Below are 72,089 nucleotides of genomic sequence, written 5' to 3' on the forward strand. Positions count from 1 at the left end.
AAAAGTTGTTGGTTGTAGTTCTTGTAATTTAACTCTTTGTCTTAAATCCTTTAACCAATTTTAATCCAAACAATTTTAGCACTCAAAATTCAAATATCCAGCAACCAAATATTGAATAAATAATCATCAACTCAATAATCACAATTGTGTTTCTTGAAAACAAACAATCCCCAATATTGAACCTAGGTTGACTTGCTTCTAAACCTGTATTATATTAGCCCGAATCTTAATTATGTTCAGATTCTAATAGAAACATTGATTAGAAACCTTGGTATATGATAAAGATGCCACAATTGGTGATGAATGTCCTATTGATAAATCAAACTAAAACACTTGATTTCTATTAAGTGTTTAAGGTTTTCAAAGAGAACAAAGAGAATTCTTCCTCACAAATATTTTTCGGTATGAATAATGTATTGTCTATTATTGAGAAAATAAATAAGGATAATAAGGATCAGCACCCCGACGAGTAGTCGATTGTATGGGTACGGGCGGATTCTCATCACTTTTGTTTAAAATCGCTTATCATTATTTTGTCTAAAATTATTATAAAAATTTACAACATCAATGGAAAGTACAGTAGTGAAGGATAGCAAGAAAAAAAAAATTGAAACAGAAAAAGGGTAAAGCCGACGCTGTTAGATGTCCATAGCGAGCTTTGGAGCATTTTTTAATCTTTTGATTTTTTTCATAAATTTTGTTGTTTTAATGATTTTGTATCTTTTGTTTTAAATCATGTGTCATTATTTTGTCTAAAATCATTATAAAAATTTACAAGATCAATGGAAATTACAATAGTGAAGGATAACAAGAAAACAAAAAATTAACAAAAGGGGGAGGGGGGAAGGCAAAGCTCACGCTGTTGCATGTCCATATCGTCAGCTTTGGTGTATTTTTTAAATGAAGAGATTTTTTTCGTAATTTAAAAAAAAAAATTTAAGAAAACAGAAGGGCCCAAAGCCGATGCTTTTACATGTCCATAGCATCGGCCTTGGTGCTCTTTTAATTTTTTGATTTTTTATGTATATTTATTTTTTTTCAATGATTTTGTATCTTTTGTTTAAAATCCTTTGTCATTAAAATATTAAAGGAAAACAAGAAAAAAGAAAATCAAAAGAAAGGGGCCAAAGCCGATGCTTTTACACAACAAAAGCCTCGACTGTGGTTATTTTTTTAAAGTTTTTGTAAATTAGTGGAGTTCTTTTAATGATTTTGTAACTTTTGTTTAAAATACATTGTAATTACTTTGTCTAATTTATCTTTAAAAAATTATAAGTGTTACTGGAAATTACAATAGTGAAGGAAAATAAGAAAAGAAAAAGTAATGGTGTTAGGGGCCAAAGCCGATGTTTTTTCATGTCAAAAGCGTCGACTTTAAGCATTTTTTATTTTTTTATTTTTTGTAAATTTTGATTATTTTTAAAACATTTTTTGGAATTTAGTTTAAAATCCTTTATAATTATTTTTTCTAACTTTTCTGTATTTTTACAAGTATCTGTGTACTTTTAGCTTAGAAACATTGTTTTTAAATGTAAAAAGTGTTGGCTTTGGTGCTTTTCTTTTTTTAATTTTTTTGTTTTTTTGTATATTTTTTTAGTGTTGTTAATGATTTTGTAACTTTGTACTATAATCATTTGTAATTATTTTGTCTAAAACCATCCAAAAAAAATTATAAGCATCAATGAAACTTACAATAGTGAAGGATATGAAGAATAAAAAGATAAAAAAAAAAGGGTGCCCAAAGCCGACGCTTCCACAAGTCAAAAGTGTTGGCTTTGGTCAGTTTTATAGTATTTTAATTTTTTTGTAATGTTTGTTAGTTTTCTTTTAATGATTTTGTAACTCTTGATTAAAATTCTTTATAATTATTTTGTCTAAAAGCGTTAAAAAAATGTACAACTGTCAATGGAAATTACAATAGTGATGTATAAGAAAAAAAATTTAATAAAAAAGGGTCCAACGCCGATGCTTTTTTAGGTCAAAAGCATTGGCTTTGGTCATTTTTTGAATTTTTTGTTTTTTTGTTTTTGTTTTTTTTTTGTTGGAGTTTTTGTTACTCTTTTTAATGATTTATAACTTTTGATTAAAATATTTTTTAATTATTTTATTTAAAAGCATTAAAAAAAGTTTACAAGCATCAATGGAAATTATTATAGTGAAGGATATTCAGAAAAAAAAAAAGATTAAAAAAAAAGATTTCCAAAGCCGACGCTTTTAAATGTAAAAAGCATTGGCTTTGGTCTTTTTTAGTTATTTTTATATGTTTTTAGTTTTTTTTAATGATTTTGTAACTTTGCACTATAATCCTTTGTAATTTTTGTCTCTAAAACCATTAAACAAATTTACAAGCATTAATGGAAATTACAATCGTGAAGGATATGAAGAAAAAAAAGATTAAAACAAAGGGTGGCCAAAGCCGACGCAAACATGTCAAAAACATTGGGTTTGGTCATGTTTTGAAATTTCTGATTTGTTTTTTTTGGGTGAATTTTTTTAGTTTTTTTAATGATCTTGTAACTTTTGATTAAATTCCTTTGTAATTATTTTGTCTCAAATCGTTAAAAAAAGTTTACAAGCATCAATGGAAATTAATATAACGAAGAATATGAAGAAAAAAAAATTAAAAAAAATGGGTGCGTAAGCCGATGCTTTTTCACATCAAATGCATTGGCTTTGGTCATTTTTTGAAATTTTATATTTTTCTGGTAATTGTTTTAGTTTTTTTAATGATCTTGCAACTTTTGATTATAATCCCTTGTCATTATTTTTTCTAAAATCGTCTAAAACATTTACAAGCATGAATGGAAATTATAATAGTAAAAGATATGAGGACGAAAAAGGATTAAAAAAAATAGAGCCAAAGTCCAAAAGCGTCGACTTTGGTCATTTTTTTTAATTTTTTGGTTTTTTTTTTGTTTTTTTTTGGTTTTTTTTTGTTTTTTTAAATGATTTTATAACTTTACACTATAATCATTTGCAATTATTTTATCTAAAAACATTAAAATAGTTTTCAAGTACCAATGGAAATTACGATAGTGAAGGATATGAAAAAAAAAAAAGAGATTAAAAATAAAGGGTGGCCAAAGCCAATGCTTTCTCATGCCAAAAGCGTTGGCTTTTGTCATTTTTTTAGTTTCTTGATTTTATTTTATTTTTTGTAAATTTGTTATTTTTTTAATGATTTTGTAACTCTTGATTGAAATCCTCTGTAATTATTTTGTCTATAAGTATTAAAAAAATTTACAACTGTCAATGAAAATTACAATAGTGAAAAGAAGAAAAAAAAATTAATAAAAAGGGATCCAACATCGACGCTTTTTTTTATGTCAAAAGCGTTGGCTTTGGTCCTTTTTTGAACCTTTTTTTTTTTTGGTAGTTTTTGTTACTCTTTTTAATGATTTTTATAACTTTTGATTAAAATCCTTTGTAATTATTTTGTCTAAAAGCGTTAAAAAAAAATTTAAAAGTATCAATGGCAATTACTATACTGAAGGATATTAAGAAAAAAAAAAGATTAAAAAAAAGTTTCCAAAGCCGACGCTTTTAAATGTAAAAAGCGTTGGGTTTAGTCATTTTTTAAGTTTTTTGTTTTTTAATATTTTTTCAGTTTTTTTAATGATTTTGTAACTTTGCACTATAATCCTTTGTAATTATTTTGTCTAAAGCCATTAAACAAATTTACAAGCATTAATAGAAATTACAATATGAAGGATATGAAGAAAAAAAAGATTAAAAAAAAAGGATGGCCAAAGCCGACGCTTTTACATGTCAAAAGCATTGGGTTTGGTCATTTTTTTAAAATTGTGATTTTTTTTTTGTGAATTTTTTTAGTTTTTTAAATGATTTTGCAACTTTTGAATAAAATCATTTATAATTATTTTGTCTCAAATTGTTAAAAAAAATTTACAAGCATCAATGGAAATTAATATAACGAAGGATATGAAGAAAAAAAAAAGATTAAAAAAAAAAAAGAGTGCCTAAGCCGATGCTTTTTCATGTCAAAATTGTTGGCTTTGGTCATTTTTTATAAATTTTATATTTTTGTTGAATTTTTTTTTATTTTTTTAATGATCTTGCAACTTTTGATTATAATCCTTTGTCGTTATTTTGTCTAAAATCATCAAAAATATTTATAAGCGTGAATAGAAATACAATAGGGAAGGATATGAAGAGAAAAAAAAATTTAAAAAAATGGAGCCAAAGCTGAAGCTTTTAGTGTCAAAGGTGTTGAAATTGGTCCTTTTTTTTTTTTTTTGGTTTTTTTAATGATTTTGCAACTTTGCACTATAATCCTTTACAATTATTTTGTCTAAAACTATTAAACAAATTTACAGCATTAATGGAAATTGCAATCGTGAAGGATATGAAGAAAAAAAAAAGATTAAGAAAAAAGGATGGCCAAAGCCGACTCTTTTTCATGTCAAAAGCATTGGCTTTGGTCATTTTTTTAAAATTTATTTTTTGTAAATTTTTTTTAGTTTTTTTAATGATCTTGTAACTTTTGATTATAATCTTTTGTCATTATTGTGTCTAAAATCATTAAAATAATTTACAAGTATCAATGGAAATTATAATAGTGTAGACTAACAAGAAAAAGAAAAATCAATAAAAAGGCGGCCAAAGCCGACGTTTTTATCTATAAAAAATGACGGATTTTGTGCTTTTTTTATTTTATTTTTTTAAAAATAAAGATAATTATGTAAATTATTTTTGGAACCTTTATTTAAAATCCTTTGTAATTATGTTTTCTTATTTCTTTGTATTTTTACAAGCATCTTTGAACTTTTAGCTTAGACACATTATTTTTATCAATTTTAACAAACATAATTTTTATCAAAGCCAATGCTTTTGATGTGTAAAAGCGTCAACTTTGGTCATACATATAAAAAAAAAAAAAAATCGTCATGGTGTTATACTTGGAGTTAAATTAGCATACTTGAGTGAGAAACAAGATGTTCAACTAAAAAATAGATTAAAAAAAAAATGCTGATAGTTCTTCGAATTTGACAGCAAAGACAATTACAGCAAACTAAGAAAATAATTATTTCCACAAAGGTTTTGGAAGATAGCTTTTCACACCTAGGGGGTCATCCCTTTAGCTACTAATGCGGACTTGCAAAACAAAACGTTGAAGATTATAAGGACTACTTTTGAGAAGGCATCAAGGACAAGATATTCCGCAGGCATACAACAATTATAACTTAATTTTATACCTGTAGAATTAAAACTGTCAGATTCAGATTCAAATTCCGATGCTTGTTGAGGAATATTCTCTTGTTGTGAACACTTATATAGAAATCATAATAGTTTGTACATGATATGATTGTTCCAATTGCATAATATTAATAAATAAAACAATTTCTTTTCTCACCGATTATTAAGGATTGGACGGTTTCTTTTGTCATGCGATTGCCTAATTTTTCCACATCCATTGCAACGTCGACCTTTATACTTAACAACATTTGTCGACTTCTTTTCCCCTTTTAATCTTCTTCCACATCCTTTTGCCCTCACTTGAGATGTGTCTTTCAAAGTTGTGTCACTAACGTTGCTACCTTTTTTAGAAATGCCTTCACTCTTTGTGCTACCAACTACAGATTTAAATTTTATCAAGCAGACTTTGCAGCTCATCATTCACAATTACAGCTGCCTCTTTGTTTGTTATGGATTTATCAATGAGTTCTGAAGCAAGTTTGAATAGTTTACTTCACCACATTAACATGGAACCACCTTTTCCAGTAATCGCTACATCTTCTTTATCGGATATTATTTGAGATTTTGCAACTCTAGTCCACCTTTTCATTATATATTAATTTGGCAAAGGATTATTATGAAAGAGTTGTAAAAATGCCAAAATATGTCTACATGGAATTCCTTTACTCTTAAACTTTTTACAACTATAAGATGCATAGTCTAAAACTTTATCGTAGGCAACTTCTTGAACCTTTGGAGCACCTTCATTTGGACAACTCTGGACCGTATACATTTTATGTGTATCATTTTCACTAACCATTTGTGGCATTGTTACTAAGTTATGCCACAATTCATCTTGAAACTTATAAAAAATCTTGCATGTGTATATCTTAGCCATTTGCTTTTCCATTTCGAATGGTAGTTTCAAAATAGGCTTTTCATTAATATCAACATGATCAGCACCTAAGTTTTTGTGACACTGATGTGCAAGTGCCCTATTAAATTGAAGTATAAAATCCATCAACAAATTTTTCTTTGAAACGTACTTCTTGAAAAATGCATGGGAGCTTCTTGCATGTTGGCTACTTGACATTCCAGCTGAAAATACATGATTAACATATGTCGGCACCCATCTTGCACATATTTCAAATATTGACCTTAACCATTCATTGTCATTTAGGTTTGCCTTTTCGATGATAGAAGCCTATTTTCTTTCAAACTCTTCTGGACATTTTGATTCCCAAATGCAGTGTTGGAAATCCTTATAAAAATCCCTATAAGTGATTGAATTTAAATATATAGAAAACTTTTGAAGTATGTGCCAACTAAAATACCTATGATATGTATTCAGCAAGCTCTAAGCTACAGCCTTTGCCATTGTAGGATCTTGATCGGTGATAATCATCTTTGGATTTTTTTATAGGCATGCTCTTCTTTAATAGCTCAAATAACTAAACAAAATATTCAGTTCTTTCAACACTTAAGAATGCACATGCAAATACCACAGTTTGACCATGATTGTTGACCCTAACCAAAGGTGCAAATATCATACCATACTGAGTAATGTTGTGAGTTGTATCAAATACCACTACATCACCAAAACATTCATAAGCTTTTTTACAAACCGAATCAGCTTAAAAACAAAGCTTCAATTTACAATCATCATCTACATCTATTTCAAACAAAAATGATGGATCCCTTTCTTGCTCTATTAGGAAATATTCCTTCAATAGTTATGCATTTTGTCCTCGCATTTCATTACCCAACTTAGCTTCATGGTTATCGATATCCTTCTTTGTACACCCAATATTATCTATACTTCTAGCTTCAAATTCAAGAATACTTATTGTTATTGAGTTGGCATGTTTGCTTGCTGAAAACTGCTGGGTTAGTGAATTTTTTACTTCAAACAAATTATGATGTGACCTCAATAATTGTAGTTTCTGAGGGCTTGATAATGGATGACTATGTTCTTCAACAAATACACTAATGACATATTTCCCCCTTTTTGACATAACCATGGCTAGTTTTGCCTTACAATTATCTCTTGTTATTACCCGACACCTTTTTTTTCTCACAGCCTTTTTAGAAGATTCTCCTTCTTTAAAACAAATGAATTCTTTTCTTATAACTTCATTGGTATCTTTATGTCTCTTACTAGAATTGCTACGAATACTAAACCCAGCCCCTTTTGAATATTTAATGTAAAACTCAAGTGTCTCATCTATCGGTGGAAACTCTTGTCCAACCTTTGGTTTGAAGTTTTCCGACACTTGGGGAATGTAAACATCATCAACGGCATTCGAACATGATAGTAGGGATATTTCTACATCTCTAAGATCATGATTATTTGCTTCAAACTGTGAATCATTCACGTTGCCATCTAAGATAATAAAATCAACATGTGATCATTATTAATTTCTCTATGATACATTTCAATCCACTTCAAATCACACTTATTAACTACTTATAATTTATATAACATGCTATTAATCATTAATCGCAGTTAATGATTACTTATGCTACAACCAATTTTAATGTTCTAACATCACCATGTTAACAATGCAGTAAAATATATGTATCCACGGAATCAACCCAGTGTTCTATATATCAACTATGGCAGTCAAGTGTTCATAACTTTACTTACTCCCTATCTATTGTCGCACTTAATTCATATTGTCAAGCTCACAATACTCAGTCATATATTGAAAATATAGATTTTACAAAAATGAAGCTCACAGGGCAGGGAAGGGATGGAAGCAATCAAAAATAAAAGATGCATGACAATAAAAAAATAAAAAATAAAAAGGGTGAAACCTTGGCTTCTCGCAATTGGAGCTTTCTCTTCTCCTCTATCCATGTTTCTTTCTTTGTTTTTTTTTTCTTTTTTTTTTCCTTAAATTTGAAAAAAAAAAAAAACAAGTTCATTAATACACATTGTTAGAATATAAATTTTTTATCTTAAATTCTAACCAGATTATCCTTAATGATTTTGATTACGATACAGGGAACGAAGGAAAAAAACAAACCCAATGGCTCACAAATACTAACCTTTAACCCCGAGTATGGTACTGATGGTGGCGATGCGGCGTTCAGAATGCTAGCCGATTGGGAAGGATTTGAGATTTTTGAAATGACCAAGTCGTGCCTCTCATTGAGAAAGAATGTTGGTGAAAAGGTTAGATGAGATGGTGGGTTTGGAAATTTTAAACGATGAGATCTGTGGGAGAAGATGGTGCACGCGGGTAGGAAATGAAAAATGGGAATGTTAAAGGAATGTAAAATTTCCCACAATTATTTCTCACGTGTGACAAGGAGTAATCTGAGCCGTTCGGGAGACTCCTTAAAATCCAATGGCTAGGCATTTTTTCACGTTTTTGGACCGCACCATTTTGGTCAGGACCGACCTATCCATAGAAGGACTCTATATATATATATATATACATATATATGTATAGAGAGGGGCTAGCATCAGGTCGGTCCTGATGGCAATATACACAATCAAAAAACGTGAAAAAAAAGCTACCCTTTAGATTAAAAACGGATGGCTCAAATCACCCATAATCTATACGACGTCACTTTGGACACCCACAAAATCCACTCACACTCCTTCATGGTGGATTCCTGGATCTCACACTCTCTTCATCTCCACCACCACCACCCCACTACCATACACAACAACAACAACAACACCAACAATGACAATAACACTTTCCCCGTCATGGTTGGCCTCTACATTAAGTGGCATCCCAATTTCAACCCCCAAATTGACAACCCCATACCCACCCTTCAGCTCTGCATCGTCGATCGCTGCATCATCTTCTAGATCCTTTACTCCCTTTCGATTCCAAACTCACTCACTGATTTTCTTAGGAATCGAAGCTGTGTGTTTATGGGTGTTGGGATTCAAAACGATGTGGAGAAGCTTCTGCTGGATTATGGAACACTTCCAATATATATGTATAGAACACTTCCCAAATTCTCATTCTCTAATTCAAGAATCTCACTGCCACCACCACCCATTATCATCATCATCGTTAGCTATAAGACCAGTAATATTAAAATGGTGGAAGAGGAGGAGAAGAGGAAGGGAAGGCATGCGAGGGAGCATTTTTGAGAGGGAAATTAAAGGTGTGATCTGAGCCATCCATTTTTAATCTAAAGGCCAGCCTTTTTTCCTAGTTTTTGGTTCGTGTATATTGCCATCAGGTCCGTGTATATTGCCATTAGGTCCGTGTATGCGTTGGTGAAGGCATTGGAGAAGTGGTAGCATTATTGAATGCCAAAGGAGTTTGTGATTCATACGGATCATGAATCATTAAAGCACATCCAAGGCCAAGGAAAGCTTAACCAATAGCATGCTAAGTGGATTGAGTTCATTCAGACTCTTCCTTATGTCATCTGCTACAAGAAAGCTAAGGAAAATGTGGTTTCCAATGCATTATCCTATAGGTATGTATTGTTTTCTACCTTAGATGCTAGATTGCATGGATTTGAACAATTAAAAGATCTTTATGAGCATGATAGTGACTTTAAAGAAATATTTAGGAATTGTACAAAACATAGGTTTAACAAATTTAACATCTTTGAAAGATATTTGTTTAGGGAAAATTAACTTTGTGTGCCTAATTGTAGCATTAGGGAATTGTTAGTGAGGGAAGGTCATGGTGATGGTTTAATGGGTCATTTTGGAGTTTTAAAATCTTTATCCTTACTGTAAGAACACTTTTATTGGCATAACATGAGAAGAGATGTGGAGAGAATATGTGAAAGATTCTTGAAATGCCGAAAAGCTAAGTCTAAATTGAAGCCGCATGGTTTGTATAATCCTTTGCCGATTTTAACCTTTCCTTAGGTGGATTTGTCTGTGGATTGGTTTACCTAGGCCTAGGATAGGAAATGATTCAATTTTTATTGTGGTGGATAGATTTTCTAAAATGACACATTTTGATTCCATGTAATAAAACTGATGATGTATATAACGTTGCTAATTTATTCTTTAAGGAAATTATGAGGTTGCATGGTATGCCTAGAACTATTGTATCAGATAGGGATGCTAAGTTCTTAAGTTACTTTTGGAAAACTTTGTGGGCTAATTTAGGGACTAAGCTTTTATTTTCAACTACTTGTCATCCACAAATCAATGGACAAACTGAAGTAGTAAATAGGATTTTATCTGCATTGTTAAGGGCTTTAATTAGTAGAAATTTAAGAACATGGGAAGAATGTTTACCACAATTGAATTTACTTATAATAGATCTTTATATTTAGCGACTAAATTTACACCATTCAAGACTGTTTATGGTTTTAATCCTTTGACTTCATTAGATTTAACACCATTGCCTATAAGTGAATGTGGTAATCTAGATGAAAAGTAAAAGCTGATTTTGTAAAGCAGATTTATAAGAAGAGCAAGGCAAATATTGAGGGGAAGACCGAGCAATATGCAAGGAGTGCCAACCAAGGCCAGATTAAAGTTGTTTTTGAACCTGGAGATTGGGTTTGGTTGCATTTAAGAAAGGAGAGGGTTCTCAAGCAAAGAAAGTCGAAGCTTATGTCGTGTGGGAATAAACCTTTTCATGTTTTGGAAATGATTAATGAGAATACTTACAAACTTGACTTACTGGATGAGTATAATGTTAGTGCTACATTTAATGTTGCTGACTTATCTCCTTTTTCCACAGTTGATGGTTTTGATTTGAGGTTAAATATTTTTCAAGAATAGGGGAATGATGAGAATCCACCTATACCCGTACAGCCGACTACACGTTAGGGTGCTGATCCAATACAGATGAAAACCGAGCTAATCACTAGAGCACAAGCCAAAAGATTTAAAGACAACCTAGCTGGATTCATACAGGGATTTATCAATTCTCAAAATGGTTTATCCGTATCCAAAGATCCAAGACTCGTTTTATGCATTCAAGTGGTGGAGGCCAAGTTGGACCTGGGTAGCTATTTTAGTGCATTTGTGGACTTCGGGCAGCAATGAATGGGTTCAAAACTTCTTGAACTCAATTGATGTCACAAAAGGCCATGTAATCATGTCAATAAAGACACAAAAGCACCTAAAACCAGCTTGTGCGCTCAACACCAATATTTGGCCGAAATGTCATGTTTTGCTGTTGATTTTGACTACATTTGATGATCAAGCAAGTTTGACTTATTCCAATCAAGGGAAACATATGGAAACCAATATTAATCCTATTTGGCATCCTACATGGCATATGAGAGCTGATTTGGAGCTTAAATTAGGCATTGCTTGGTCAAAGACAGCTTAGTTTGAAAGATAGTCAACTAGTTTCCTAAATTTATAATTTGACTTTTGTTTTAGGAAATTAGTCTTTGATTTGGTTTTTATTTATTTATTGACTGGACAAATCAACTTAAGAAATTTATTTTTTTATTATTTTAGTTGTAAATTAATTAATTCCTAATTCAAAATAAGGGAATTAATTAATCCAAATTAGTTTAGGAAAGCATTGAAAATTCGGCCAAGCTAGTTTTCTAATTCCTTTGGGCCGAATTTCACATAGCAAGTTAAGGTTTATTATTTTGTAACTTTAGCCTATTTAAGGGCTTATTTTTCAATGAGAATACAACTTCGATATTATTCAAAAAATAACTTGTGAGAAAGAATTCTTTTTATTCTCTTTGAACACTTAAAACACCATTAGAGAATAAGACTTTTAGTTTGACTTATCAATAGGACATCCATCACCTATTGTGGCATCTTCATTCTATACCAAGGTTTCTAGTCACAAGTTGATTAAGGGTTGAGGTTTTCATAAGAATCTATACTTAATCATGATCTGGGCTAATATTATACAGATTTAGAAGCAAGTCGACCTAGGTTTGTATTACATAGTATTTCATAAAACTTATAACACTAATAACTATAGTATGATTTTTACTCCGTTTACGAAAGTAAATCACCATGGTTTGGATTTGACTTTGTACGAGATGAAAAGACATAATCTTTTATTTCGTTATTTATTAAGTTATTAGATCCTATGTCAAAAGGTGCACTTAAAGTGAGTATGACCGACCAAGATGCTGAATGATAAGGCCATAACTCAAGCTCTTCCATCATCTATTCATCGATATTGTATATGACATATTTTAACAAGTATTCTATAAAAATTGATTAGGTAGTGTACTGAGAAAATCATTATTTGTTTAAAAGTTTTATATTTAAGTCCAAGACACCTGAAGAATTTGAAGTACATTGGATGGATTTGTTACATAAGACTAAATTGGAAGATGATGATTGATTAGGTGAAATGTATATGATCCAAGGCAAATGAATTCCTACATGTGCCAATAAATTTTTTAATGCTAGGATGCCGAGTAGTCTAAAATTTGAAAGTTCACATTCTTTTTTCAAGAAATACATTTCACACATAAATTATTGATGGACATCACCACTTTAATAAAGTTTTTAGCCATGAGGAGTTAGTTTCTAGATCATAATGAGAAATCGAAGCTAAAATCTTTATGGGTTATGAAGAAACAAATGATGAAGTATACATAAAGAGAAATTTTATATTTTTCCATACTGAGATGTTTGAAAGTATTGCTTACACTTCAAATAGTTACTTGTGAATGATCATACTATTCTTCATAGTGTCTCGAGGCCAAGATAACTCTTCCATAAGATGCAGATATTTCATTTTAACAAGCAATTAGACGTTGTTTATTTCAACTCAAGACAATGTGAATTCAAAGGAATCCTATATAGAAATATGCTGGCATTTTTTCATTTAGGATAGGTTATATACCTGCCAAATCATTACATTTTGAAAAGATGGATAAAAAATGCAAAGTTTGTACTGCAAGATAACCATGGCGAGGAAATGAATGATCTATGTGGCATGCCATTGATGACAGGACATAAAAGGCAATCCCATTTATCTTCTATGTAATTGATGATGCAGCTTTAACTAGTGAAGGCAATGATATCGTTTTGAATGAGTTAAAAGGTGATACATGAGATAATTAAGAAGATTAGTGAAAGCAGGAATGTTGTGCTACAATCAACTAGCAAAAGTAGTACACAACCTACAAATATTAGCAATCCTTTACATGTGAGATCAAAATGATGTGGAAAAAGGATTGAAATTGGAAAAGAGAAAGCAATTCCAAAGTTGAGACTTTATCAAGGATGTGGAATTTGAGAGCAATGACAAGATTAAAAAAAAAAAAAAAAGCTGAATGAAAGGTAATTTTTATAAATTTATTTACATTTTGGAAACTTATCTTTTTGTTTTTTTTAAATAAGTAAAACTAAAATTTTATTCTGTTTTTATTATAGGTCTATAATAGATGGCAATAGTATCGGTTCAAAATCACCAATTGATGATGAATTAACATTAGCATATCAAGCTAGTCATTGTCTTAATATAAAAATATGTTATATTACATGATTTTTGTTTAATTATTATAATTTTTCTTATTTATAGGATCAAATGTATTTGGTGTAGCTAAGAGATTGCAGCTATGATATTATATGGAGTTAAGTGTATTGTAGTGCAATATGTAAGTTTTTACTTAAATTAATATTTTATAAGCTTGTAATATTCATGTTATGTTATTTTGACACTTGGAAATGTGTAAAGTAAATGGTCCTTAAAAGTTTTATGATAGAGCTGTGTTGATAGATAGGATATATATTAGTGCAAATTGGGATAGCTTTGTAATGAGTTATGCCACTATACATGGAAATTTTTCTTCTTATTACTTGAGACTATTACCACACATGTTTGAGACAATAATGAATATTATTTTAAACTCGGATGAAAGTTCTATACATGATCAACACATACAAGATAATTTAAACCCCTTTAACAATTATATCAAATGCATTATATGTAGAAAACTACATGCACCTTCAATACTATCAAATTGCGAATCTGATCCCCTACAACACTGATCAATACCATTATATAGTCAAGGCATTAATAGCTATATGTGTATTTAAGTACATGTTTCTCACTTCTCGATTTAATTCAGTCTCATTCTTATTTTTCAAAGATGGTGTTCATTTATTTGATGAGGGAGCAATATAGTTGTGGATGAGATATTGAGGCTACTCAAGAATGCCAAATAGAAACCTCAAATGCGATATATATAAACCTATGATCGTACCTTCAATACAGCCAATTTGAGAACTTAGTTCCACATAACACTGATTAATACCATAATAGTAGTTTAAGCATTAATTGCTACGTGTATGTGATATCCAATGATTATAGAGAAAGTATGCCATATTTTGTTAATTGAGACAAGAAGGAAGTTTATCAATACATGTTATGTTGCATATTGACCACAATCATTACAATGGTAACTTGATGCTTTTCCACAACATGTTTTTAAGTACCATAAACTTTTACTTACTTATGAATGGAATAAGAATGTATTTGAGTTATATTACAAACCGCTCAAAATGCTTTATTTATCATTTGTTCATAAACTTCATTAAAATGCGCTATTTACCATAAGTTTTGACTTATTATAATCTTCAAAATGCTTAGTTTATCTATTCTATATACAAAAAGAGAAACTACTATAATCAGTCGACAACCATTAGTGATGTGATTCCGCCCGAGCCCGCTCTACCGATAACCCGCTGGGGTGCTGACTCGACACGGATGAAGACTAGGCCAAACACAAGAGCTCAAATTAAGAGATTTAAGGGCAACCTGGGAGTATTTATACAGAGGGTAATCAATCTCAACAGAGCTTGTCCATACTTGAAGATACAAAGTCTATTCGAAGCATCCAAGTGGTGGAAGCCGATACGGACCCGGGTGACGGTTCTGGTACATTTTTGGAGTCCGAGAAGCATGAAATGGTTCCAATGCTTTATGGGTTCAATACATATGCCTAAGAGGTCATGGAATCAAGTTAAAGCAGCCTCAAATGCAATCAAAAAGGGCTTGTACGGACAGCTTCAACAATTTGGCCGAATTTGCTGTATTGCTTGCTGGCTTTACTGTATTTTACTGTATTAGCCTTTTCTTATTTTTCCAAGCATGGGCAACGTGTGGGCCTTCATATTCAGTTTATTTGGCATCCTACAAAGCATCTAGAAGCTGATTTGGAGCTCAATTTGGTCAAAGATTGGTCAAAGTCAATTTAGTCAAAAAGCTAGTATTTTAGTTTCCTAATTTTATTCTACTTTTTGTTTTAGGAAACTACCATTATTTTTTAGTTTCTATTTATTTTTTTTCTGGACAAATAAGATTAGGAAAGTTATTATTTTATTATTTTCATTGTAAATTAATTAATTCCTAATTCAAAATAAAGGAATTAATTAATCCAAATTAGATTAGGAAAAGGAAAGTTTCGGCCAAGGTAGACTTCTTCATTGTGTGGCCGGTTTTTCCTAGGGTTTTTAGGGTTTATTTTGTTTCTTTCAAAGCCTATTTAAAGGCTTATTTTTCATTAATAATAAAACTTTGAAACTTTGATTTGATTAAGAAAATACTTGTGAGATTAATTATCTCTTTGTTCTTTGAGAACACCTAAAACACCATTAGAGAATTGGTTGTTTTAGCTTGACTTATCAATAGGTTTTCCATCCCCTATTGTGGCGTCTACATTATACCAAGGTTTCTAACCACAGGTTGGTTAGGGGTTGAGGTCCATTCCATTAGAACTTGAACTTAATTAAAGATCCGGGCTAATATAATACGGGTTTAGGAGCAGGTCGTCCTAGGTTCGTATCATTTGGTATCAGAGCTAAATTTTGTTCAGGTTTGATCTATCTTTATTTGTTTTATTTGTTTTTGTGTTATTCTGTAATTTTAGCATTAGGTTAAGGTTGCATCCATCCTATACACGTTCAGCATCTTAAAAAAAAAAAAAAAAAAAAAATTCATTCCTAGTTGAGTTAGGATTTCCTAGTTTTATCGTATTTTTGTTTCCTAGTTTGTTGGTTGTCTTTTATCATTGTTCTTGTTAATTTGGTTTTTGTTGATTTTTCTTTGCTGTTTTAGTCTTAAATATTTGCATTCATATATTCAAAAAAAAAAAAAAGAAAACAAGAAAAAAAAAAAAGAAGTTTGCGGCAACATTTAAAAAAAAAAAAAACTGCACATTTTGTTTATTTGGAGGTCATGGGTTTGGTGTTTGTTTTGGAGTTGGAATTGCAGTTTTGGTAATTATTCTTGCTACTGCAGTTGTTTGAGTTCTGTGAGTGAAAAAAAAAAAAAGAAAAAAAAAGAAAAAAAGAAAGAAGAGGTAAAGTCGAATAAAAAAAAAAAAAATTTCAGTTTGTTGGAGTTTAATTTGTTTGCTGGAAATTTGTTGGAGCTGCTGGTTTTTGATTATTTATTCAATATTTGAGTTGCTGGGAAATTATTCTTGCTGCTGGATATTTGGATTTTGGGTGATTAAATTTTTTGGATTAAAATTAGTTAAAGGAATTGATACAAAACTTGAATTACAAGAACAACAACCAACACTTTTCTATATTTTTGTTCTCTTTGATTCTTGATCGTATTTGAATTTCTTTTCCTGGAATTTTATTCTTGAACTCATAATCTACTACCATCTGGTGCAGTTTTCAAAAATTCCAACGTTTCCCCATTATTTTGTGATTTCTTGTCTAGAAAGCCGAAAAATTAGGATTTGTTGGATTCTTTCGGTATTACCTACTGTTTGCTTACTGTTTGTTGATAAGTTTAATTAAAACATACTAGTGATCTAATTGCTGTTTTGTGGGTGTTTTAATTAGAACTTTGAGATAATTCATTGAGTGGAAAAAGGCAAGATTGTGTGAGCTTAAAAGAGGGTAAAAGCCGAAACTAGTGTGCAAACACGAGTGTCGAGACCTTGTTTGAGTGAAACACGTGAGGGAGTGAATATTGTGAGGATTTATTTTATTTTTTGTAGTATTTTACTAACATGGCAGATTCTAGAATAAGAAGAGGGGATCCACCCTTGAGGATCAATGAGGAAGAGTCCGTAGCATTTCATGGCGATGACCGAGCTACTGGAAGTGGAGACCAAGTGGACTTGAGAACTATTTTGGAATCAATACAGCGGATGAGTGCTCAATTTGAGCATGTAAACCAAAGAGTGGGAAGATTAGAAGCCTCACAAGGAAGGCCGAATACAAGAAATAGGCAAGAATTCCATGGAGGACGAGGCCGAGGACGAGGAGGTCGCGAGAGGCCGAGAGAGGAATTTGATGAGGAGCCATTGGACGGTGACTTTGAGGAAGGTATGGACGAAACCTTTGCTGTCCAAGATAGAGCTGGCCGTGGGAGATATAGGAGGGAGGATACAGATGAAGATTTGGGAAATATCAAGGTTAATATCCCACCTTTTATGGGTAAAAGTGATCCTGAAGCTTATTTGGAGTGGGAAGAGAAAATGGAGATGATTTTTTACTGCCACAACTATTCGGAAGGTAAGAAGGTAAAGATGGCAGCAATGGAGTTTGGCCATTATGCACTCCAATGGTGGATAAATGAGCAAAGCACCCGAAGGAGGGTTGGTGAAGACTTAATTACAACATGGCGACAAATGAAAGGAGTCATGAGGAAGCGGTTTGTGCCATCCCATTACCAAAGGTTGCTGCATCAAAGGCTTCAATCTTTATCTCAAGGAAGTAGGTCCGTGGAGGATTATTACAAAGAGATGGAGATGTTAATGATGAGGTTAAACATGAGGGAGGATAGAGAGGCAACAATGGCAAGATTTCTTGGAGGGTTAAACCATGACATTGCCAACCAACTTGAATTACAACAATACTTGGAATTGGAGGAGATGTTGCATGTAGCCATTAAACTTGAGAACCAATTCAAGAGGAGGGGTGTTAGTACACGATTTGGAGGAGTTTATAGCAGTGGAAGGACAAGTTCAAGTGGCTGGAAAAACAATTCCACTTATGAAAACAAGTTGAAGCCGAAATTAGGAGAAGAATCTACCAACCGGCCAAGAAGGGAGGTCAAGACCGAATCTGTCCAAGCACTTAGAGGTGAGATAAAATCTGATCCTAAACCTCAAAAATCCAGAGAAATAATTTGTTTTAAGTGCCAAGGAAGAGGACACATAGCCAGCCAATGCCCAAATAGAAGAATCATGGTATTAAAGGGTGATGGTGAGCTGGAATCCGCAAGTGAAGAAAGTGGGGCTGAAACCGAGCAAGAGGAGGATTGCAATGAAGAAGAGGCCGAACCTGTAGATACATCTAATGCCGAGTTGAGCTTGGTTTCAAGAAGAGTACTTGCTGTCTACAAAGATGAAGAGCAGATACAAAGAGAAAGCATCTTCCACACTCGCTGCGAAATACAAGGTAAAATTTGTAGCATGATTATAGATAGTGGGAGTTGTACTAATGTGATAAGTAATCTTGTAGTTGATAAATTAGGCTTGAAAACAATTAAACATCCAGAACCTTATAGATTACAATGGCTTAATGATAGTGGTGAGATGAAAGTAAACAAACAAGCCAAAGTAAAATTTAATATAGGTAGATATGAGGATTTAGTTGTATGTGATATTGTGCCTATGATTGCCGGACATATACTATTAGGTAGACCATGGCAATTTGATAAAGATGCTACTCATTTTGGTCGAGAGAATAGTATTGTTTTCAGGTTTAAAGGGAAGAAGATCAAGCTGGAGCCGTTATCTCCTAAAGAGGTTTACAAGGACCAATTACAAATGCAACAAAGGAGAGAAGCCGAAAAGCTCAAGGAAAAAGCAAGCATGGCACCAACGGCTTCACCATCCATTCAAGAAGGTAAGGTTGAGGTTGCTGACCAAGGTAAGGTTTCTAAGGTTCATGTTGAGTGGAAAGACCAAGAAAAAGCCGAGAGAGAGGAGAGAAAAGAGAGCAAACCCGAAAGCATAAAAAAACCAGAAATTTCCGCCAATGAGAGCCAAACCGAAGAAAGAAAAAGAAAAGAAAGAAAAGAGAGGAAAAACCAGAATTTTTATTTGAGTTTAGGGGATATTAATAAGGTTATTAAGTGTAAGAAACCTTTGCTGGTCATGATTTATAAAGAAAATTATTTTAATGATCAAACTAACATTGAAGAACTTGAATTGCCAAGTTCAATGATTTCTCTTTTGAAGGAATTTGGAGATGTCTTATCAAATGAAATTCCAAGTGGACTACCATCCATTCAAGAGGAAAAATGTGAGCTTGCTGTCCAAGGTAAGTCTTCTAAAACCCAGCTTGAGTGGACAAATTATATTAAACCCAAAAGTGAGAAATTTGGTGCAAAAGCCGAGAGTGATGTAAAACCCATTGAATCCGTGAGTGTGAAAGAAAAAGAAAGGAAAAATATAAATTTTTATCTTAGCTTTGGTGATGTTAATAAAGTAATTATGAATAAGAAATCATTGCTGACCATGAATTTTAAAGATAATTATTTAAAGATGTCTTTATTGCATAGAACTTTATCTGCATTGTTGAGAGCTTTACTTAGTGGCAATTTGAAAATTTGGGAAATATTGTTTGCTAACTTTAAAAAGTGTAATTTTTACCATAATGAGCATGTATTTCTAGATTTTGTTGTAATAGTGTTTGACCCAGGAGAATTGGTTTGGTTGCACTTACGAAAGGAAAGGTTTCCTAATCAAAGAAAGTTAAAGCTCATGCCGCCTATGGATGGACCTTTTCAAGTTTTGGAGCCCAATAACAAGAATGCCTACAAGCTTGATTTACTAGGTGAGTATAACATGAGTGCTGCAGTTAATGTTGCTGATTTAACTCCTTTTGCTGCAGGTGATGATCTTGATTTGAGGACAAATCCTTTTCAAGAGGAGGGGAATGATGTGATTCCGCCCGAGCCCGCTCTACCGATAACCCGCTGGGGTGCTGACTCGACACGGATGAAGACTAGGCCAAACACAAGAGCTCAAATTAAGAGATTTAAGGGCAACCTGGGAGTATTTATACAGAGGGTAATCAATCTCAACAGAGCTTGTCCATACTTGAAGATACAAAGTCTATTCGAAGCATCCAAGTGGTGGAAGCCGATACGGACCCGGGTGACGGTTCTGGTACATTTTTGGAGTCCGAGAAGCATGAAATGGTTCCAATGCTTTATGGGTTCAATACATATGCCTAAGAGGTCATGGAATCAAGTTAAAGCAGCCTCAAATGCAATCAAAAAGGGCTTGTACGGACAGCTTCAACAATTTGGCCGAATTTGCTGTATTGCTTGCTGGCTTTACTGTATTTTACTGTATTAGCCTTTTCTTATTTTTCCAAGCATGGGCAACGTGTGGGCCTTCATATTCAGTTTATTTGGCATCCTACAAAGCATCTAGAAGCTGATTTGGAGCTCAATTTGGTCAAAGATTGGTCAAAGTCAATTTAGTCAAAAAGCTAGTATTTTAGTTTCCTAATTTTATTCTACTTTTTGTTTTAGGAAACTACCATTATTTTTTAGTTTCTATTTATTTTTTTTCTGGACAAATAAGATTAGGAAAGTTATTATTTTATTATTTTCATTGTAAATTAATTAATTCCTAATTCAAAATAAAGGAATTAATTAATCCAAATTAGATTAGGAAAAGGAAAGTTTCGGCCAAGGTAGACTTCTTCATTGTGTGGCCGGTTTTTCCTAGGGTTTTTAGGGTTTATTTTGTTTCTTTCAAAGCCTATTTAAAGGCTTATTTTTCATTAATAATAAAACTTTGAAACTTTGATTTGATTAAGAAAATACTTGTGAGATTAATTATCTCTTTGTTCTTTGAGAACACCTAAAACACCATTAGAGAATTGGTTGTTTTAGCTTGACTTATCAATAGGTTTTCCATCCCCTATTGTGGCGTCTACATTATACCAAGGTTTCTAACCACAGGTTGGTTAGGGGTTGAGGTCCATTCCATTAGAACTTGAACTTAATTAAAGATCCGGGCTAATATAATACGGGTTTAGGAGCAGGTCGTCCTAGGTTCGTATCAAGTAGTCTTCAGCTTTTGTTTATCCCTAAATATCTTTTGGTCATCCATACATATATATATATAAAAGAAATAGCTTTTGTTCATCCATCCACAAATATTACAAAAAAAAGAGCACAATATATAAATATTATATTTGAAGAACAGGTTCTTAAACAACAAATGCAACATTTTAAATTATCTTGATAAAATATTAAATAGCACCTCAACCTATAAAAAATGTAGATAGATGATATTTTGTCTCTTGTCTCATGAGAGCTCTTTTCTTGTCTTCTTATTTCTTTTGGATTAAAAGTTTGAGCAAAGCATTTACAATGGAATTCAACTCTCTAACAGTGCAAGTTCATAGATTTCATAAACTAAAGTTCCAATTTTTCTCCGAATTACTCCAGTTTGAACTACTATATTGTATCTCGTCATCTCAACTAAAGTTTCTACAATACAAACCATTCTGAAAGTAGCCACATAATTAGAACTTGTTTAAAATTAAACTTAGTGTAATATGTTTTGCATTGTTGTATACAAACCATAATATTAATGCATTTCTGAAATTTCCTATTTGGATTTTTCTTGAACGAGATATCATTGGCTTCATATAAATGCCACACTTACATTTTTGCTGGAATAAAATATCATTTATATTCAATGATGACATTGTACCTAATAAAGTATCCAAAAGGTGAGGCACATACTAAAGACCATATAAATTGAACTATTTAACTAATCCAATAAATTGATCAACAATTACAACAATAAATATTATAATATTATACATATTAAAGAGCATTTATTACACCTAGAATGAATATAATAAAAGATTATGATAAATGATTTTTAGTATGAGTACTAATACACTAGTTCGTAAGAATTTAAAACAATTGTTAAGTAGTCGGATAAATATATCAAAAGCAATTTTCAAACATCTAGATTTTAGATGGAGCAAACAACAACTAAGCTGCAAAAATAAAACTAGACCAACAACGTGTGTATATATATATATTATGAATATATATATACAGTCCGTCTATGGTGTGGATGGTCCTCATGCGGACCACAGTATTGGTGACAGTTTTTCATAATAGTGGTGACGATTTTCTAAAAAATCGTCGTTAATACTATGAAAAACCGTCACTAATACTGCGGTCCTCATGCGGACCGTCCTCACCATAGAATTTCCATATATATATATATATATATGTGAATATATATATTTCAAGATAAAAAAGAACTTCTCTATGCAATTGTGCTAAAATTCAATTTTTTTGTCTTTGAGATTCATGAGTATTATATTCTACATCTTCTACTCATCCATACCCAAAACACAAACCAATAAAACAAAATATTCTTCAAATAATCTTTGAACAATTTCTCCATGCCAATACAACTCGTTTGTAATTTTTTTGATATAACAGCAACAACTTTCAATTCAAGAAACTCATTAAATGAGATATCAATCAATTGATTTCTTTGTTCTGAATTGTGATTAATAAGCTATAGAGATCTATACAACACAATTGATGGGAATGAACAAGATTTGTAAAATAACATATTAACACTAGTTGTGCTTTTAAATAATTATAATCCCAAAAAATAAGCGAAATTAGTCGACTATATACATGAAATGAAAATAATACATTGTAGAATATTATGAATTAAGGTATTCTTCAACATGGAATTACTTAACAAAGGAGTTAGCGGGAGCAGTAATACACTAATCTTGCTCTTTGTTGCATATGTTTGCTATATATCTAATATAACACCTACAACATATCATAAGAGAATAAATGATACGAACCTAGGTCGACTTGCTCCTAAACCCGTATTATATTAGCCCGGATCTTAATTATGTTCAGATTCTAATGGAGACCTTAACCCCTAATCAACTTGTGATTAGAAATCTTGGTATATGATGAAGATACCACAATAGGTGATGGATGCCCTATCGATAAGTTAAACTAAAACACTTGAATTCTATTAAGTGTTTTAGGTGTTCAAAGAGAACAAAAAGAATTCTTTCTCACAAATAATTTTTTTGAATATTATCTAAGCTGATTTTTCATTGAAAATAAGCCTTTAAATAGGCCTTGAAAGAACAAAATAAAAACCTAGAAGATTAGGTAAAAACTGGCCAGCAACAAGGAAACTAAAGGTGTTGGCCGAATTTCAATTCTTTCCTAATCTAATTTTGATTAATTAATTTCTTTATTTTGAATTAAGAATTAATTTATTTACAATTAAAATAATAAATTATCAACTTTCCTAAGTTAATTTGTCCATCAAATAAACAAACAAAAACCAAAATAAAAGATAGTTTCCTAAAACAAAAAGTCAAGCTCAAATTAGGAAACTAGTTGACTAATTGACAACTAAGCTATCTTTATTCAATCTCCAGCTAGTTTATACTCCAAATCAGCTCCCATATGCCATGTAGAATGCCAAATAGGATTAATAATGATTCCCATATGTTGCCCCTTTATTGGAATAATTCAAACTTGCTTGAACAACAAAAAGAACTCAAAGTCAGCACCAAAATGAGCAATTTCAGCCAAAAAGAATGGCTATGCGCACCTAAGCTATTTGATTTCTTTTGCTTCTACCTTGACATGAATCCATGGCCTCTTGGTGATATCAATTGATTTCATGAAGTGTTGAATCCATTCCTCACTGCCCGGGGTCCAAAAATACACCAAAACAGCTTGTTAGGTCCGTTTCCGCCTTTGTGACTTGGATACACAAGATAGATTTTAGATCTTCGGATAATGCCATGCCCACTTGAGATTGAATCACTCCTTAGATGAAGCTAACCATATTGTCTTTGAATTTTCTAGCTTGTGCTTGAGTGATTGGTCTCGACTTCATTTGTAAAGGATCAGCACCCCAGCAGGTAGTCGGTTGTACGGGTACGGGTGGATTCTCATTAGGAAAAATAAAATTTTCAAAAAAAAAAAAAAAAAAAAAACAGGATAACTGCATACTTTAAAAATTTGCAAAAATCTTAGGTGAGAACATTCTACTTCCAACAATGACAATACAATGTTGAAGAGAGAGGAGGAAGGATAAAAATGGTGATTGGGTTTTCCTATCAAAATGGGTTAGGTGTGTTCATCTTTTTGAGTGAAATAGGGATTGAAGAGGGGTGTGTGTTTAGGAAGGAAGAAGGATTCAAACTAAGTTATACATATGTGATGATGATGATGATGAAAATGGAGGGGAATGGAATTGTGCTCAGTTGAAGATAGGTTGAGAGCTCAGATAAAAGTGGATTGGGATTGAATTAGGGATCGAAGATGGGGAGGAAGGAGTTTAAGAGTCGAATTCATGATTTTGCCTTTTGTTTGTGTTATGGCTTAGTGCAGCATTTTGTTTAAATTTAAACGAAATTGAGCCATTGTTAGTTTAAATGAGGCACTCTTTGAGTAATAGGCGAATTAACTATAGTAGCACTATTGGAAAAATATATAAAAAATCTCAAACTGAACTTTAAATATATATTAATATGTAATTTAAAAGCTTATTTGAATAAGTATATAGAATTCAAGTAATCAACTTAATAATTTCAATAAAACAATTTAACTTATATGATAATTCAAATTATTAGTAATCAAATAGTATTATGAGACTTAATATTCACACATATAAAATATTATGGATTATAAAGGATCATCCTTAAGGGTTAATATATATTAAAAATACACTAACCACATTAAAAGCTGTTAAGTATGAAAGAAAAAAATGATTAAACCCAATTTCGTGATAAGGAATGTGTCTATACATCGATATAGATATAATTATGGAGGAAAAAAAAAACATTTATAAAACTTAATGCAACGAATAAACTAAAAATTGATAAGTATATCACTACATATTGAAACATTTCATATGATATCATTGCCTACTAGAATTAATAATTGGTTGTTTTAATAGTGTATTATTATGCCCCACGATGCTTAGTCTTCCATTACTACATATTATTTCATTTGAAATAAACAAGTAAATTTTAGGGTTATTATCACTACAGGTTCCTAAACTATTGCAAGATCTACAAATAGGTCCCAAAACTTCCTTTTTTTGCAATTTCATCCCTAAACTCCCATTTTCTAAATAGGATTCATCCTTTCATTAAATTCTATGAGTTTTTCTCTGTTAAATGCCTGAGAATCGCACATGAGCCTGTTTTGAAAGGCAATTGAAGTCTTTTCACTCACACAACTATTATTTTACCCATGTATAGAAGAAGAAGAGACCCCTTCATCATTTTCATCTCTTTTATGCTTTTCAGAGTTCACCTCATCAAATGAAATCGAGAGCAATGATGACTATATTCATTGTAACTGAGGATTCCAATGAAGAAATAGCACCAAGACAACACTCAAACCAAATGTCGAAATGAAGAAACTACTTTTATGGGAAAGCAACCCTACAAAGAACTTTGAGGATGGAAAAAAAATCTCAACACGAGATTTTATGGCTGTGAGAAATTTACGGTGAGTCTTATTTAGGTTTTACTTTGAATTTTGATGCCTTTATTAGCTGTGGCACAACACATATGATCGTGACAATACCCGGGTTTTGTTTTTTTTTTAAAAAATTAGTCTCTATTGTTGAATTAGTAACTAGCCTAATTAAAAAAAAAAAGAAGAAGAAATTAGTAACTAACTAGCCTAATTCTATTGTTAATAAGAAATGCTCCTAGTTAAAATTATTAATTTATTTTTTTTAAAATTGAGGTAATTGTGACTTATGTTGGACAAAAAACATGGAAGTGGTTTTTTTTTTTTTTTTTTTCCTTCAATGTGTCATCGATTAATGAAGGTTATTCCAGGCTTATTTTGAGGTAAGGAAAAATTGGAGGATGATAATCGCAGATTCAAACAATACTAATGTTTTGTGTGCTGGTTTAGTGATATGAGTACATTTTCTGATGAGAAAACTGAATGTAAACAATAAATGGCATGTGATGGTTTAGATGTCGGCTTAGTATGGATGATGTAGTGTTTTCATGTTTTTGTAAACATTATATGTCGTTCAAACTAGGTTTAGATGGTGTATGGCTTTATACATTTTGTGATGAAGATTGACAATGATATTAGTAAATCATCTGTTGAAGAAATGGAATGGAATATATATTGCTTTTTTAGGAATTACCTCTTTCTTTGCTTAATTATTTATTGCTATTTTTTGAAATTACCTATTTCTTTGCTAATTATTTGCTTGCTGTTTTTAGTATAATGCCTTTGTAAAGTCTCACATCGGTTGGAAAGGGGAACGAAGCACGCCTTATAAGGTGGTGTGGATACCTTTCCCTTGAGACACGTTTTGACAAAACCATTCGGGCTGGGCCCAAAGCGGACAATATCTCATGCAAGTGGATTGGGCTGTTATAGATAGTATCAGAGCCAGTACCCGGATCGTTGTGCCAGCGAGGACGCTGGGCCCCAAGGGGGGTAGATTGTGAAGTCCCACATCGGTTGGAAAGGGGAACGAAGCACGCCTTATAAGGTGGTGTGGATACCTTTCCCTTGAGAAGCGTTTTGACAAAACTGTGTGAGCTGGGCCCAAAGCAGACAATATCTCATACGGGTGGACTGGGCTGTTACAGTCTTCTTGATGAGTGCATAAGATTGGATCTAAATTGACAAAATATTAATGAATGCACAAAATGGAAATGAATTGGAAATTTGACAAATCAATAAATTGTCATTTAATAGAACCTGATTGTTTGGATTGGCAAATAATTTCATAGATAAGCAACTAACACAAGCTCATAATTTCTATGGTGTCATTCCGTAATCTCTAACATATTTTATATAATAGTTTCAAACTAATTGCATATTTTCAATTAACAAGTATAACTATATACAAAACAAAAGGCCATATCTATCTGTCTATGATCATATTGGTACTTGACCAATATATGGCATTTCAAAACCATAATTTCCTACATGTTGGTCTTATATCAATACTAGTTGTTTATAGTATTTTCATATATGTTCCAAAATAAATAGTTTTCAATATCTCCCAAAATAAGAAGTTACGGTACATATAGTTATAACTATAGTGGCTAAATCGCACATATATCAACACTAATTACATTGATAACCAAGAACTTCAATAGAGCTTCTTCCTTTTAGCTTTTTGCCTCCCATCATTTCCCTTCTTTGATTGGCTTGTTGGCTAGTTCATTGGCTGGATTGGTTAGTGGCCCACTAGTTGGCTTGGTGGCTGCCTCGATGAGTATTTCTTCCTCAATTATTTCTAAATATAAACATTTAGTGGTTCTTCAGTTTAGTCGCAGTAGTCTAAGGAATTAAGAAAATTATATACTCACTGGCAAATCATTAGTAGCATTCATAGATTCCATTGTCGCATTTATATTGTTAGCTGTTTTTTGTGCTGCATTTTCTGTAGTTTAAACATAAAATAAACAGTATAAGCATTAAATAATAACCACATACTAACCATTGAATACAGCAAATACACACAATATCATAGAGAATTGAAAACAGCACCTCTATTGCATTAACTATGGTGCCTCCTCTATTTGTGAATTTTTAGTCTTCTTCTTCTTCTTCTTGGTGGGTTCCTGCAACTAATATCAACATATTAATATTATGTTATTATTAAAAATATTTAATCATGAAATATTAATCGTCAATTAAGGATAGTAGATACTAATTACCTTTGTTTCAGTTGTTTAACTTGTGTTGACTGCCTTTCATAACCTGGCACTATGTCCAGCCCCCCCTGCACTTCCTGCAAGTCATCATAACCCCAATTTTCCTTATATTTGTAGTTGTTGCATCATATGGTTCCCTCCTTCAACCTCATTAATCTTCCAAGTTGCCTATGGTACTTGAGGGCTTGCAATGGTGCCTGTATAGATTAAGGCATAAGTTTAATCCATTCATTGGGCAAACAACAGGGGTATAAACTTTTAAAAATGCATCCTTCTTATACCACGGATGGATAAAAGCTTTAGCCTCCATATCTGTAGAAAAGATGGCACATATAGCATACTATCTACCATTACATACTACTCTACTCCATATCTATGCTGTTAACTACTCTAATCCACTACATACTATCTACCATTAACTACTCTAACTTGAAACATCTCATCCACTGCCTTGTCAGCAATACATATCTTTGATTGATATATTAATTTCCGAAATAACTTAGTAACCTTGGTCCAAGCTCTCCATTCCATTTATCAATAGATTCTATTCTCTTCTCATTCTAGTCATCAAATATCATCTAATAGACTCCATCAATGTGATGATTGGTTGTCCCTCACATGGAGTATTGAGCGATTGAAGGATTCACATAAATTATTCAATAGAAGTTCACATTTAAGCATTGTACTGAAATGTGACCTACTCTAGTACCTGGAGGACCTTTCATTTAGACATTCAAAAAGCTTGTGCAGATATTTCTTGTATCTTTGCCATCTAAGGCTGAAACCTTGAAACTATCTTAGCTTTTGTAGCAAATCATAGCCTATGTTTCAAGGCCAATCCCTTAAATTGCAGCTAAGAATGCTTATAAAAATGCTTCACTCAAATGCCTGTGTTTTGCAGCAAGTAATAAATCCTCTAAAGCATTTACTAACACCTTATATTTTTCTAAAATAAAAGTCTACCAATAAATATTTTAAATTCCTAGTCTTGTATGAGGAATTCCAAGAACCATTTGCAACTGTCTTGTTTTCAACGTCTACCAAAGCATATGCAATAGCAAATATTCCATTGTCAGCATATATGCCAATTGCAGTCAACAATTGAGCTTAATGCTGCCTTTTTGCATGGCACCCATCAAGCCTAATTAGAGGCTTATAGTCCTCCCCTTCTTGCATGCCATTAAGTAGATTTAATCCTTTGAAATTGGCTAAATTCACCTTTAAGCTCACTATTGACAAATATAGTACTTCCCAGATTGCTTCTATTTAATTCGTCACAATAATCCCACAACATGCCATAATGTTTGGGAATAGATCTTTATATTGCATTGAGAGCCTTCTGCCTTGCTATGTAGTACTATTACACTCATAGTGTATCCAATTTCTTGTTGAACAGTGTCAAAGAATGAACCCCATGCTCATTTAGGATATGACCTAAACTTATTAAAAAACCTCTCATCTAGCCACTTTGATTGCACTTGTGCTTCTTAAATCTTTACTATAGGTGTGTTCTCCATTACTTTCTTAACTGAAAAGTCTTTCCACCATTTCAATTGCAGCATAGAAAATCAATGGACATCGATATCTGAGACAAAATGCCCTTACCCTGGTTTTATCATTCTTTAGAAACTCGATAATTATATGATTAGACAATCCATGTTCTTTAATAGCCTTCCTAAGATCTTCAACACTAGTAAACCTCATACCTAGCTTAAACTTAGGATCTTTCATGTCAACTTCAACATAAAACTCTGCGCAGCATTGCTTTTTCTCCTCTCATCAACATCACTGTCTGAACTAAAATAAGTTCTCAGTTTCTCTTCTCCATCATCAATTTTAGAAAAATCATCACCAACAGGCCTAAGGCCATTTATCCTAGTCAATTCAACATTCTCATCACCACAGTTGAAAAAATCTATATCTTTTTTTTACATATCTCATGTTTTGATTGACAGAAATTAGAATCCCAACTATCATCATTAGGTTCAAACCCTTCCGCACTACAAATCACATGTTTCTTAAGTTTCTTATGTCTTTTAGACCATTTAGATGGCAAATCGACTACAAAATCATCCTTAAAATCAACCCCAACAATCAATTCATCAGGATCAAATGTGTAGTCTTATGAGTATGCTTGGTTAGCAATGTGGGTTTGAGATTAAGTTGTAAATGGTGCTCAGCATCAAATACAGGGTGGGATTAAGCCTCATCTGTGGTAGGAGAGTGAGGTTAGGCCTTTGCAACAACTGGATGGTGAGGTTGGGCCTTGAAGAGGATCCACCCGTACCCGTACAACCGACTACCTGCTGGGGTGGTGATCCTGTACAAATGAAGACATGGCCAATCACGAGGGCACAATCTAAGAGATTCAAGGACAACCTGGTTAGCCTTATACAAGGTGTGATTTAAACTGAAGAGGGCATGAAAATACCCAAAGATCCAAAGCTCATCTTATGTATCCAAGTTATGAAGGCAAAAATAGACCCAGCAAGTTGTTTTGGTGCTTCTATGGACTCCAGATAGTAAGGCATGAATTTGTAGGTTTATGAATGTGATTGAGCACTCCAAGGGACCATGAAATCATGCCAAGATAGAAGCAAAAGCATTCAAATTCAACATTTCTTCTTGAAGTTCATGTTGGCCGAAAATCATCAAATTGGCGCTGACTTTGACTTCTTTTGTTGATCAAGTAAGTTTGACTTATTCCAATCAAGGGAAACATATGGGAATCAATATTAATCCTATTTGGCATCCTAAATGGCATATGGAAGCTGATTTGGAGCCTAAACTAGCTGGTGATTGGATAAAAACAACTTAGTTATCAACTAGTCAACTAGTTTCCTAATTTGAACATTTGATTTTTGTTTTAGGAAATAGTCTTTTATTTCACTTTTATTTGATTATTTGCTGGAAAAATTAGCTTAGGAATGTTGATACTTTATTATTTGATTATAAATTAATTAATTCCTATTTCCAAGTTAAAGAATTAATTAAACTAAATTAGATTAGGAAATGAGGTAAAAATTCAGCCACACCTTAGTTTCCTAAACAATTGGCCGGGTTTTACCCAGTTTTTTACGGTTTTATTTTGTTCATTCAAAGCATATTTAAAGGCTTAATTTTCAATGGAACGGCAGCTTAGATTATTATTCAAAAATTATTTATGAGAAGAATTCTCTTTGTTCTCTTTGAACACCTAAAACACTTAATAGAAATCAAGTGTTTTAGTTTGACTTATCAATAAAATATCCATCACCTATTGTGGCATCTTCATCATATACCAAGGTTTCTAATCATAAGTTGATTAGGAGTTAAGGTGACAATTAAAATATGAACTTAATTTTCGATCCGAGCTAATATAATATGGGTTTAGGAGCAAGTCAATGTAGGTTCGTATCGGGCCTCAAGATCAATTAAAGGGTGGGATTGTGCCTTAGTAGTTAAAAGGTGGGGTTGGGCATTTGCAACAGTTGGAAAGTGGGATTGGACCTCAATATTTGATGGATCATGGGCTTTGACCCCCCCTAAATGGAAGATTAGGGTTGACCTCTTAATTCAATGCTTAATTTGCCAAAGTCAACACTATTACAAAACTAGTAAAATAGCACTTGGCTATTCCTTCCTCATCCAAGTTAGCAAACATTGCCAACACATCATAATTAGTTACCAAACATACTAAACCTTCTTAATTCTTTCTAGGCAATCTAAACAAATAATTAATTTTCTCTTGGTATCCTAGTCATTTTGCCATATCTTTACAAGATCGCAAAGATAGTCTATCAGGATCACAGTAATAAAACCTATCAACACTCTTTCCCAAATAAAATTTTCTACCTATCCTTTCATAGAAGTCACCACCATGGTGTATTTCTATTATGAAATAGTTATATCCAAGGGCTGCAATTATTAACGACATACAAACAATTAAAAGATATAAAAATATTTAACAAATAACAAAATATTTAAAAAAAGATATAAAAAGTATTTAACATATAAAAATATTTGGAAGTAACATATATTACCTAACTGCATATGTGAAAAGAAAAGCATGTTAACACTAATAATGCTAGACATGAACTAAATTAAACCTTGCATCATAAGTTAACCACTACGAAACCATTAAATAATTGCATATTGGACCATACAATATATATAACAATACAAATTTATGAAGCATGAATGATTAAAAAAAAAAAAAAAAACATTGAACAAGTCATATTCTCCAATAAATAAAGCATACAAGCAAGTCATAAAGAAATCCAATCAACAAATAATGGACCACACCAAAGACCAAGACCAACCATCGAACATAAACACAAACGTATCAAACTTGTTCATTTAAAGGCAAACAAGTAGTTGGAAAAAAATCGTTTTATCTAAAACAAAACCTTAACAAACTAGTGATGTCTTTTACAAATGTTACCAATGTGGTCTAGTGATATAATTTTCAAACACCAATACCAATTTTTAAACCCTAAACCATAAAGCTACCGGTTTTCAAACATCAACCCTTTAACTACATAACTTAGAGAACTTACTATACACAAGCTCTTCTTCTTCGTTCTTCTCCATATCCATGTTGCTAGTTGACCGAATCCTTTGCAGCACTCATCCTTTAAAGCAATCAACTTTGCAATACCAACTTCAACTAGTCCTTTGCAGTTTAAAATAAACCAATTGTGAACTAGTCGTAATTTCACAGGCAAAATCAACCTAAACAAAATTAGTCCAGCTTCTGCCAAGATTTAGAAGAAAAGCAAAAGAAATTGGTCTCTAATTCATCTCCCTTGTTGAAAACGCCTTAACTTTGATCAAAAAAGGAAAGCAGTTGATACAAACACCCATAAAATGGACACATGTCAATTCAGCCTCCCTACACCTGGCATCTTCTCTCATGGATACATTATGGTTAAGTGACGAGGCCTGAATTGCCATTTAAAATGGGCTTACATCCGATCCACATGCTTTTAATAGGGGAATACTCATAAAATTGAGCAGCAGTATAAACAATGTTCATAAAATGGGAACTTGGGGACGAAATTAGGAAAAAAAAAATAAAAGTTTTGGAATCCATTTGTAAATCTTGCTATAGTTTAAGGACTTGCAGTGATAATAACCTTAATTTTTAATACAAAGTTTGTAATATTCACCAAGTACAATAATACATTTGTATAAAATTTCTCATAAATTACTTAAAAAAAAATTGGTTTACAATCATACACTGTAAATTTTGTTAATTTAAACGAAAGAGTATAAATGAGATTTTTTTATTAAAATGGAACAAAAAATAAACAACTACATAGAAAAATACAAAGAAGTAACTCTTCCCATATAATCCAAAACAAGGAACTGCTTAATCTATTTAGGAGCAATATCAAACGAATGGAAGCCAAGATTATATGTGATACGAACCTAGGTCGACTTACTCCTAAACCCCATATTAAATTAGCCCAGATCAAAATTAAGTTCAGATTCTAATGGCTACCTAGACCTTTAATCAACCTAAAAATAAAAACCTCGATGTATGTTGAAGACGCCACAATAGGTTATGGATTGTCCTATTGATAAGTAAAGTTAAAACACTCCTTCTCTATTCGGTGTTTTAGGTGTTTTAAGAGAACAAAGAGAAAGCGTTCTCATAGTAATTATTCTGGATGAATACTATCGTGTCGTTTATTGGGAAAATAAGTCTTTAAATAGGCTAAAGTGACAAAATCAAAACCCTAAAACAATAGGTAAAAACCAGCCAATAAAACTAAACAAAAGGTGTGGCCAAATTCTACATGTCTTTCCTAATCTGATTTGTATTAATTAATTCCTTAACTTTCAAAGAGGAATTAATTAATTTACAACTAGAAATATTTAAATTCAACCTTCCTAAAGTAATTTTTCCAGCAAATAATTAAATAAAAAAAAGAATATTTCCTAAAACAAAAGTCAAATTTTAGATTTGGAAAGTAGTTGACTAATTTTCTAAATAAGTTGTCATTCTCTAATCTCCAGCTAATTTAGGCTCCAAATCTGAGCTAACATGGCATGTAAGATTCCTAGTAGGATTAGAACTCATCCACACACATTTCCATTGATTAGAATGATCAAAGCTTGCTTGGAATTTAAGTGAGGTCCTTCCCAGCGCCAGACTAGCTAAATCTTTCCAATGTGGAAGCTTGAACGCTAATGACATACTAAGGCTCGTTTGCTTCTGCCTTGGCATGATCTCATGGCCTTTTGGTGAGCTCAAACACATTCATAGGCCAACAAACACGCCCTTTGCTGCCCAGAGTCCTCAAATATACAAAAACAGCTATTCGGGTCCATTTTTGCCTCCACAACTTAGATGCTTAGCACGGGCTTAGACAATTTCAAATGGTGAATATTTAGTAGCAGAATATATGGTTCTATTATAAGCAAACTCAAAATGTGGAAAACATTGTTCCCAAGTTCTCAAATTTCTTATAATTAATGTTCTCAACGATGTAGACAAAGTCTTATTCACTACTTCAGTTTGTCCATTAGTCTATGGATGACAAGTATTGGCAAATAAAAGTTTAGTACCTAATTTAGCCTACCATTTTTTCCAAAAATAACTTAAGAGCTTAATGTCCCTATCTAAAACAATGGTTCTAGGCATGCCATGAAGTCTCACCACTTGCTTAAGGAACAAATTAGCTACATGAGATTCATCATCAGTCTTATTATATGCTACGAAATATGCCATCTTAGAAAATCTATCAATAACTACAAAAATAAAGTCCTTATCCATCCTTGTCCTGGAAAATCCCAATACAAAATCCATAGATAAATCTACCCAAGAATAAGAAGGAATAAGGTATAGTTAATGGCATATATAAACCATATGGTTTTACCATAGATTTTGACTTTCACGCTATACACCTCTCACAAATCCTCTCTACATCTCTGGTCATATTTGGCCAATAAAAATGTTCTTGTCATATGGACAAAGTTTTTGCTACACTAAAGTGTCCCATTAAACCCCCATCGTGACCTTCCCTAACAAGTAATTCTCTAATACTACAATAAGGCACACAAAGTTAACTTTCCTGAAACAAGTACCCATCAAATATATATAATTTATTATAGCCATGTGTAGCACAATTTCTATATATCCCACCAAAGTCACTATCATGCTCATAAATTTTCTTTAATTGTTCAAAACCAAGCAATCTATTGCATCTAAGGTTGAAAACAACACATACTTTAGGGATAAAGCGTCAGCTACCACATTTTCTTTACCTTTCTTATAATGGATGACATAGCGAAAAGTCTCAACGCATTCAATCCACTTTCCATGCCATTGGTTAAGCTTCCTTTGGCCTTTAATATGCTTCAAAGATTCATGATCCGTGTGAATCACAAATTCCTTTGGCATCACATAATGTTGCCATGTCTCCAAAGCTTGAACTAAAGCATACATCTTTTTGTCATAGGTTGGATAATCCAATGATGCCCCATTCAACTTCTCATTAATGTATGCTATATGTCTTCCTTCTTGCATAACACCGCTCCAATACCTACACCTAAAGCATCACATTTAATCTAAAAAGTTATAGAAAAATTAGGTAAAACAAATAGAGGAGCATTAGTTAATTTTTCTTTCAACAATTTAAAAGACTTCTCTTGTACTTCTACCCATTGGAATCCCACACTTTTCTTGATTATTTCGATCAATGTCGCTGCAATAGTATTGATGTCCTTCACAAATCTTCTGTAAAAACTAGCCAAACCATGAAAACTTCTTTGGACTGCTTTGACCTTGGATTGGTCAACCTTGATTCCTGCAGCACTCACAACAAATCCTAAAATCACACACTCATCTTAACAAAATCACATTGTTTGAGATTAGCAAACAATTTTTCATTCTTAAGTACTTATAAAACTAACCTAAGGTGTTCTGCATGCCCATCTAAATTCCTACTATATACAAGAATATCATCAAAATAAATAACCACAAATTTTCCAATGTATGGCCACATAACATGGTTCATTAATCTCATGAAAGTACTAAGTGCATTAGGTAATCTAAAAGGCATTACTAACCACTCATACAAACCATATTTTGTCTTAAATGCAGTCTTCCACTCATCTCCCTCTTTCATTCTTATTTGATGATACCCCTTCTAAGATCAATATTCGAAAACATATATGCACCATATAATTCATCATGAATATCATCTACTCTAGGAATAGGATGCCTATACTTGACAGTTATATTGTTAATGGCCCTACAATCTACACACATTCTCTAAGATCCATCTTTCTTAGGCACTAACAATATAGGTACAACATATGGACTTATGCTTTCTCTAATGTAACCTTTGTCTATCAATTCACTTACTTGGCGTTGAAGCTCCTTTGTCTTATCGAGATTACTTCTGTATGCAGGCCTATTAGGAATTATGGCTCCGGGGATGAAATCTATTTGTTGTTCAATTCCTCGAATAGGTGGTAAACCACTAGGAATCTCCTCTGTAAAAATGTCATCAAACTCCTGCAAAAGAGAAGAAATAGAGCTCGGTAATGTAGGCTCTTCAGGGTTACCTAATTGATTTAAAAATGCATCTTTATATATAATGACCAACATAGATTTCTTATTTAAAAATGCTTTTTTAACCTCACCTCGACTAAGATAAAAGTTGGTCCTTTTCTTTTCTTCCTTTTTCTTCTCGCTCTCAGGTTTAGAAAGCTTACCTGAGTGATGCAGCTTGACCTTGCCTTCTTATTTGCTTGTTGAAGTGATGGGTGGCATGATGGTCTTCTCCCTTTGTTGCATTTACATTTAATCTCTAAACACCTCCCTTGGCGTCAATGGCTCAAGTTTAATATTCTTACCTTTAAATCAGAACACAATGGAATTTTCCTGACCATAGTGTATGGTATTTTTGCCAAATTACCATGGTCTTCCCAATAAAATATGTCCCGCATGCATAGGTACAACATCACACAAAACCTCCTCCATATAGTAAGCAATACTAAACTTTACCTTGGCTTGTTTATTTACCTTCATCTTTCCACTATCATGAAGCTATTGAAGCCTATATGGTTTTAGATGTTTGATTGTTATTAACCCTAATTTCCTCACCATAACAGTGCTAATAACATTGGCATAAGTCTCACTGTCTATAATCATACTACAAATGTTACCTTGGATGTCACATCAAATGTGGAAGATGTTTGCCCTTTGCACTTGCTCTTCATTCGTATATATGGTCAAAACTCTATGTGCCACCAAGCTTATGGATTGTCTTATTGATAAGTCAAACTAAAACACTCGTTTTCTATTCAATGTTTTTGGTGTTCTTGGAGAATAATGAAAAATCTTTCACACAATAATTTTTTTGGATGAATAATGTCATGTCGTTTATTGAGAAAATAAGCCTTTAAATATGCTAAAGTGACAAAATCAAAACCCTAAAGTAATAGGTAAAAATCGGCCAATAAAACAAAAAAAAAGTGTGGTCGAATTTTACATGTCTTTCCTAATCTATTTGTATAATTAATTCCTTAACTTTCAAAAAGGAATTAATTAATTTAGAATTAGGAATATTAAAATTCACCTTCCTAAATTAATTTATCCAACAAATAATTAAACAAAAACTAAAAATAACAGACTATTTTCTAAAACAAAAGTCAAATTTCAAATTTGGAAAGTAGTTGACTAGTTTTGCTAATAAGCTGTCCTTGTCCAATCTCCAGCTAATGTAGGCTCCAAAGCTGATCCAAAATGCCATGTAAGATTAAACTAGTCTGAACATGTTGCCATTAATTAGAATGATCAAAAATTTCTTGGAATGTAGGTAAGTTCTTTCCCAGTGCCAAACTAGCTAAATCCAGCCAATATGGAAGCTTGGACAGTAATGACATACTTGGGCACCCTTGCTTCTAACTTGCATGATCTCATGGCCTTTTAGTGAGCTCAAACATGTTCATAGGCCAACAAACTTACCCCTTGTTATCCAAAGTCCTCAAATGCACCAAAATAGCTTAGAATCTTTTGATATTAATACACCTTCTTGAGATTTAATTACTCTTTGTTTGTAGCTAACAAGATTCCTTAAACCTCCTAGCTTGAGCTCTAGTAATTGGCCTGGTCTTTAGTTGCACAAGATCAGCACCCCAGCAAGTAGTCGGTTGTACGGGTATGGGAAGGTTCTCATCAATATGAATGGCTCAAATTTGAAAGGCTATTGGCTACCATGTTACCTCACGGAGACATGCTTGATAGAAAAGCTAGGATTTTGATTAAACAACATTTGACCGCTCTGAATAAGCCCAAAGCATGGGTGATTAAACTTCTAATCTAGAAGACAACTAGAGTTGAGTCCAGCTTAATCAAAACACTAGAGAAATGTTTGGCCTAAGCAATTTTAAAGACATAAAACAAGTACAAAATATCCGCAAAAATAAAACTAGTAGTCTCCAATTCATAGAAAAACCAACCAACCAACCAACCAAAGACACTTGCTATCTCTAATTACATTACCAACACAAGCAAGATGAAGATTAGGTTTAACACATCTAATACGAACCTAGGTCGACTTACTTGTATACCTATATTAAATTAGTCTAGATCGAAATTAAGTTCAAATTTTAATGGCCACCTTGACTCTTAATCAACTTATGATTAAAAATATTGGTATATCAAAGATGCCACAACAGGTTACGGAATGTCCTATTGATAAGTCAATGTAGAACACTAGTTCTCTAATGGAGTTCTATGTGTTCTAAGAAAACAAAGAGAAATCCCTCACGCAAGTAATTTTCTATATTAATAATGTTCTGTAAATTATTGAGAAAATAAACTTTTAAATAGGTTAAAGATACCAAATCAAAGCCTAAAGCTATTAGGTCAAATTTGGCCAATATAACAAAAGAAAGGGTAATTACTAAATTTCCAAGTCTGTTCCTAAACTAATTTTGTATTAATTAATCCCTTAATTTTGAAAAAGGAATTAATTAATTTACAATCCAAATATTAAAATATCAACCTTCGTAAATAAATTTTTCCAGCAAATAATTAAATAAAAATCAAAACAAAAGATTATTTCCTAAAACAAAAGTCAAATTTCAAATTTGGAAAGTATTTGACTAGCTTTCCAAATAAGTTGTCTTTATCCAATCATCAACTAGTTTAGTCTTCAAATTAGATTCAATACGGCATGTAGGATGCCTAATAGGATAAGAATAAGAATTGGTCCCCACACATTGCCATTGATTGGAATAGTCAAAACTTGCTTGGAATGCCAACAAACTCTTTCCCAACGCCAAAAGTAATCGAATTTGGCCATGTTGGAACTTGTGCACCTTTGGACATCTTGAACACCTTTGCCTCAAGCTTGACATGATTTTATAACTTCTTAGGAAGCTCAATCATAGCTTACAAACTTACAAACTCATCCCTTGCTGCCCGGAGTCCTCAAATGTACTAAAACAGCTTTCCAGGTCCATTTCTGCCTTCACAACTTGTATGCTCAGCATGGGCTTAAAATCTTTTAGTGTAATCATACTTTCTTGAGATCTAGTTACTCCTTGTTTGAAATTAACAAGATTTTCCTTAAAACTCCTAGCTTAAGCCCTAGTAATCGGCCCAGTCTTCAGTTGCATAGGATCAGCATCCAAGCGTGTAGTTGTTGGTATGGACAGAGGTAGGTTCTCATCATTCCTCTCCTCTTGAAAGTGATTTACCCTCAAATTGAAGTCATCACAAGTAGAAAAAGGAGATAAATTAACAACATTAAAGGTAGCACTCACATTATACTCACCTAGCAAATCAATCTTGTAAGCGTTTTCATTGACCTTCTCAAAAACTTGAAAAGGTCCATCTCCTTGAGGCATAAGCTTTGACTTGCGTTGTTCAAAAAACCTTTCTTTTCTCAAATGCAACCAAACCCAATCTTTTGATTCAAACACTACCTTAATCCGACCTTGATTAGCAACTTTACCATACTGTTCAATCCTCTTTCCAATGTTTGCTCTAGCCTTTTCATGAATCTGCTTAACAAACTCAGCTTTCTGTTTACCATCTAGATTAGCACATTCATTTAAAAGCAAAGGTGTTAAATATAATGGAGTCAAAGGATTAAAACCATAAATGATTTCAAATGGAGAATATTTAGTAGCAGAATATATGGTTCTATTATAAGCAAATTCAACATGCATCAAACACTTTTCCTAAGTTTTCAAATTTTTACTAATTAATGCTTTCAACAATACACACAAAGTTCTATTCACTACTTCAGTTTATCTATCAATTTGTGGATAACAAGTAGTGGAAGATAAAAGTTTAGTGCCTAGCTTAACCCACAATGTTTTCCAAAACTAAGTTAAGAATTTAGCATCCCTATCTGAAACAATTGTCCTAGGCATACCATGAAGTCTCAGCACTTCCCTAAAGAATAAATTAGCTATATGAGATGCAAATAAGTTTTATTACATGCAATGAAATGTGCCATATTAGAAAATCTATCAACAAGCACAAAAATTGAATCTTTACCCATTCTAGACCTAGGTAACCCAAGTACAAAATAGATAAATCAACCCATGGATGAGAACAAATAGCTAATGGCATGTACAAGCCGTGCGACTTTAACTTTGATTTTGACTTCCTACAATTTATGCACTTCTTACACACCCTCTCTATATCTCTCCTCATGTTCGGCCAACAAAAATGTTCTTGCAAAAGGGACAAAGTCTTTGCTACTCAAAGTATCCCATTAAGTCAGCACCTTGACTTTCCTTTGTAAGTAACTCCCTAACGCTACAACAAGGTACACAAAGTTGACTTTCCCAAAATAAATACCCTTCAAATATATAGAATTTACCATATCCATGTTTAGCACAGTTTCTATATATCACACCAAAGTCATTATCATGCTCATAAATTTTATTTAATTGTTCAAAACCAAGCAGTCTAGCATCAAAGGTTGAAAACAATACATACCTTCGAGATAAAGCATCAGCTACAACGTTTTTTTTACCTTTCTTGTAGCGGATGGCATAAGAAAAAGTCTCAATGAATTCAATTCACATTCCATGCCTTCGATTAAGCTTTTCTTGGCCTTTGATATGCTTCAAAGATTCATGATCCATGTGAATCATAAATTCCTTCGGCATCAAATAATGTTGCAATATCTCCAAAGCTTGAACTAAAGCATACATCTCTTTGTCATAGCTTGGATACTTCAATGCTGCCCCATTCAACTTCTCACTAAAGTATGCTACAGGTCTTCCTTCTTGCATCAATACAGCTCCAATTCCCATGCTTGAAGCATCACATTCAATTTCAAAAGTCTTAGAAAAATTTGGTAAAACCAATAAAGGAGCATTAGTTAATTTTTCTTTCAACAAATTAAAAGACCTCTTTTGTGCTTCTCCCATTGGAATCCCACATTCTTCTTGACAATTTCGGTCAACTTAGATGAAATTCTTACCTGGGTGATAGTAGCAGGTTTCGGCCACTCTTGGATTGGTCAACTTTAATTCTTGCAGCACTACAACAAATCCTAGAAATACAAGCTCATATGGGAAAAAAATCACACCTTTGTTTCCTAAGTACTTCTAAAACTAATCTAAGGTGTCCTACATAATTATCTAAGTTCCTACTATATACAAAGATATCATCAAAATAAATAACCATAAACTTTCCAATTAATGGACACGGGACATAGTTCATTAATTTCATGAAAATTCTTGATATGAACCGAGGATGACCTGCTCCTAAATCCATATTATATTAGCCCAGATCTAATTATGTTCAAGTTCTAATGGTCACCTTGAGCCCTAACCAACCTATAATTAGAAACCTTGGTATATAATGAAGATGCCACAATAGATGATGGAAGTCCTATTGATAAGTCAAACTAAAACACTCACTCTCTAATGGTGTTTTAGGTGTTCAAAAGAACAAAGAGAAATTCAATCTCACAAAATAAATTTTGAATATTATTAATGGTGTGCTCTTCCTAAAAAACAAGCCCTTTTATAGGCTAAGAGAAAACAAAATAAAATCCTAAAAAAAAAAAGGAAAAACTGGCCATGCAATGAAGAATCCTAATATGGTCGAAAGTCTCCTCCTTTCCTAATCTAATTTAGATTAATTAATTCATTTATTTTGAATTACGAATTAATTAATTTACAATGAAAATAATAAAATAATAACTTTCCTAAAATTATTTGTCCAGAAAATAAATAAATAAATAAATAAATAAAGTAATGGTAATTTCCTAAAACAAAAAGTAAAATCAAATTAGGAAACTAAAATACTAGCTTTTTGATTAAGTTGACTTTGACCAATTTTGATACGAACCTAGGACGACCTGCTCCTAAACCCATATTATATTAGCCCGGATCTCAATTAAGTTCAAGTTCTAATGGAATGGACCTCAACCCCTAACCAACCTATGGTTAGAAACCTTAGTATAATGTAGACGCTACAATAGGGGATGGAAAACCTATTGGTAAGTCAAGCTAAAACAACCAATTCTCTAATGGTGTTTTAGGTGTTCTCAAAGAACAAAAAGATAATTAATCTCACAAGTATTTTTTTAATCAAATCAAAGTTGTATTCTTATTGAAAAATAAGCCTTTAAATAGGCTACAAAGCCATGAAATAAAACCCTAAAAACAAAGGGAAAACCGGCCACCACACATAAAGGAACCTAGTTGGCCGAAACTATACTTCCTTTCCTAATCTAAGTTTGATTAATTAATTCCTTTATATTAAATTAGGAATTAATTATTTTACAATGGAAAGAATAAAATAAAACCTTCCTAAAGTTATTTGTCCAGAAAATAAATAAATAAAATCCATAAAGTAATGGTAGTTTCCTAAAACAAAAAGTAAAAACAAATTAGGAAACTAAAATGCTAGCCTTTTGACCAAGTTGACTTCGATTAATCTTTGACCTCTTTGAGCTCCAAATCAGCTTCTAGATGCTTTGTGGAATGACAAATAAGCTGAATATGAAGTCCCACACGTTTCCCATGCTTGGAAAAATAAGAAAAGGCTAATACAGTAAAATACAGCAAAGTCAGCAAGCAATACAGCAAATTCGGCCAAATTGTTGATGCTGTCCGTACAAGCCCTTTTTGATTGCATTTGAGGCTGCTTTAACTTGATTCCATGACCTCTTAGGCATATGTATTGTACACATAAAGCATTGGAAGCTTCCCAGACTCCAAAAATATACCAAAACCGTCACCCGGGTCCGTACCAGTCTCCAGCGCTTGTATCAACAAAACAGGTCTTGGTTCTTTGGTCATGATCATTCCTTCTTGATTATGATTTATCCTTTGAATATTATTCTTGAACTTCTTGGCTTGTGCTCTAGTGATTGGTCCCACCTTCATCCGTAATGGATCGGCACCCCAGCGGGTTATTGGTTGAGCGGGCTCGGGCGGAATCACATCATTCCCCTCCTCTTAAAAAGGATTTGCCCTCAAATCAAGATCATCACTTGCAAAAAAAGGAGTTAAGTCAGCAATATTAAATGCAGCACTCATGTTATACTCACCCGGTAAATCAAGCTTGTAGGCATTCTTGTTATTCGGCTCCAAAACTTGAAACAGTCCATCCATAGGCGGCATGAGCTTTAACTTTCTTTGATTAGGAAACCTTTCCTTTCGTAAGTGCAACCAATCCAATTCTCCTGGGTCAGACACTATTACAACAAAATCTAGAAATACATGCTCATTATGGTAAAAATTACACTTTTTAAATTTAGCAAACAATATTTCCCAAATTTTCAAATTGCCACTAAGCAAAGCTCTCAACAATGCAGATAAAGTTTGATGCAATAAAGACATCTTTAAATAAATATCTTTAAAATTCATGATCAGCAATGATTTCTTATTCATAATTACTTTATTAACATCACCAAAGCTAAGATAAAAATTTATATTTTTCCTTTCTTGTCTTCCTTTTCCTTTCTCACTCACGGCCATCTCACCTTCCTCACTCTCGGTTTTTGCACCAAATTTCTCACTCTTGGTTTTATTAAAATTTTTCCACACAACCTGAGTATTAGAAGACTTACCTTGGACAGCAAGCTCACCTTTTCCCTCTTGATTGGATGGTATTCCACTTGGAATTTCATTTGGGAAGACATCTCCAAATTCCTTCAAAAGAGAAATTATTGAACTTGGCAATTCAAGTTATTCAATGTTAGTTTGATCATTAAAATAATTTTCTTTATAAATCATGACCAGAAAAGGTTTCTTACACTCAATAACCTTATTAATATCCCCTAAACTCAAATAAAAGTTGCTACTTGACCTTTCTTTACTTTCTTTTTCTTTTTCCCCCTTGGATTGGCGCAAACCTTCGGATTTCCCTTCCTTCTCCAAGTTCTCGGGTTTGCCACTTTCTTTCTCATCTCTTTCGGTTTTTCCTTGATCTTTCCACTCAATATGAGTCTTACAAACCTTACCTTGATCAGCAACCTCATTCTTACCTTCTTGAAAGGATGGTGAAGCCGTTGGTGCCATACTTGCTTTTTCCTTGAGCTTTTCGGCTTCTTTCCTTTGTTGCATTTGTAATTGGTCTTTGTAAACCTCTTTAGGAGATAATGGTTCCAGCTTGACCTTCTTCCCTTTAAACCTGAAAATAATACTATTTTCTCGACCAAAATGAGTAGCATCTTTATCAAATTGCCATGGTCTACCTAATAGTATATGTCCAGCAATCATGGGTACAATATCACATAAAACTACATCCTCATATCTACCTATATTAAATTTTACTTTGGCTTGTTTATTCACTTTTATTTCACCACTATCATTAAGCCATTGTAATCTATAAGGTTTTGGATGTTTAATAGTTATTAAGCCTAATTTATCAACTACAATGTTACTATCATTTGTACAACTTCCACTATCAATAATCATACTACAAATCTTACCTTGAATTTCACATCGGGTGTGGAAGATGTTCTCTCTTTGAATTTCATCCTCATCTTTGTATGCAGCAAGTACTCTCCTAGAAAGCAAGTTTAATTCAGCATTGGATGCTTGCAAGGTTTCGGGTTCATCCTCCAAGTCCTCCTCCTCCTCTTGCTTGGCTTCATCCTCACTTTCTTCACGTTCCGATTCTAGCTCGCCATTGGCCTTTAACACCATGATCCTTCTATTCGGGTATTGGCTTGTGATGTGTCCTCCTCCCTGGCACTTAAAACACACAACATCATGAGTTCTAGAAGGTTTAGGATCTAATTTTACCTCATTCTTTGGTGCTTGGACAGATTCGGTTCTAGTCTCCTTCCTTGGCCAGTTTGAACTTTCTTCTTTGACTTTCGGCTTTGGCTTGCTTTCATAGATGGGATTGTTCCTCCAGCCACTTGAATTGGACCTTCCACTGTTGGAAACACCTCCAAACCATGATCTTACACCCCTCCTCTTGAATTGATGCTCTAATTTAATAGCCACATGCAACATCTCCTCCAATTCCACATATTGTTGCAATTCTAGTTGATTGGCTATTTCACGATTCAAAGCACCAAGAAACCTTGCCATGGTTGCTTCCCTATCTTCATTCAAGTTCAATCTCATCATAAGCATCTCCATCTCCTTGTAATAATCCTCCACGGATCCATGTCCTTGAGATAAAGATTGAAGTCTTTGATGTAGCAACCTATGATAGTATGATGGTACGAATCGCTTCCGCATGGCTCCTTTCATTTGTTGCCATGTAGTAATCAAGTCATCACCAACTCTCCTTCGGGTGTTTTGCTCATTGGTCCACCATTGGAGTGCATAATGTCCAAACTCCATTGATGCCAACTTCACCTTCTTACCTTCCGAATAGTTGTGGCAGTCAAAAATCATCTTCATTTTTTCTTCCCACTCCAAATAAGCTTCGGGATCACTTTTACCCATAAAAGGTGAGATGTTAACCTTGATATTTCCCAAATCATCATCTGTATCTTCCCTTCTATATCTCCCATGGCCAGCTCTATCTTGGACAGAAAAAGTTTCATCCATACCTTCTTCAAAGTCTCCACCGAATGGCTCCTTATCAAATTCCTCTCTTGGTCTCTCACGACCTCCTCGTCCTCGGCCTCGCCCTCCATGGAATTCTTGCCTATTTCTTGTATTCGGCATTCCTTGTGAGGCTTCTAGTCTTCCCACTCTTTGATTCACATGCTCAACTTGAGCACTAACCCGCTGTATTGACTCCAAAACAGCTCTCATGTCCACTTGGTCTCCACTCTCGGTAGCTCGGGCATCGCCATGGAATGCTACAGACTCCTCCTCATTGATCCTCAAAGGTGGATCTCCTTTCCTTATTCTTGACTCTGTCATGTTAGTATAATAATGCAATAGAAATAAAATAGGACCTTACAATTTCACTCCCTTACGTGTTTCACTCAGAAGAGGACTCGACACTCGTGTTTACACACTAGTTTTGGCTTTTACCCTCTTTTAAGCTCATACACTCTTGCCTTTTTCCACTCAATGAATTATCTCAAAGTTCTAATTAAAACACTCTCAACACAGCAATTAGATCACAAGCATGTTTTAATTAAACTTATCAACAAAACAGTAGCAAAAAGTAGGCAATACCGAAAGAATTCAACAAAACCTAGTTTCTGCTTTTCTAGGGAAAATAAAGCAAATTAATGAGAAAAATTTGGAATTTTGAAGAACTGGACCAGATGGTAATAGATTATGAGTTCAAGAATAAAATTCTAGAAAAAGAAATTCAAATACGAGCAAGAATCAAAGAGAACAAAAATATAGAAAAGTTGTTGGTTGTTGTTCTTTGTAATTCAAGTTTTGTATCAATTCCTTTAACTAATTTTTATCCAAATAATTTAAGCACCCAAAATCCAAATATCCAGCAGCAAAACGAATTTCCCAGCAACTCAAATATTGAATAAATAATCAAAAAACCAGCAGCTCCAACGAATTTCCAGCAAACAAATCAAACTCCAACAAACCGAAATATTTTTCTTTTCTTTTTTTATTTTTTATTCGGCTTTACCTCTTCTTTTTTTTTTTTTTTTCACTCACAGAACATAAACAACTGCAGTAGCAAGAATAATTACCAAAATTGCAATTCCAACTCCAAAACAAACATCAAACCCGTGACCTCCAAATAAACACAAATGTGTAGTTTTTTTTTTTTTTTTTTTAAATGTTGCTGCAAACTTCTTCTTTTTTTTTTTTCTTTTTTTTTTTGTGAATATATGAATGCAAATATTTAAGACTAAAACAGCAAAGAAAAATCAACAAAAACCAAAATCAACAAGACCAATGATGAAAAACAACCAACAAACTAGGAAACAAAAATACGGTAAAACTAGGAAATCCTAATTCAACTAGAAATGATTTTTATTTTTTTTTTAAAGATGTAGAACGTGTATAGGATGGATGCAACCTTAACCTAATGCTAAAATTGTAGAATAACACAAAAACAAATAAAGCAAATAAAGATGGATCAAACTTGAAAAAAATTTAGCTCTGATACCAAATGATACGAACCTAGGATGACCTGCTCCTAAACCCGTATTATATTAGCCCGGATCTCAATTAAGTTTAAATTCTAATGGAATGGACCTCAACCCCTAACCAACCTGTGGTCAGAAACCTTCGTATAGTGTAGATGCCACAATAGGGGATGGAAAACCTATTGATAAGTCAAGCTAAAACAACCAATTCTCTAATGGTGTTTTAGGTGTTCTCAAAGAACAAAGAGATAATTAATCTCACAAGTATTTTCTTAATCAAATCAAAGTTGTATTCTTATTGAAAAATAAGCCTTTAAATAGGCTACAAAGCCACGAAATAAAACCCTAAAAATAAAGGGAAAACCGGCCACCACACATAAAGAAACCTAGTTGGCCGAAACTATACTTCCTTTCCTAATCTAAGTTTGATTAATTAATTCCTTTATATTAAATTAGGAATTAATTATTTTACAATGGAAAGAATAAAATAAAAACCTTCCTAAAGTTATTTGTCCAGAAAATAAATAAATAAAATCCATAAAGTAATGGTAGTTTCCTAAAACAAAAAGTAAAAACAAATTAGGAAACTAAAAATGCTAGCCTTTTGACCAAGTTGACTTCGATCAATCTTTGACCTCTTTGAGCTCGAAATCAGCTTCTAGATGCTTTGTGGAATGCCAAATAAGCTGACTATGAAGTCTCACACATTGCCAATGCTTGGAAAAATAAGAAAAGGCTAATACAGTAAAATACAGTAAAGCCAGCAAGCAATACAGCAAATTCGGCCAAATTGTTGATGCTGTCCGTACAAGCCCTTTTTGATTGCCTTTGAGGCTGCTTTAACTTGATTCCATGACCTCTTAGGCATATGTATTGTACCCATGAAGCATTGGAACCATTTCATGCTTCCCGGACTCCAACAATATACCAAAACCGTCACCCGGGTCCGTACCAGTCTCCAGCGCTTGTATCAAGAAAATAGGTCTTGGTTCTTTGGTCATGATCATTCCTTCTTGATTATGATTTATCCTTTGAATAAGCACAGCAAGGTTATCCTTGAAATTCTTGGCTTGTGCTCTAGTGATTGGTCCCACCTTCATCCATAACGGATCGGCACCCCAGCGGGTTATCGGTTGAGCGGGCTCGGGCAGAATCCCATCAAATTTGAGCTCTAAATCAGCTTCAATATGCTTTGTAGGATGCTAAATAAGCTTATTATGGAGTCCCACACGTTTTCCTTGCTTGGAAGAAAGAGAAAAAGCCAACTCAGCAAAATACAGTAAAGCCAGCAAGTAATACAGCAATTTTCGACCAAATTTTGAAGCTGTCTGTACAAGTTGGTTTTACTTCTGCTTTGACTTGTTTCCATGGCCTCTTACTGATATTTATTGAATCCATAAATATTTGGAACCATTTTTTGCTGCCCGGACCTCATAAATGCACCAAAACTGCTACTTGGGTCTATATCTGCTTCCACCACTTGTATGCCCAAAACAGGTCTTGGATCTTCGGGTATGGAAAAGTGCTATTGAGAATGAATTAACCCCTGGATAAAGGCAGCAAATTTTTCCCTAAACCTCTTAACTTGAGCCCTAGTGATCAGTCTGGTCTTCATCCGTATTGGGTCAGCAACCCAACGGGTGTCGGTTGTGCGGACATGGACGGATTCGCATCAGTTCTAGGAGCATTAATTAACCCAAAAGGCATTACTAACCACTCATACAAACCATAATTTATCTTAAATGCAGTTTTCCGCTCATCTTCCTCTTTCATTCCTATTTAAGGATACCCATTCTTAAGTTCAATTTTTGAAAACATGCATGCACCATATAGTTCATCAAGCAGATCATCTAATCTAGGAATAGAATGCCTATACTTAATAGTTATGTTGTTAATGGCCCTATAATCTATACACATACACCATGAACCATCTTTCTCAGGTACTAACAACATAGGAACAAAACATGAACTCATGCTTTTTCTAATGTAATATTTTTCAAGCAACTCATTTACCTGGCGTTGAAGTTCTTTTGTCTCTTTAAGATCACTTCTATATGTAGGCCTATTAGGAATTTTAGTTTCGAGAATGAAATCTATTGATAAGTCAAACTAAAACACTCATTCACTAATGGTGTTTTAGGTGTTCAAAGAGAATAAAGAGAATTCAATCTCACAAATAATTTTCTGTATGAATAATGTACTGAATATTATTGATAAAACAAGCCCTTAAATAGGCCAAAAAAAGTTACAAAATAAAAACCCTAATTAACTAGGTAAAACCGGCCACATAGAGTAGGAAACCTAGTGATGGCCGAAAATCACCTCCTTTCCTTGTCTAAATTGGATTAATTAATTTTTTAATTTTGAAATAGGAATTAATTAATTTACAACGAAAATAATAAAATAGTAACTTTCCTAAGTTGATTTTTCCAGCAAATAAATAAATAGAAACCAAATAAAAGACTAATTTCCTAAAACAAAAAGTAGAAATCAAATTAGAAAACTAAAATACTATCTTTTTGACTAAGTTGACTTTGACCAATCTTTGACCAATTTAAGCTCCAAATCAGCTTCCATATGCTTTGGAGGATTCCAAATAGGATTATTATGGAGTCTCACACGTTGCCCTTGCTTGGATCAAAGAGAAAATGTCAATTTAGCAAAATACAGTAAAGCCAGCAAATAATACAGCAAAATCAGCCATCTTTCTCCCTTCTGTGCACAGCCCCTTTTTGTTTGCCTTTAAAGCTGGCTTGACTTGATTCCATGACCTATTAGAGATATGTATTGAATCTATGAAGTGTTGGAACCATTTCTTGCTGTCTGGAGTCCATATTTGCTCGAAAACAACTACCCGGGTCCATATCGGCCTCCACCACTTAGATGCTTAAAACGGTTCTTGTATCTTTGAATATTGTCAAGCCCTTTTGAAAGTTAATTACTCCCTGTATAATGGCGGCCAGGTTGTCCTTAAATCTCTTAGCTTGAGCCCTAGTGATCGGTCCAGTCTTCATCCGTATCGGGTCAGCACCTCAGCGGATTGTCAGTTGTGCGGGCATGGGCAAATTCTCATCATTTAGGCTCCAAATTAGATCCAATATGGCATGTAGGATGCCTAATGGGATTATAACTAGTCCCCATATGTTTCCATTGTTTGGAATAGTCAAAACTTGCTTGGAACGCTAACAAATTCTGTCATGTTGAAACTTTTGCGCCTTTAGACATGCTTGAACGCCCATGCCTCTTCCTTCACATGATTTTGTGACTTATTATGAAGCTTAATCACATTCATAAACTTACAAACTTGTCCTTTGCTACTCGAAGTCCTAAAATGCACTAAAACATCTTACTAGGTCCATTTATGCCTTTACAACTTGTATGCTTAGCAAGGGCTTAGAATCTTCTAGTACAGTCATATCTTCTTAAGATTTAATTACTCCTTGTATGAAACTAACAAGATTGTCCTTAAACCTCCTAGCTTGAGCCATAGTAATTGGCTCGGTCTTTAGTTGCAAAGACCCCAACGTGTAGTTGTTGGTACAGATACGGGCAGGTTCTCACAAACTTCCATCAGTGTTAAGCTTGAAAAGGCCATGAGCAATAGGTCCCACTTAATCCAAATAATTTTTTTTTAATTTTTCCAATCATGCTCCCACTTAATCCAAATAGTTTTTTTGAATTTTTACATTCATGCTGTTAAGGAGAAGACTAGGATTAATAGGCCAATGAAAATGATTATTGAAGATGGAATTGCACCTCCATTTCCAAATAAACCAATAGTTAGTAGGTAATAAAGCATTCCATCCAACATAAAGGACATGAGGCTTAACATGCACTTTATATTTACTTTTGAAATATAAAACCAATCATGTAGTCATAAGTGTAAAACTTAGCATCAAAACGAGGAACTCATGTAAGGATCCAAATACCTTAAGTAAACTGACAATATCACAACATATAAATTTTCATCATCATTCAAACAAATGGGACAAAAGGTAGAATTACTCAAACCTTTATTAAATCTACTGAAATTAATGAGAAGCCTTCCATGAACCATAATCCAAAAAAATATATAAACCCCGAGTATTGGCTAAGCTTTTATATCCAACTCTAGTCCTAAGCACCATTTGAAAAATAATTTTTTTTTCCAAAAAATTGTAAGTAGACTTCACACAGAAACTGTTAGTAGAAGAGAAAGGTCAGATCAACAGATCTTCTATGTCATGGATTGCATAAATTAGGACACTAATAATATCCTTAAAAGCAAGTCTTTCCAGTTTATCAACTTGCCAACTTCCTTTCTGAAAAACATCAACAATTTAAAAGAAATATTAATATTATTATTGTCTAGAATTCTATCCTTAATACATGTAGAACTGAGCCAGTTATTAGACCATAAAAAAACTCTTCTTGCCATTACCAAGCCTCTAGGATAAGCCTTGGAAAAGGAGAGTTAGTCGTTGCTTAAATCCTTACCAAAAGCATTGGTATCATAATTGAATTGGTATTTATTCTTGAGATAAAGAATCCAAAGACTACCATAAATAATTCTCCAAGCAATCTTCATAAGAAAAGCATTATTCATGCTATAAGCTTTTTTAATTCCAAAACGATCAATGTTATGGTTTCTGTATATGGTATCCTAGCTGATCAAGTGAATCTTTTTATTAATGTCTAATCCTTTCCAAATGAAATCCCTGCACACATACTATTGAGTCAATTATCAAACCATAAAAACAGTATTCTTACCATTACCAAGCTTCTAGGACAAGCCTTGAAAAAGGGGTATTAATCCTTACTTAAATCAGTTCCATTGAAAAAGGTGCATAACAAATACCCTTAAACTCAAAAGGATTAGCATTAGAATTAAATTTGTATTTATTCTTAAGAACAAAGTAATAAAAATTATGAATAAGGATTCGGTAACCTAGCTGATTAATTGAATCTTTCCATTAACGTTAGATCCTTGCCAAGTGAAATCCCTACTGGTTTTATCACGCTCAGTCTCATCACTCTCTTGCTCCACCAATATTGTCTCTAATTTATCCATCACACTCTAATCTCCAAGTAATCTTAATAAGAAAATCTTTGTTTATGCTACAGGCCTTTTTAGTTCCAAGACCACCAATGCTTGTTTTATGCAAATGGTATCCCAGCTGATGAAGTGAATCTTTTTATTGATGTTAGATCCTTGCCAAATGAAATCCCTCTTGATTTGATCAAGCTCACTTCATCATTTATTTGCTTCATCTATATTGTCCCCAGTTTATCCATAACACTCTAGAAGATACGGGTTGTTCAAATTTTCTAATAGGTCTCCCATTCTAGGATTGCTCCATTACACCATGCTTAACTTCAAAGTTCTTTCCAATTCTAAAATTAACCATTCTTAAAAGGCCTCGTTTATTAAGATATTGACTATATTTATATTTGAACCATTATCATTCCATAACTGGGCGATGCAGAATTGGACACCAAATAGCCTTTTCTAGTAAGGTAGCCTGTTAGTGCCCCATACCCATCCACATATATCTTGGTAGCCCCCACAAATTCACCACTAATAGTCACAATCAACATTAAGGTCGTAGGTCTTACAATACATTCCCCTTAGGTCCCAGCATTCTTGTTGGCACATTTTTAGTTGGGTACATGCTTTAATACCATTTGTATTGTCTTTCCTCTATTGGCATCCCATAACTCTTTTGGTCCATCAATATTGTCCCAAATTTATCCATCCCACTCTAAAATATATGGGGTTTTGTTCAAAATTCTTAGGAAGTTAACTATCCTAGGATTGCTTTTATTGGGCACATTTAAATCCAGAGTTCTTTCAAACTAAGCCAACTGCTTTGAAAAGACTTTAATTGTTAAGAGAATGACTATCTTTACAGTTGAACATTATCGTTCCACACCCATGCAATGTGAGATTAGACACTTGATAGCTTTTATTAGTAAGCTATACAACCAGTACCCCATTCTTACCCTGCACTTATTGTGGCAGCCTCACACTGATTTGCTACTAGTCATTATAATCCACCTCAGTATATTGTTTACTGATCTTCTCTTCTTACCTTGCATCATTAAGTGCTCAATGCTAATACATAAATATGCTTAGGATATCTAAGAATCTACATTTGATAGAAAGGAACAGAACCCAAAACAGCTTTAGCTAAAGTTTTGCGAGCAAATGAGAGGACTTTAGACTTTTAGTTGCTCAACTTATTTCTCATTTTCTTAATAATAGTTTTGAAATTGTTATTTTTCCTACCATCCATAGTCAAATGCACTCCCAAATATTTCCTAAGATTAGTAGCAATAATGTTGAAGAATGATGTCATATTCTTCAACTTAAAGGCCATGCAATCTTACTGACCAAGCAAAAGACATGTGACCAAGCAATAACCTTGTTGACAAAGTAAACAAACTTAGGGACCAACTTTTAACTCTTGATAAATAGCTACTCTCCTATTAGCATTGGAATCAAGTCATGAACTTGTAGCAAGAGGGACAAACAACTAAAGTTGTACTAATAAATCTTAAAAAAGGGAGAGAGAGAGAGAGAGAAAGAGAGAAAGAGAGAGAGAGAGAGAGAGAGAGATAGAGAATTGTTGTTGGTACCAATAATTTATTTTTAAAAAAAATGCTCCCACCTCCTTTCTACTTGTAATTGAAAATAAAAAACAAAATTAATCAATAAAAGTTTATGTTCTCTACAAATAATTGTCCTCTTGTGTTCTCTCCTACTTATTTTATTCCAGAAAAATATTTGTTTTCTATTGATTAATAATAGTGATATCAAAGTTCCATTCTATCATTGTTGAGAGCAAATTATTCTTCGGCAAATACTGTTGTTATAATCGAATAAAGTTCTTCATCAAATTCTAAGCTACTTATCAAAGGTGAGAACTACGATTTTTTATGCATTAAAATAAAGACAACTTATAAATCCCCAAGATTTATGTGATATTGTTGAGACTGAATTAAAATCTTTAGTCAATAGCTCAATCTTTGACAGTCTTGATGAGAAAAAATGTAAAGGAGATTTCATAAAGATATTCAATGGCATTATATATTATGTAGCAAGCTATAGAAGATGAAATTTTTCTTCGAATAATGAATGCAGCAAGTGCTAAGGATGTGTGGAATATTTTACAAGAAGAGTTCCATTGCAACAAAAATGTATGCATTTCCAAGTTAAAAAAATCTTACAAGAGAGTTTGAAAATGTGAAGATGAAAGAATTTGAATCTGTTAAGGATCACCACTCTAGGATTAAATATTTGGTAAATCAATTCAAAACATATGGGGAAGATAATTCTAATAAGAAAATTGTTAAGAAAATATTTATTAGTTTTACAGAAAATATGATCAATATTGACTACTATTGAAGAGTAAGTAGATATTTCTCAACTTTCAATAGCAGAGATATGAGCTTTTTGCAAGCTCTTGAAAAAAGATTGAGTGCCCACAATGAAAAATTTGCTGAGAGTGCATTTCAGTCAAAATCAACTACACGTTTTCAAAAGTTAAAAAAATGAAGGAAAAAAGTCAGAAAAAATTTAGAGGAGAGAATCCTAAAAATAATGGGTAAATGTACAATTAAAAATTGCAAATTATTTTCCTTATGGTATATGTAAAAAATCAAACCATTTAGAGAAAGATTGCAGGGTACATGATAAACCATAGTACAAGAATTGTGAAAAATATGGCTATGCTAAAAAAGGTTGCCCTTTTTAAAAAAAATTACATAGCTGATTTCTCTAAAGATGAAGAAGAAGTAAGAATTATGTTGTCAAGTTGCATTGGAAGCAAAAAATGATAAGCAATACATCAATAGTGGCTATAGCAATCACATGACTGGTGATGCAAGCATATTTTGCAATATAGACACATCTAGTAAATCATAAGTTAGATTGGAAAATGAAGCATTAGTGGAAGCCACTAGAAAAAGGTACAACAAAAAATAGAAAAAGAAAAAAGACATATGCACAATGTTCTTTTAGTTCCCAATTTGAAGCAAAATTTGCTAAACATAGGCTAGATGATACAAAATGGCTATTCCTTACATTTTGAAGTGGACTTATATAAAATTTTCGATAATAGTGTGATCATAACCAATGTTAAGATGGAGGAAAAGAATTTTTTTATTTAATGGAGGTATACCAAAGATGTAGCTATGAAAGCAAAATAGTATGGCTCATGGCTATAGCACCAAAGGTTTGGACATTTTAATCTCCATGAATTGAGTCCTTTGCATTAGAAAAATATGATGAAATATATGCTATCAATTAAAGGCTTGCTAAAGTTGGTGCATACAAATGTATGTCGCCCGATGATAACTCTAACACAACCAAAATAGGTACTTCATTCTTTTCATTAATGATTATTCAAGAATGACTTAGGTATACTTTTTGAGAGAAAGATTATAAATTTTTAAGCTTTTAAAAAGATTCAAAATTTATGTTGACAATTAGAATGGCCACAAAATAAAAGTGTTAAAGAGTAATCATGTTGATGAGAATCTGCCCGAACCCATACAATCGACTACCGGCTAGGGTGCTGATCCAATACAGATGAAGACCGGGCCAATCACTAGAGTACAAGCTAAGAGATTTAAAGACAACCTGGATGATTCACATAGGGAGCTATCAATTCTCAAAAGGGTTTATCCATATCCAAAGATACAAGACCCATTTTATGCATCCAAGAGGTGAAGGCCGATACGGACACGATAGCTGTTTTAGTGCAATTATGGACTCCGGTAGCACGGAATGGGTTCAACACTTTTTGAACTTAATTGATATCACTAAGAGGTCATGGAATCAATCCAAGGAATAATCAAAAGCAACCACAATGGGCATTTGCGCATAGAGGGAATAATTGGCCGATTTTGCTGTATTTGTTGCTTGCTTTACTGTATTTTGTTGATTTGACATTTTCTCTTTATTCCAAGCAAAGGCAATGTGTGCGACTCATAAATAATCCTATTTGGAATCCTACATGGCATACGGGAGCTGATTTGGAGCCTTTTGTAAGCTGGAATTTGGTCAAAGATAGTTAGTGGTCAAACTAGTCAACTAGTTTCCTAATTTGATTTTGACTTTTTTTTTAGGAAATTAGTCTATTATTTGATTTCTATTTATTTATTTTCTGGAAAAAACAACTTAGGAAAGTTATTATTTTTTTATTTTAATTGTAAATTAATTAATTCCTAATTCAAAATAAAGGAATTAATTAATCAAAATTAAAATTAGGAAAGGAATGGAATTTCGGCCACATTAGGAAATTGACATTGTATGGCCGGTTTTCTCTTAGATTTTTAGGGTTTATTTCTTTGTGACTTTAACCTATTTAAGGGTTATTTTCAATGAGAATGCACCTTCAATATTATTCAAAAAATAACTTGTGAGAAAGAATTTTCTTTATTCTCTTTGAACACCTAAAACACCATTAGAGAGTGAGTGTTTTAGTTTTGACTTATCAATAGGACATCCATCACCTATTATGGCATCTTCATTATATACCAAGGTTTCTAGTCATAGGTTGATTAGGGGTTGAGGTGACCATAATAACTTGAACTTAATTTTTCAATTCCGGGCTAATACAATATGGGTTTAGGCGCGAATCGACCTAGGTTCGAATCATTTGGTATCAAAGCCAAGATTTGTTTAGGTTTGATCTATCTTATTTGTTTTATTTTGTTTTGTGTTAATCTGCAATTTTTGCCGCAGGTTAAGATTGTTCTTACTTCATACACATTCTATAGTCAAATTAGGTTTCCTTGTTTGACCGTATTTTTGCCTCCTAGTTTATTGGTTGTTTTTCATCATTGTTCTTGTTAATTTTGTTTATTGTTGATTTTAATTTACTATTTTAATCTTAATTAGTTGCATCCATATATTCCAAAAAAAAAAAAAAAAAGAGTTTTGAAAGCATATTACATAAAAACCTAAAAATTATGCAATTTGTTATTATTGGAGTGAGGTCTTGGGTTTGGTGGAATTTTAGTGTTGGTATTAAAATTTTTATGGTTGATTCTTGCTATTGGAGTTGTGTTTGAGTTGTATGAGAGAATTAAAGAAAAAAAAAAGTTGAATAAAAAAAAAAGGTTGTTTTGTTGAAATTTGGGAGTTTGAATTTGTTTGAGCTAGAAATTTTGAATTGTGAAATTTGGAGTTGCTGGAAGTTCAATTTTGCTGCTGGATATTTGAGTTTTGAGTGCTAAAATGATTAAAATCAATAAACACAAAGACTTAAATTACAAGAACAACAACCAACAACTATTCCTTATTTTTGTTCAAATTGATTTTTGATCATTGTTTGAATCTCTTTATTAAATTTTATCCTTGAACTATTCGTTTATTCATATTCTATCCAAATCTTATTAATTCCGACAATCTACTTGTTGATTTACCTTATTTTTGCTTAGAAAGTCAGAGATTAGGTTTTATCAATCCGCTTAGTAATTGATTATTTTTACTTGTTGTTTTGTTGATAAGTTTAAATTAAGGTACACTTGTTATCTAGTTGTTGTTTAAGTGTGTTTTAATTAAAACTTTTAGTTAATTCTTTGAGTAGAAAAAGACAAGAGTGTGTGAGCTTAAAAAAGGGCTAAAAGCCTAAACTAGTGTGTAAACAAGAGTATCAAGACCTTGTTTGAGTGAAACACGTGAGGAAGTGAATTTGGTAAGGATTAATGAAGAAGAATCTATGGGGTTCAAAGGTGACTCAAGAGCAACAGGAATTGGAGGCGAACATACCGACATGATGGCGATCATGGAACAACTCCAATGGATGAATGCTCATTTTGATCACCTAGATCAAAGGATGGACAGGTTAGAGACTTCATGAGGTAGGTCGAATCTTAGGCAAGAGTTTCATGGTGGCCGAGGTCAAGGTCGAGGAGGCCGAGAGTGACCTAGAGAAGAATTCAGGGAAGGTAACTTTGAAGACGATTTAGGAGAGGAGGTTGAAGATATTTTTGCACTCCAAGGAAAGACAACCCATGGGAGACCAATAAGGACAAAGGATGATGATCTTGCAAATATAAAGGTCAACATACCACCTTTCATTGGAAAAGTGATCTGGAGGCATATTTAGATTGGGAAGAGCGAATGGGGATGATGTTTTATTGTCAGAGCTATTCGGAGGCTAAGAAAGTTAAATTGGCAGTTTTGGAGTTTGGTCATTATGTACTCCAATGGTGGATAAATGAGCAAAGTACTCAAAGAACAGTTAGAGATGAACTCATTACTACTTGGCGACAAATGAAAGGAGTTATGAGAAAGAGTTTTATACCAAGTCATTACCATAGGTTGCCGCATCAAAGACTCCAAACATTATCATAAGGTAGTAGGTCCGTGGAGGATTATTACAAGAAAATTGAAATGCTCACGATGCAATTGAGCATGAATTAAGATAGAGGAGCAACCAGGGCATGGTTTCTAGGTGGGTTGAATTGAGAGATAGCCAATCAATTGGATGATGAGAATCCGCCCGAACCCGCACAATCGACTACCCACTCGGATGCTGACCCGATACGGATGAAGACCGGGCCAATCACTATAGCTCAAGCCAAGAGATTTAAGGAAAACCTTGTTACCTTAATATAGGGAGTAATTATTTCTCAAAAGTGCTTGTCCATACCCAAAGATACAAAGCCTGTTTTAAGCATGCAAGTGGTGGAGGCTGATATGTACCCGGATAGCTGTTTTAGTGCAAATATGGACTCCGAGCAGCAAGGAATAGATCCAACACTTCATGGATTCAATGAATATCACTAAGAGGTCATGGAATCAAGTCAATATAGAATCAAAAGCATCTAAAATGGGCTTGTGCACATAGAGGATGACACGGCCGGTTTTGTTGTATTATCTGCTGGCTTTACTGTATTTTGCTAAGTTGGCATTTTCTCTTTGTTCTAATCAAAGGCAACGCATGGGACTCAACAATAATCTTATTTGGCATCCTACAAGACATATGGAAGCTGATTTGGAGCTTAAAGTGGTCAAAGATTGGTCGAAGACAGCTTACTTAGAAAGATTGTCAATTAGCTTCCAATTTGATTTTGACTTTTTGTTTTAGGAAATTAGTCTTTTATTTGGTTTCTATTTATTTATTTGCTAGACAACTCAATTTAAAAAATTTATAATTTTATTATTTTGCTTGTAAATTAGTTAATTCCTATTTCAAAATAAAATAATTAATTAATACAATTTAGTTTAGGAAAGTAGTGAGAGAATCGGCCAAGCTTGTTTCTTAATCTCTTTGGCCGGTTTTTGTCTTAGCTTTTAGTGTTTATTGTTTTGTGACTCTATCCTATTTAAGGGCTTATTTTTAGGAAGAAAACACATTTAATAATATTCAAAAAATTAATTGTGAGATAGAATTCTCTTAGTTCTCTTTGAACACCAAAAACACCATTAGAGAATGAGTATTTTAGTTTTGACTTATCAATAGGGCTTCCATAACCTATTGTGGCATCTTCATTATACCAATATTTCTAATCACAGGTTAGTTAGAGGTTAAGTTTTTTTCCATAAGAACTTAAACTTAATTGAGATCCAGTCTAACATAATACGGGTTTAGGCGTGAGTCGACCTAGGTTTGTATCATTTGGTAATAGACCCAAGGTTTTGGTCTGCTTTGATCTATCATATTTTATTTTATTTTTTTTGTGTTAATCTACAATTTTAGCATTAGGTTAAGATTGCTTCTATCATCATAAACATTCTGCATATTAATATATATATATATATATTATTCCTAGTCAAATGAGGTTTTCTTGTTTTACTGTTGTTTTGCTTCCTAGTTTGTTGGTTGTTATTTATCATTGTTCTTGTTAATTTGGTTTATTTTTTAGTTTTCTTTGCTCTTTTTGATCTTAATTATTTGCATTCATATATTCAAAAAAAGAAATTACAAAATTTGCAAGTTGAATTTTGAAGGTCATAGGTTTGTTGAAATTTTGGTGTTGGAATTGCAATTTTGTTGTTGATTTTTGCTAATGTAATTGTGCCTTAAGTTCTGTGAGTGAAAAAAAAAAAGTAAAGCTGAAAAAAAAAATTTGTTTTCTGGAAATTTGTTGGGACTGCTAAGTTGTTACTTATTTATTCAATAATTGGAGTTGTTGGAATTTTAATTTTGCTGCTGAAATTTGAATTTTGGATGCTAAAACCATTGGATTAAAATTAGTCAAAGGATTTGATACAAAAACTTGAATTACAAAGAACAACAACCAACAACTATTCTATATTTTTGTTCAATTTGATTCTTGTTCGTGTGTGAATTTCTTTCTCCATATTTTATCCTTGAATTATTGGTTCATTCATATTTTGGACAGCTTTTATTTCATCCCAAATATTTTCTTATTGATTTACCTTGTTTTTGCTTAGAAAAGCCGAGAACTAGGTTTTATCAATTCACTTGGTATTAATTGCTTTTTGCTACTATTTTGTTGATAAGTTTAATTAAAACATACTTGTGATCTAATTGATGTTTTATGGGTGTTTTAATTAGAACTTTGAGATAATTCTTTGAGTGGAAAAAGGTAAGAGAGTGTGAGTTTAAAAGAGGGTAAAAGCCGAAACTAGTGTGCAAACACAAGTGTCGAGACCTTATTTGAGTGAAACACGTGAGCGAGTGAATTTGGTGAGGATTTATTTTATTTTTACAATAGTTTTGCTAACATGGCAGATTCAAGGATAAGAAGAGGAGTAGGAGATCGCTCATTGAGAATTAATGAAGAGGAGTCTGTAGGATTGAAAGGTGATTCTTGAGCTTCGGGGAGTAGAGATGAGCACATGGACATGAAGGCCGTCTTGGAGTAATTACAACGGATGAATGCTCAATTTGATCATATAGACCAAAGGATGGATAGGTGAGAGACTTCACAAGGTGGACAGAATTTGAGTCAAGAATTTTATGGAGGTCGAGGTCGAGGTCGAGGAAGCCGTGGCAGATCTAGAGAGGAATTCGGGAAAGGTAACTTTGGAGATAATTTTAATGAAATTTATGCTTACCAAGGAAGGCAAAACCATGGGAGACCAGTAAGGGAAGAGGATGATGATCTTGGGAATATGAAGGTCAACATACCACCTTTCATGGGCAAAAGTGATTTTGAGGCATATTTGGAATGGGAGGAGCGTATGGGGATGATCTTTGATTGTCACAACTATTCGGAGGCTAAGAAAGTTAAATTTGTAGCTTTGGAGTTTAGTCATTATGCATTCCAATGGTGGACTAATGAGTAAACTACCCAAAGAAAGTTGGAGATGAACCCATCACCACTTGGCGACAAATGAAAGGAACCATAAGAAAGAGGTTTGTACCAAGTCATTGCCAAAGTTTGCTAAATCAAAGGTTACAATCTTTATCACAAGGTAGTAGGTCTGTGGAGGATTATTACAAGGAAATGGAGATGTTCATGATGAGATTAAGCATGAATGAAGAAAGAGAAGCCACCATGGCATGGTTTCTAGGAGGGTTGAATCGTGAGAGAGCTAATCAACTAGAATTACAACAATATGTGGAATTGGAAAAGATGTTGCATGTGGCTATCAAACTTGAGAATCAATTCAAGAGGAGGGGCACAAGTACACTGTTTTGAGGTGTTACAAGCAGTGGGAGATCAAATCTATGTGTTTGGAGGAGCAATCCCACATATGACAACAAGCCAAAACTGAAACTAGGTGAGGAAAGTACCAATCGGCCAAAAAGTGAGTCCAAAGCCTAATCTGTCCAAGCACTAAAGAATGAAGGTAAATCTAATCCTAAACTTTCTAGAACTCCTGATATTGTGTGTTTTAAGAGCCAGGGATAATGGCACGTTGCTAGTCAATGCTCGAATAGGAAAATTATGGTGCTGAAAGGTAATGGCGAACAAGAATCTGAAAGTGAAGAAAGTGATATTGAAACCGAAATTGATGGTGGAGAAGTAGGAAATGAAGAACTTGAGGAATCCAAAACACTTAAGGCATCTAGGGCCAAATTGAGATTGGTGAGTAGGAGAGTCTTGACTGTGTACAAAGATGAGGAGCAACTTCAATGAGAGAACATCTTCCACACCCGTTGTGAAATCTACGGTAAAATTTGTAGCATGATAATTGATAGTGGAAGTTATGCTAATATAATGAGTAATGTTGTGGTTGATAAATGAGGGTTAGCAACAATTAAACATCTAGAACCATGTAGACTATAATGGCTTAGTGATAATGGTGAAATGAAAGTAAATAAACAAGCGAAAATAAAATTCAGCATTGATAAATATGTGGATGCTGTATTATGTGATGTTGTTCCTATGCATGCGGGTCATATTTTATTAGATAGACCATGGTAATTTGATAAAGATACTATACATTATGCTCGAGAAAATGCTATTGTTTTTAGATTTAAAGGTAAAAAGGTCAAGCTGGAACCATGACTCCTAAGGAGGTATTTAGAAACCAACTTCAAATACAACAAAGGAGGAAGGCCGAAAAGCTCAAGGAAAGACCTAGTGTAGCACTCACAGCAACAACATCAATCCAAGGAGTCAAAGCAAAGCAAGACCAACCAGGTAAGTGTCCTAAACTCAAGATTTAGGGTCAAGAAAGAGAGAAGATTGAGAGGGAGAAAGAGAGGACAAACTCAAGAGGAAGAGTGAGAAACCCGAGAGGAAGAGTGAGAAACCTGAGAATGAGAGTGAACCTATGAGTGGGAAAGAAAAAGAAAGAAAGAAGAAAAAAAAATTTATCTTAGTTTTAAAGATGTTAATAAAGCCATCTTGGACAAAAAACTATTGATGGTCATGATTTATAAAGATGTATTTTTAAATGATCAAGCTGATCACGAAGAACTTGAATTGCCAAGTTCTATTCTTCTCTTTTGTAAAATTTGATGATGTCTTTCCGAAGGAAATTCTTAATGGATTACCACCTATCTGAGGGATTGAGCATCAAATTGATTTTGTGCCGGGAGCTGCAATTCCAAATAGGCTTGGATATAGAAGTAATCCCGATGAGACAAAGGAGCTACAAAGGCACATAAGCGAGTTACTTGATAAAGGATACATTAGGAAAAGTATGAGTCCATATGCTATTCCGGTTTTATTAATTCCTAAAAAGGATGGTTCATGGTGCATATGTGTAGATTGTAGAGCTATAAATAGTATTACCATCAAATATAGGCATCCAATTTCTATGTTAGATGACATGTTAGATGAATTGCATGGTGCGTGTATGTTTACAAAAATTGATCTTAGCAGTAGATATCATCAAATTAGAATGAAAGAGGGGGATGAATGGAAAATCACATTTAAGACTAAGTATGGATTGTATGAATGGTTAGTGATGCCTTTTGGTTTAACTAATGCATCTAGTACTTTCATGAGATTAATGAATCATGTCATGCATCCATTTATTGGAAAATTTATGGTTGTTTATTTTGATGATATTCTTGTATATAGTAGGCATTTAGATGAGCATGTAAAACATCTTAGGCAAGTTTCAAATATTCTTAGGAAGGAAAGGTTGTTTGCTAACTTGAAAAAGTGTGATTTTTGCAAAAGTGAATTATTTTCTAGGATTTGTTGTAAGTGCTATTGGAGTGGCCAAAACCTACCTCCCTTACCCAAGTGAGGAGCTTTCTTGGTTTGGTTAGTTTTTACCGAAGATTTGTCAAGGACTTTAGCACCATCGTAGCACCTTTGACTAAAGTTGTAAAGAAGCATGTTGGCTTCAAATTGGAGAAAGTACAAGAAAAATCTTTTAATTTGTTAAAAGAAAGATTAACCAATGCACCTTTATTACTTTTGCCAAATTTTTCTAAGACTTTTGAAATTGAGTGTGATGCTTCGAGTGTAGGTATTGGAGCTGTTTCGATGCAAGAAGGAAGACCCATAGCCTATCTTAGTGAGAAATTGAATGGAGCTACACTAAACTACCCAACATATGACAAAGAGATGTATGCTTTGGTGAGAGCTATGGAAACATGGCAACATTACTTAATGCCAAAGGAGTTTGTGATTCATACAGATCATGAATCTTTGAAGCACATTAAAGATCAAGAGAAGCTCAAATGAAGGCATGCTAAATGGATTGAGTTCATTGAAACTTTTCCTTATGTCATTTGCTACAAGAAAGGTAAGCAAAATGTGGTCACCGATGCATTATCCCGAAGGTATGTATTGTTTTCTACCTTAGATGCTAGATTGCTTGGATTTGAACAATTAAAAAAACTTTATGAGCATGATAGTGAATTTGGATAAATATTTAGGACCTATTAAAAACATGGTTTTAATAAATTTTACATCTTTGAGGGGTATTTGTTTAGGGAAAACAAACTTTGTGTACCTAATTGTAGCATTAGGGAATTGTTAGTGAGGGAAGGTCATGGTGATGGTTTAATGGATCATTTTGGTGTTTTAAAAACTTTAACCTTGGTGCAAGAACATTTTTATTGGCCTAACATGAGGAGAGATGTAGATAAAATATGTGAAAGATGCTTGAAATGCCAAAAAGCCAAGTCCAAGTTAAAACCGCACGATTCATACCTCCCATTGGCAATTCCTTTTTTTCCTCAATCAGATTTGTCTATGGATTTTATTCTTGGTTTACCTAGATCAAGGATAAGTACGGATTCAATTTTTTTTGTTGTGGATAGATTTTCTAGGATGAAACATTTTATTGCATGTAATGAAATTGATGATGCATCTAATGTTGCTAAACCTATTCTTTAAGAAAATTGCAAGATTTCATGGAATGCCTAGAACAATTGTTTCGGATAGGGATGCTAAGTTCTTAAGTTATTTTTAGAAAAATTTGTGGGCTAAGTAAGGAACTAAACTTTTATTTTCAACTACTTGTCATCCACAAACTAATGGACAAACTAAAGTAGCAAATAGAACTTTGTCTGCATTGCTACGAGCTTTAATTACTAGAAATTTAAGAACATGGGAGGAATGTTTGTCTTTGCATTCAGCCACTAAATATATACCATTTGAGCTTCGACTCCATTAGATTTAACACCTTTACCTTTAAGTGAATGTGCTAATCTAGATGGAAAACAAAAAGCTGATTTTGTGAAGCAAATTCATGAAAAGACAAAGGCAAATATTGAGATGAGGATTAAGCAATGTGCAAGGAGTGCTAACCAAGGCCAAAAACAAGTTGTCCTTGAACCTAAATGTTGGGTTTGGTTACATTTAAGGAATGAGAGATTTCCCAAACAAAGGAAGTCCAAACTTATGCCGCGTGGAGATGGGCCCTTCCAAGTTTTGGAGCAGATTAATGAAAATGCCTACAAACTTGACTTAACGGGTAAGTATAATGTTAGTGCTACACTTAATTTTGCTAATTTATCTCCTTTCACTGCAGGTGATGATTTTGATTTGAGGTCAAATCTTTTTCAAGAGGAGGGAAATGATGAGAATCCGCCCGAACCTGCACAATCGATTACCCACTGGGTGCTGACCCGATACGGATGAAGACTAGGCCAATCACTAGAGCACAAGCCAATAGATTTAAGGATAACCTGGTTGCCTTCATATAGGGAGTAATTAATTCTCAAAAGGGCTTGTCCATACCCGAAGATACAAAGCCTATTTTAAGCATCCAAGTGGTAGAGGCCGATATGGACCCGCGTAGCTGTTTTAGTGCAAATATGGACTCCGAGTAGCAAGGAATGGATCCAACACTTCATGGAATCAATGAATATCACTAAGAAGTCATGGAATCAGGTCAAGGCAGAATCAAAAGCATCTAAAATGGGCTTGTGTGCATAGAAGGAAGACATGGTCGGTTTTGCTGTATTATCTCCTCGATTTACTGTATTTTGCTGAGTTGGCATTTTCTCTTTGTTCTAATCAAGGGCAACGTGTGGGACTAAAAAATAATCTTATTTGGCATCCTCCAAAGCATATGGAAGCTGATTTGGAGCTTAAAGTTGTCAAAGATTGGTCAAAGACAACTTAGTTAGAAAGATAGTCAATTAGTTTCCTAATTTGATTTTGACTTTTTGTTTTAGAAAATTAGTCTTTTATTTGGTTTCTATTAATTTGTTTTTTGGAAAAATCAACTTAGGAAAGTTATAATTTTATTATTTTTCTTGTAAATTAATTAATTCCTATTTCAAAGTAAAGGAATTAATTAATACAATTTAGTATAGGAAAGTAGTGAGAGAAGCGGCCAAGCTTGTTTCCTAATCTCTTTAGCCTGTTTTTGTCTTAGCTTTTAGGGTTTATTGTTTTATGACTCTAGCCTATTTAAGGGCTCTTTTTTTAGGATGAACACACGTTTAGTAATATTCAAAAAATTAATTGTGAGATAGAATTTTCTTTGTTCTCTTTGAACACCTAAAACACTATTAGAGAGTGAGTGTTTTAGTTTTGACTTATCAATAGGGCTTCCATAACCTATTGCGGTATCTTCATTATACCAATGTTTCTAATCATAGGTTGGTTAGGGGTTAAGGTTTTTACATAAGAACTTGAACTTAATTGAAATCCGGGCTAATATAATACAAGTTTAGGCATAAGTCAACATAGGTTCGTATCATTGGAATTACAGCAATATGTGGAATTGAAAGAGATGTTGCATGTGGCTATCAAACTTGAGAATGAATTCAAGAGGAGGGGTACAAGCTCATGGTTTGGAGGAGTATCAAGCAGTAGGAGGTCAAATCCAAGTGTTCGAAGAAGAAGTCCCACATACAACAACGAGCCAAGATAGAAGCTAGGTGAAGAAAGCACGAATTAGCCAAAATCGAATATGTCCAACCACCAAGGAATGAAGGTAAATCTAATCCTAAACCTTCTAGAACTCGTTATATTGTGTGTTTTAAGTGCCAGAGATGAGGACACATCGGTAGTCAATGCCCAATAGGACAATCATGGTGCTAAAAGGTAATGATGAGCTAGAATCCGAAAATGAAGAAAGTGGGGGTGAAACTAAGCAAGAAGAGGAAGAACTTTAAGATGAAGCCAAGACATTACATGCTTCAAAGGCCGAATTGAGCTTGGTAACTAGAAGAGTCTTGACCATATACAAAAATGAGGATCAAACTCAAAGAGAGAACATCTCCCACACTCGTTGTGAAATCCAAGGTAAGATTTGTAGTATGATAATTGATAGTCGAAGCTGTGCAAATGTAATTAGTAATGTTGTGGTTGAAAAATTAGGCTTAGCAACAATTAAACATTCGAAACCATATAAATTACAATAGCTTAATGATAGTGGTGAGATGAAAGTAAACAAACAAGCCAAAGTAAAATTCAGCATTGATAAATATGTGGATGTTGTTTTCTGTGATGTTGTACATATGCATGCCGGACATATTTTATTTGGTAAACCATGGCAATTTGATAAAGATACTATACATTATAGTCGAAAGAATGCTATTATTTTTAGACTTAAAGGTAAAAAAGTCAAGCTGGAATTATGGACTCCCAAGGAAGTATTTAGAGACCAACTTCAAATACAACAAAGGAGGGAGGCAGCAAAGCTAAAAGAAAGGACTAATGCGGCACCCCCAATTTCAACTCCAATCCAAAGGGACAAGGCCGAACAAGACCAACCAAGTAAGTGTCCTAAACTCAAACTTTAGGGGAAAGAAAGAGAGAAAGCCAAGAGGGTGAAAAGGGATGAAAAAGATGAGAGTGAAAAAAATTGGACAAAGCCGAGAATGAGAGTAAAGGTGAAATGGCCAAGAGAGGGAGAGAGAGAGAGAGAGGAAAATTGAGGAAAGAGAAGAAAAATAAAAATTTCTATCTTAGTTTTAGGGATGTTAATAAAGCAATTTTGAATTAGAAACCATTGCAGGTCATGATTTATAAAGATTCTTATTTAAAGATGCTTTTGTTGTATAGAACTGTATCTACATTGTTGAGAGCTTTACTTAGTGGAAATTTGAAAATTATGAGAGATTATTTGCTAACTTTAAAAAGTGTGATTTCTATAAAGATAAACTGGTATTTCTAGGATTTTTTGTGATATTGTTTGACCCAAGAGATTGCATTTGGTTACATTTAAAAGAGAAGATTCCCGAGCAAAGAAAGTCCAAGCTTATGCCGCATGGAGATGGACATTTTCAAGTTTTGAAGCGGATTAATGAAAATGCTTATAAACTTAACTTATCGGGTGAGTATAATGTTAGTGCTACATTTAATGTTGCTGACATATCTCTTTTCACTGCAGGTGATAATTTTGATTTGAGGTCAAATTCTTTTCAAGAGGAGGGGAATGATGAGAATCCACTCGAACCCATACAACCGACTACCCGCTAGGGTGCTGATCCAATACGGATGAAGACTGAGCCAATCACTAGAGCACAAGCCAAGAGATTTAAAGACAACCTGGCTGGATTCATATAAGGGGCTATCAATTCTCAAAAGGGTTTATCCATATCCAAAGATACAAGACCCGTTTTATACATCCAGGTGGTGAAGGCCGATACGGATCGGGGTAGTTGTTTTAGTGCAATTGTAGACTCCGAGTAGCACGGAATGGGTTCAAAACTTTTTGAACTCAATTAATATCACTAAGAGGTTATGGAATCAAGCCAAGGCAGAATAAAAAGCAACCACAATGGGCATTTGCGCATAGAGGGAATAGTTGGCCAGTTTTGCTGTATTTGTTGCTGGCTTTACTATATTTGTTGATTTGACATTTTCTCTTTATTCCAAGCAAATGCAACATGTGGGACTCATAAATAATCCTATTTGGCATCATACATGGCATATGGGAGCTGATTTGGAGCCTTTGCAAGCTGGTATTTAGTCAAAAATAGTTAGTGGTCAAACTAGTCAACTAGTTTCCTAATTTGATTTTGACTTTAGTTTTAGGAAATTAGTCTTTTATTTGGCTTCTATTTATTTATTTGCTGGAAAAAATAACTTAGGAAAGTTATTATTTTTTTATTTTCATTGTAAATTAATTAATTCCTAATTCAAAATAAAGGAATTAATTAATCAAAATTAGAATTAGGAAAGGAATGGAATTTCAGCCACATTAGGAAATTGACATTGTATGGCCTGTTTTCTCTTAGATTTTTAGGGTTTATTGCTTTGTAACTTTAATCTATTTAAGGGTTATTTTTCAATGAGAATGCACCTTCAATATTATTTAGAAAGTAACTTGTGAGAAAAAATTATTTTTGTTCTCTTTGAACACCTAAAACACCATCAGAGAGTGAGTGTTTTAGTTTTAACTTATCAATAGGACATCCATAACCTATTGTGGTGTCTTCATTATATAACAAGGTTTCTAGTCACATGTTGATTAGGGGTTGATACGAACTTAGGACAACCTACTCCTACACCCGTATTATATTAGTCTCGATCTAATTATGTTCAAGTTCTAATGGTCACCTTGACCCCTAACCAACCTGTGATTAGAAACTTTGGTATATAATGAAGACACCACAATAGGTGATGGAAGGCCTATTGATAAGTCAAAGTAAAACACTCATTCACTAATGGTGTTTTAGGTGTTCAATAGAACAAAGAGAATTCAATCTCACAAATAAATTTCTGTGTAAAATTCAAGCTTGATTTCTCATTAAAAATAAGCCTTTAAATAGGCTTTGAATGAACAAAATAAAACCCGAAAAGGATTAGGAAATTTCGGCCAACATAGAATCCAATTAGGAAATTGCCTAATTTCACACCCTTTCCTAATCTAATTTGGATTAATTAATTCACTTATTTTGAATTAGGAATTAAATAATTTACAATGAAAATAATAAAATAATAACTTTCCTAAACTTATTTTTCCAGAAAATAAATAAATAAAAACCAAAAAGTAAAGGTAATTTCCTAAAACAAAAAGTAGAAATCAAATTAGGAAACTAAAATACTATCTTTTTTACTAAGTTGATTTTGACCAATCTTTGATCAATTTAAGCTCCAAATCAGCTTCTATATGCTTTTTAGGATGCCAAATAAGATTATTATGGAGTCTCAGACGTTGCCCTTCCTTAGAGGAAAGAGAAAAAGATAACTCAGCAAAATACAGTAAAGCCAGCAAAAATTGACCATTTTCTCTCTCATGCGCACACTACTTAAATGACCAGAAAAGCTTCGGCCTTGACCAGTTCCCATGACTTCTTAGTGATATCAAGTGAATTCAAGAAGATTTGATCCCATTTTCCACTGCCCAGAATCCATAAATGCACCAAAACTGCTATCCGGGTCCGTATCGGCTTCCACCACATGTATGTCCAAAACAGGTCTTGGATCTTTGGGTATGGACAAACCCACTAGAGAATGAATTACCCCCTAGATAAAGGCAGCAATTTTTTTTCCCTAAATCTCTTAGCTTGAGCCCGAGTGATCGGCCCGGTCTTCATCCATATCGAGTCAGCACCCCAACTGGTTATTGGTTATGCAAGCACAGGCGGATTCGCATCATTCCCCTCCTCTTACAAAGGATTTGCCCTCAAATCAAAATCATCACTTGCAGTAAAAGGAGGCAAATCAACAACATTAAATGTAACACTAACACTATACTCATCCGGAAAATCAAGTTTGTAAGCATTGTTATTTATCCGCTCCAAACTTGGAAAGGTCCATCTCCATGCGGCATAAGCTTGGACTTCCTTTGCTTGGGAAACCTCTCCTTTCTTAGGTGCAACCTAACCCAATCTCCAGGTTCAAACACTATTAAAACAAAATCTAAAAATACATGCTCATTATAGAAAAAATTACACTTTTTAAAGTTAGCAAATAATCTCTTCCTAATTTTCAAATTTCCATAAAGTAAAGCTCTTGACAAGGCAGATAAAGTTCTATACAACAAAAGCATTTTTAAATAAGCATCTTCATAATTCATGACCAGTAATGGTTTCCTACTCAAAATGGCTTTATTAACATCCCCAAAACTAAGATAAAAATTTTTATTTTTCCTTTCTTTTCTTTCTTTTCCTTTCTCACTCATGGATTCATTGAATTTTGCATCACTCTCGGCTTTTGCTCCAAGTTCCTCACTCTTAGTTTTATTTAAATTTTTCCACTCAACCTGGGTTTTAGAGGACTTACCTTGGACAGCAAGCTCACCTTTTCCCTCTTGAATGGATGGTGGAACCGTTGGTGACATACTAGCCTTTTCTTTGAGCTTCTCGGCTTCCCTCCTTTGTTGCATTTGTAATTGGTCCCTAAAAATCTCCTTCGGGTTCAATGGCTCCAGCTTAACCTTCTTACCTTTAAGCTTAAAAGAAATAGAGTTCTCTCTCCCATAATGTATGGCATCTTTATCAAATTGCCATGGCCTCCCTAACAATATATGTCCAACATGCATAGGCACAACATCACACAATACAACATCAACATATTTATCTATGCTAAATTTACCTTGGCTTGTTTATTCACTTTCATCTCACCACTATCATTAAGCCATTGTAATCTATATGGTTCTGTATGTTTAATAGTTTTTAAGCCTAATTTATCAACCATAATGTTACTAATTACATTTGTACAACTCCCATTATCAATTATCATACTACAAATCTTATCTTGAATTTCACATCGGGTGTGGAAGATGTTCTCTCTTTGCATTTGGTCCTCATCTTTGTATATGGTTAGAAGCCTCCTTGCTACTAAACTCAAATCAACCTTAGATGCCTTGAGAGTTTTGGATTCATTATGCCCATCATCTCCAACTTCTTCACCATCAATTTCGGTTTCAGCATCACTTTCAGATTCTAGTTCGCCATTACCTTTAAGCATCATGATCCTCCTATTTGGGCATTGATTAGTAATGTGTCCTCTTCCCTGGCACTTAAAACACACAACATCATGAGTTCTAGAAGGTTTAGGATCAGATTCTACCTCATTCTTTGGTGCTTCGACAAATTCAG

Source organism: Ziziphus jujuba, chromosome 4 (assembly GCF_031755915.1).
Source record: "Ziziphus jujuba cultivar Dongzao chromosome 4, ASM3175591v1".
Classification (NCBI taxonomy): domain Eukaryota; kingdom Viridiplantae; phylum Streptophyta; class Magnoliopsida; order Rosales; family Rhamnaceae; genus Ziziphus; species Ziziphus jujuba.